At 51.4% G+C, this 70,352-nt stretch overlaps 2 protein-coding genes across 6 annotated transcripts in view; both read right to left on the reverse strand.

Annotated features, from left to right (window-relative positions):
* The window catches only part of BEAN1 (brain expressed associated with NEDD4 1), a 40,495-nt gene extending 37,887 nt beyond the window's left edge, over nucleotides 1–2,608 (reverse strand). For 2 of the 5 annotated variants that reach the window (XM_087420156.1, XM_014788441.2), the window contains exon 1: nucleotides 2,489–2,608. The gene's annotated coding sequence lies outside the window, so the exon portion shown is untranslated. The remainder of the gene's footprint in view (nucleotides 1–2,488) is intronic. The other 3 variants (XM_087420153.1, XM_087420157.1, XM_087420154.1) reach the window with 3 other exon arrangements.
* Nucleotides 2,609–23,931: 21,323 nt separating this feature from the next.
* Nucleotides 23,932–59,245, reverse strand: CDH5 (cadherin 5). The gene is made up of 12 exons (XM_087420160.1): nucleotides 59,136–59,245; nucleotides 46,876–47,095; nucleotides 41,474–41,762; nucleotides 40,080–40,196; nucleotides 39,007–39,171; nucleotides 37,936–38,123; nucleotides 36,275–36,525; nucleotides 32,955–33,097; nucleotides 30,932–31,056; nucleotides 30,477–30,585; nucleotides 28,169–28,414; nucleotides 23,932–26,129 (listed from the first exon to the last, which is right to left on the reverse strand). The coding sequence occupies exons 2-12, from the start codon at nucleotides 47,074–47,076 to the stop codon at nucleotides 25,612–25,614; spliced, it is 2,352 nt and encodes a 783-aa protein (XP_087276286.1). The 5' UTR covers nucleotides 47,077–47,095; nucleotides 59,136–59,245; the 3' UTR covers nucleotides 23,932–25,611.
* Between the last annotated feature and the right edge of the window lie 11,107 nt (nucleotides 59,246–70,352).

Below are 70,352 nucleotides of genomic sequence, written 5' to 3' on the forward strand. Positions count from 1 at the left end.
GGGCAAAGGCTTCAGGTAACAGGCCTCTGAGTGTGTCTAACCGATTATTCCCAAAGATGACAGTAATGCCCATATCCCCATCACGTTCCCTATCAGCTGTGTTCCACATACTACGTGAACCAGGAGACAGACCTCCTAATTAGTTTCTGATTAACTCCCTTGGGAAGAAGAGGAGTGAAGATTATGGACGATGCAGGGATGTGACACCCTAGTGGGTGAATGGGGGTGGGGGGTAGGCTGCAGAGGAAGAAGAGGAGAGGAAGTTTCTGTGTAGAAGGAGCCCCGAGGAGGTAGCCCATTCCGCCTGTCTCACCAGGTCCCCACTGGGCAACATGTGGACAGACTCACCCCTCCTTTGCCCCCTGTTCTGGGCAACTGGGCCACAGGTGGCCAGGGCTAACATAGGTGTCCACAAGCTGGACCTCTGTGTTCTTCCCAACAACACTCCTGACCACCTACACCTCCATGCCATCCTAAGGATCCCAGCATCCTCCCTAGGCCCTGGGCCTCGCCTGCTCTGCTTTGGGTCTGAGGCCCCAGCTGCACAGACTGGGCACATCTCTTTTTGGGAGCTTCCGACTCTGAAGTTCTAACATCTCAGTCAGCCACTGGCTCCCTTTCCTCCCTGAGGTTCATCATTTCTGGTGTCTTTTGGCTCAGTCGCCTAGGTGAACACACCACAGTCAGAATGGAATCAGGGCTGGGATCCCTCGGATCTCCTGGCTGTCTCCTTGCTCTTGGTGGCTGCTCCCCTGCTGCTTTCTGCTGCCTTGTGGACGGTCACCACTGGAATGTCCAAGTGACCTGACTGTCTGATCACTCCTCAGAGAAGGCAATTCTCCCCACGCCCCCAACTCCCGGAGTGGAGGGAGGTGTGCAGAGTGTGGGAGCAATACTTGAGGAGCCCTCCGCCAGGGCAGCAGACATCAGCCAAGGGCGAAAGGAAAAGAGCCAGTCAGATACAGTCTTTTCCAGCCTGGATGGAGATGGCAGGTAGGAAGAGGCGAGTTGGGTGGGGAAGGGCAGCAGAGAGCCTGGGGAGGAGAGAATGTCTGAGAAAGGGCAGGCCCTAAATTGCAATTAAATGTCAACAAGGCCTTGGGGGATTCAAAAGCCTCCGTGGAGGGGGCTTGGGAGGGGAGGTCATGTCCCCACCACCTCGGGGGAACTCACTCTGCCTCAGTATCTACTGGTGCTGGACACTTCACTAAATGACACCTGTAGCCAACCTGAATTGAGTACTGGCTCAAGCACGTTGCTAGGCCCCCCACAAGCATCATCTCATTTACTCTTCCCAGCTCACCTTCCCCGTGTATCAGATGGGGAAACTGAGCCTCAAGAGAAGTTAACTGTCTTGCCTAAGGTCACACAGCTAGGAAGTCAGCGAAGCGTACCTTCTGGTTCCTAAGCCCTTAAACATTCTGCTCACCACAGAATCCTGCCTACTTGTCAGCAGGGGACACTGAGGCACAGAGGTGAAGGCACTTGTGCCAGTTGAGCAGTGAGTCCAGAGGGGCATCCTTAAGGCAGGTGCCCGTGGGGCTCTGTGGATCAAGACCAAGGACCGAGGTCCTGGAGCCCCTTCCTCTCACACCTGTCACTTGTTCCTGCCCCTTCCCAGCCTGGGCCTGGCCACCCCCCTGGCAACCGCGTGGGATCAGGAGGGCAACCCTGGGTCCTCGAGCCCCAGCCTCCAGACCGCGGAGCCCGTTGGGGAGAGAGGAATGGCTGCGCGAGTCACCGGGGGGTGGGGTGGGCACTACCCAGCTTCCCAGGGCGCTTGGGGAGAGGCGGCTCTGCCGCTTGGCGCTGCGCAGCCAGCCAGGGCAGCCGCCTCGGACTCAGACTCGGGTCCCACTTACCGCGCAAGGGAAAGTCTGCCCCAAAGCGGGAGAATGTGTGGCGGGGACGCGCCCTCTCCCTGCTGAGATAGGCCAGCGCGGCACGCACTGAAGCAGGGGCATGGCCCTGGTGACCCGCTCGTCGGAGGGTCAAACTTCCCGGCTCAAGGGTTGGGGGTGGGTTCTAGCTTCAAACTCCACAAAGCCCGGAGACCCTTCATTCTTGCATCCCTGGCCGAAAGCGTGTCCTAGTTTCCCCTTCTTGGGGAGGTTGTTCAGGGGTCCCTGAAACCGAGGGCGCGGGGCCGGAGAGTCTGTCTCACGCTCTCCACACGGGGTGGATGCTCGTCTGGGACTCAAGTGAGGCAAGAATCCGGGAGATCCCCGCTTCCCCGCGGCCGGAGGGCGTGCTCAGGGGCAGCCTCAGCCTGCGCCGGTGGCCCGCCCGGGGACACGGGGGCCGGGGGCAGGGGTCGGCGGGAGTGCGGGAGCGCGCTGCGGTCCCACTTCGGACCGCGCGTCCGCCCTGCCGGCGCGCTGAGTGCCCCCGGGTGTGTGCGTGCGCCGGGGCCGCCGCAGAGCGCGGGGGAGGGGTCGGGACCACCTACCCCCGCCCCTCCCCAGCGCCCCGGCCCCACGCCCCTTACTCGGCTTGGCTGCCTCGCTCCGCTCCGGGCGCCGCAGTGCCGGCTCCAGCTTCGGCTCCAGCTCGGGTTCCCGCTCTGGCTCCGGCTCCGGTTCCGGCTCCCGCTCCAGTTCCCGCTCGGATGCCGCTGCGCTCGGGCTCGGGCGTCGCGGGGGGCGCGCCGCTCCGCCTCGGCTGCTCGGCGCGCAGGGGCGGGGCGGGGAGGGCGAGGCGGGGCCGGGCCGCGCTGACCCGCTGCCCGCGATCCCGCCCCTGCCCTGCCGCAGCCCCGCCCGGCCGCCCGCCGGCCCCACGCCGTCGCCAATGCCACCGCCGCCCGCTCCGGCCCCCTGGGCGGCGGCGCGCCCCCCTGGCCCCAGCAGCGCTGCGCCGCGGCTCGGGGGCCTCAGCAGCGCTGGGCGGCCGCCCGGGTCATTCCTGAGATGGGGGACGCGGGGCAGGGGGAGGGCCGAGCCGCGCCCCTCTGCGCACAGCCAGCCCGACACCCACACAGCGGCAGGCGGGGCAGGCGCCCGGGGAGGCCAGCAGAAGCAGGGAGGCCAGCGCGCCAGCCAGACGTGTGAGGACAGACAGACAGACATGTGCAGAGAAGGGAGGACAAACGATCTGTCCAGGGAAGGACAGCCAGACAAGTTGGTCAGAGCCAAGGCTGGGCACTCGGACCGGGGAACCCTGTCACGGCCACTGGGAGGGGCAGACCAGCTTGGCAGGGCCTCCTGCTCCCAGGTGCCGGCAGGTGAGTTCTGGGGCGTGCGGGGATGTCGGCTAGGCCCGGCTGAAGCCTTCCTCTCCTGAGCCGCCAGCACGCCTCTTTCCTTCACCCCTCGCGCCACTCTGTGCCCTCTGTACCTCCCTCCCCCCCAAAACTCGGGCACAGAGCCCGGCCCTGGCAGATGCATGCCTGCCCCAGTAGGATGCCTGGCTCAGGGGAGGGCACCTGGGTTCCAGGACCTGCTCCATCCGCACCCTACTCTGGGGCGTCGGACAAGCCCAGCCCATCGCCCAGGCTTCCCTTTCTTCTTTACAATAGAGCTCCTGTTTATTGCACCCCTGTTACTGTGTGGTGCTGTACAGTTATTTGTGGATTATTTTATTTGATCTCCCCTACTTGCCTGGGAGCCTCATGAGGGAGACGCTTGGGGGCCTGCACGGAGCATGCGCTCTAAATTTCAGGAGTGAATTGATGAAATACTTTGTTGATAATTCTCTCCTAACCCCCATGTTATTGATGGCAGCTAGAAAGTGGTTCTCAAAAATAAAACATGATGGCAAAGAGCTGCCCATGTTGGTGATAAAACTTGGGGAAGTAGAGGAACCATGGGGATGGCATGCAAGAGGAGCCAGGCAGCCATTGGCCCTGCCTGGAGAGTGGGGGCAGAGCAGGCTCTGGTGGAGAAACAAACCTCACTGCCCCCCACCTCTGCCAGTCCGCATGTCTTGGGCTTCCCTGGGTGGAGGCAGAGGGACCTGCATGGTCTAGGGCCTTGGTGAGTGAGGACACTTCCCAGCCTCCCTTGGTATCTGTTCTTCTGGGCTCTGCCTCCTGCACTGCCTACCCCATCCACCCGGACTGTGGGAGGCGGTGGGACCGAGGCTGGAGGATTCCAACTCCATCTGTGGCTATCATGGGGGCATATGTGCTGAGCAGGGGTTGAGGCCAGAACAAAGGGAAACATCTCTCAGAGTCCTAAGAAAGGGGACCTGAGAGGCCCTTTGTCCAAGCCCATGCATTTATTTTATGGATGAACCAGTAAAGGACTAGAGAAAGGAGGAGACAGGCCAGGGCCAGAGAGCTAGGATTAGAGGCTCTAGGACTCGCAGGCCCTACTGCACAACCTGGTGAAGATGACCTTGACCTCCCTGAGCAGACGCCCGCTGATGCTGTAGGATGGATATTCTGGGTGTGAGTGCTTGTACCTCTAAGCGTCCCCTTTGGCAGGATTATATGTATGTGTGTTTTGTGAGGGTGGCTCACTTTGAGTGAGTCCTTGTGGAAGGCTCCAGCCTGAAGAGTTTGTCCTCCTCCCCCCTCCATTTGAGCATCACTGGTCTGGCAAACCTGGCTCGTTCTCCACACTGGAACCCAGAACTGGTTTCCACTGGGCCTGGTGGGTTGTGTCTAGTTTCAGGGAGTTGGATTCTGACTATTGCCTACCTATCTACCCGTCCACAAATACATATTAGCGTCGGACATGTGGAAAACACCAAAAGGCAAAAGAAAAACATAAAAACTGGTCACTGTTAGTATTGAGGTTTCTTTTTTTTTTTTTTTTTGTGAGGAAGATCAGCCCTGAGCTAACATCTGTGCCAATCCTCTTATTTTTGCTGAGGAAGACTGGCCCTGAGCTAACATCCATGCCCATCTTCCTCTACTTTATATGGGACGCCACCATAGCATGGCCTGACAAGCGGTGCATCGGTGCGTGCCCGGGATCCGAACCCGGGCTGCCAGTAGCGGAGTGCGTGCACTTAACCGCTATGCCACGGGGCTGACCCCTTGAGATTTCTTTTTCTTCTTTTTAATTGTGTATCTCTATCAGTGTCCTTAAATGGAGTGAGCTTGCTGACTCTCTCTCCTCTTCTATGTCCCACTTTTAATGGCTGCCTAGCAGCACATCAGAACGTTTTACTATATTTTATTTAACCAATTCTCTATTGCTGGGCATTTAGTTTGTTTACAGTTTTTCATACTTCTAGACAACACTGTGATGAACATCCTCATGGGTAAGTTTGTGCATGTCCCTGATCCTTCTTTATTTCAATAGGTCTGTCCATATATTTTTGCAGCTTTCTCCTGTCAGACTTGTAGGAGGGGCATCTCCTGGGCACCAAAAAAGTACAGTGGTGTGTAGTGTCTGCTTGGCCAAGAGCAGGGTAGGGAGGCTGGAGGGAGGGGCTCGTGGAAGTCATGCAATGCCATCTCAGGACAGTGAGGTGACCTGAGAGCCATGAGGACTTGCCCTTGAGTGTGTTCTGTGTTACCCATCACTCACAGAGTATGGTCCACTTATCAGTTCTATTGTTGGGGGAAATCTTCTGATGCTAAGGGTGGAAGAGGGCAGGGGAACAGTCCTTCAGCATGGTCTGGTATTTGGGTGGGGTATCTGTCTAAAAAACCCATCAGCCCTTTCGGGAAGGTTGCCTCTTGCTAGTATACCCTTGTACAGAATGATGTCAAAAGCATCTTCCCAGCCTTGAATTACATTACAAAGGGCCCGGTTCTCCAGATTGCCTTGCCTTCGGGGCTGGGGAGCACACCTTGCTCTAAAAAGGGAAGAAAGGGAGGGAGGAAAACCTATCCCACCAGCTTCTCAAGGATTTTTCCTCTTTCCCTCTGATTTTTGCTAAAGATCCCCTTGAACATGTCTCGGTGGTGTTAGGGGGAGATGAAGGAAGAGGCCTTGGTCCGGGTTTGGGGGAGGTGGGGACAGGGGCAGGGCCCTCCTGAGGTAGAGGGAGGAAGCTCAGGGGGTGCGAAATATCTGTGAAACCTGAAGCTGCTCCTTCCGGAGCTGCTCTCTGCTGAGAGCTTGGAGAGTTTTGGGCTTTCACCCCACTTCACAGATGAGAGGCCCTCCGAATTTAAGTGACTTTCCAGAGATGCACAGCTGGTTAAGGGGCACCAGGTAAGATGTGAAACACTTTGAAATAGGCAGCAAAGCTGACCAGGTGTCCTCCTAATTGAGTATTAGGTGTTACCTCACACATGGTTCTCTGTTTCTCTAGGAGTTTGTGCCTCTCATGGTCTCTGAGCTACTTTATTGTTTTGTAAGTTATAGAAAACTGGTTATAATTTAAACTATTCTTGTCCATTGAGATGCAAATGAATTTTATCAGGTGAGGTCAGTTGATACCTTGTGGAGAGTGGGCGAAACGCTGTACATGTGGCTGCACTTCTGATTCTCCTTTGAATTGTGTATAAAATCTTACTGGTTCTCTCATGAATTAATGAGTTAAATAAAATCTTTGACATCCATCCATCCATCCATCCATCCATCCATCCATCCATCCATCCAGTCTTCCTCTCCTCAGTCTACCACCCTATCCTTGCACACATCCACTTCTTCTTCCTCCTAACCTCCTATCCATTCACTCCTCCATTTATCCATGTAGACTCCCATTTATCTACCCATCTACTTGTCTCTCTACCCCATCTGCATCCATCCACCCATGCATCCTGTACATACTTATTGATGCCTGCTACAGACCCAGCACTCTGCTGTGTGCCAGTGAAAACAATGATGTAGAGAACTAGGTCCCTGCTCTTAAGGAACCCACAATCTGTCAGGAGAGGCAAATGTATACACTATTGGTCACAGAACAATATATTTTTTGTGCTAGACATGCACAAAGAAAGGAGACTTAACCCAATCTGAGGAGGTTAGAGAAGGCTGCTTTGAGGTTGTGCTCCTTGAGTTGAGCTTCAAGTTCAATTAAGATTTCACCAGATGGATGGGATTGGTTGATGTTCCAGGAGAGAGAATAACTTGTGTGTACAATGGTGGTGTAGCTATTGAGAGACCAAGGTGATTCCAGGCACACAGGTAATTTGGAATATTGGGAGTGAAGTTGAGAATGAGAGAAGACTGGAATGGCAGGTCTGGAGTGTTTTCCACACCAACAACTAATTCACCAACTCTCCAGACACTAAGTGGGTGTCCAACAACTCAATTCAATTCTGACGTTAACTACCCAGAGTTAGCACGGACCCCACAGCTTACAGGCTCAGTACCACAAGACTGCCACCCCAATTTGGACGACAGTCACAAAACTACCCTTCTGGTTATCAATGGAGGGTTCCCATGATCCCCTCCTTGAGTTTAATAATTTGCTAGAACTCAGGGAAACATTTTACTATGTTTACTAGTTTATTATAGCCAGATGGGAGAGATGCATAGGGCACGGTATAGGAGTGGGGAGCAGTGTGTGGGGCCTCCATGACCTCTCTGGGCACACCACCCTCCCTGAACCTTGATGTGTTCACCTACCAGGAAGCTCATCAAGTCTCATTGTTCAAGAGATTTTTTTTTTTTTTTGTGAGGAAGATCGCCCCTGAGCTAATATCTGCCAATCCTCCTCTTTTTGCTGAGGAAGACTGGCCCTGGGCTAACATCCATGCCCACCTTCCTCCACTTTATATGGGACGCCGCCACAGCATGGCTTGACAAGCGGTGCATGGGTGCGCGCCCGGGATCGGATCCGAACCGGTGAACCCCGGGCCGCCGCAGCGGAACGCGTGCACTTAACGGCACAGGCTTGCGCCACCGGGCGGGCCCCTGTTCAAGAGGTTTTGTACAGCTTAATCTCCAGCCCCCACATCTTCTTCCCTAGGACAGTGGGTGGGGCTGAATGTTCCAATCCTGTAATCACTTGGTCTTTCTGGTGACTGTATATAGGCATCCTGAGGCTGTGTAGGGGCCCCACCCTAAGTCACTTCATTAGCATAAACTCAGGTGTGCTCAAAAGGGCTTGGTATGAATAATAAAAGACACTCCTATCACTTAGGAAATTTCAAGAGTCTTAGGAGCTCTATACAAAAACCAAACGTAACAAAAGATGCTCCTATCACCCTTTACACTCAGGAAATTATGTGGGTTTTAGTTGCTCTGTGCCAGGAACCTGGGACAAAGACCAAATATATTTCTCATTATACCACAGCAGGTCATAAATGCCTTGAGTGACAGGCTAAGGCCTTGAATAACAGGCTAAGGACCCTGTAAGGGCTTTAAGGAGGGAGTGACATGGTCAGGTATGTGTTTTAGAAAGCTCTCTCTGGCTGCTTTGTGGAAGATGGGGTGGGGTATATGTGTGCAGAGGGGATCAAATCGTCCAGTCTTTGTAGAATGAGGACTTTGCCAATGATGTGCTCTTGATCCAGCCCTGGGGCTGGCCTCGGCCCCCACATTTGGTCTAGACCCAAGCCCAATTCTCATTGCACTTACCCTGCCAAAGCTGAAGTCAAGGCAGCCAGGCTGAGGGTTGTGGCATGGGGAAGATATAGGGGTTCTCCATTTTCCAGGGTGGCATGTGGTACCCCCACCAAGATCTTTAGTCTTGTGGTGGTCCCTCTCCAGCTTTAGGCTGCCATAGACTTTTGTCAATTGCTCATTGGCTTGTCTGTCAAGGTCACTAGGAAGCTTCTTGATTCTATGCCCCACTTTTCTGCCTCTACAGTTTGCATCCACAAAACCCATTAACTTCCCATCAGTTACTCCATGATGTTTCCTCTGGCCCCATGAAATCTCCATCCTGGTGGCTTGCCAGTGACACCTGAGAGTGTTCAGCCCAGGTGGAGCTGCTACAGTGAGTCAGATGTGGCCCCAGCCCTCAAAAAGCTTGCAGCAGGGGTGCAATGTGGAAGGGGAAACAGCTCTGGCTACAGAGTTGGGTGAACTTGGGTTCGAGTCTTTGCTCTACCGCTCACTGGATTGTGACCTTGGGGAAGACACTTTACTTCCCCTGAGCTTCAATTTCTTCATATGTGGTAGGGGAAAAATAATACTTACCTATCTTAGATTTTTGTTTTTGGTAGCAACTAATGTGAACCAACTTGAACCATTTTAAGCAAAAAAGGAGAGTTTACTAGAACCCAAGTCTGGGCTTTTTGAGGTTCTGGAGTGGGGAACAGAGAAGCAGATGGGCACCCAGGCAGGACTCTTCCTCTTGTCTTTGCATCTCTCTGCTCAGTCTCCTAATTTTTCTCACCCTCCAGACCCTCTTTCCCCATTATTCCATTAAAAAAGCCCATACTGCAGCTTGGGAGTGAGTTTACAGCATCTGGATTCTAGCCACAGCAAACCTACCGGACCATCTTTCAACCACAAGTCCAGATTCCCAAGAGAGAATCTGATTGGCTGAGCTGCACTAGGTGTTCACGTCTGGTCCAATCAACTGTGACCAATGGGGCGGGGTCATATAGCACAAACATGGCAGCTGGTGGACATATGCATAAGCAGGAGATAGTTTTCAGAGAAACTGGGGACTTGAGAGCTGGGCAAAACCCCCAAGTTGCTGTGTTACCTCAGGTTCATTGAGAAGTTTAAATAGGATAATGAATGTAAGCATCTAGCACTGTTTCTGGTATATGCTATGGGGTCTATAAATGGTAGATGCTATTATTTATTCATTGCCTTGTTTAATAAGCACTTATTGAGTGCCTGGTCCTGTACTAGGTGCTGAGGACAAAGCTTGAAAAATGAGAGTAATAAAAATAAAACTATTTCACAGAGTTGTTGTCAGGATTGAAAGAACATGCAAACTGTTTAGTACAGTTCCTGACACACAGTAATGGCTCAGTAAACGTTGCCTACAAATGTTGAATGTCTAATTGCAAAAGAGCCAAAAAAAAAATTCATATGGGTTTTCTATATGTGTTTTGGTCCCCTGGCCACAGGACTGAGACATCTTTGGTTACAAAAATAGATTTCAGCGATCAAAATAATGTCAGCTGCCAGACTGACGGTTTTCAGATGCTGCATTTGAGTCTAATTTAAAAGTTTAGAAAAATAACATTGGCATCTTCTGAACTCAAGCACTTAAACGATTCAGTAACAGAGTTAACTCAGTTAAAAATACCCATGTGCAACCTGTGATTGTCTTTGTTTTCCTGACCGAGGATGGATGGACCTTCCCATCTATAGGAGAATAAATTGTGACATAGCCACGCGGCAGAATATAGCAATGAGAACGAACACACTACAACTACAAGCACTGTATGGGTGGCTCACAAACTCAGGGCTGAGCAAAAGAAGCCAGACACTGAGTGATTCTATTTATATGAAGTACCAAAACAGGAAAAGCACATCTATGGCGTTAGAAGTCTGGGCATTGTTTGCCCTTGGCGAAGTATTGGCCCAAGGGGGCTTCTGTTGTGCTGGTAATTCTGTTTCTTGATCTGGGTGCTGGGTACACAGGTGTATTTGATTTGTGAAAATTCACTAAACAGTACACTTATGTACATTTTAATATACTTATGCTGTACTTTGATAAAAAGTTTTTTAAAAAGAAAAAGAGTGCCCCATCTTTATGCACCTGCCCAGCCGAGGCAGGAGAGTCTGGCTCCCACTTTTTGAATGTGAAGGGGGAATTGGGGTTCCAGGGAGAAGGGGCAAAGGGAAAGGTGCTAATATTTATTCAAGAACTTTCTTTCCAAGCTCAATAAAAAAATTGTTTCACTTCTTCTGAATAATATTTTTTTCTTTTTGTTTGTTTTTAAATATCTCTTGAATATCATCAATCTTGCAACAGAGGGTGCCTCCCTCTACAGTGGCTGCTATTTAAAGTCAATTTTTGGCGGTTCATCTCTGGCAAGTGCAGGAATTGTGTCTTTCATTGTCATCCTGAGTTTTTTCTTTTATTTCCTAGCCTTATTTTTCCTTTGTCCCAATTCACTCACTTATTTAAAAAATATTACAATGCATGTGTTTCCTTTGTTCTGATTCACTCACTTATTTAAAAAAATTGAGATGTGTGTCTATTTCCTTTGCTCCTGGTTACTCACTTGTTAGAGAAAACATTGTATCATAGTATGTGTGTATTTTTAAGTGGCTTTGATTCTTTTTGGAGGAAGAAGGCGTACCAAAAAACAAAACGGTGCAGAAAATGTTTATAGAAAACCTACTCATGTGTCAGGCATTTCCACCATTAATTTCAGAGGAAGTTACACAAGAAGGGCAGGTTCAGGAGGGGCTGGGCTGGCACATAGTAGGTGCCCGATGCCCCTGTGAGCCATTGGCCAGGGAGGAGAGGGACAGAACACGGGGGATCACAGGAGGTCTCTGCTAAGTTCCCAAAACCACAGAGAAGTTCACTCTGGACTGGGTCGGGAGTTCTGGGTTTGGAGCCAGAAAACCTGGGTTCAGTTCCCTGCTCCGCCATTTATCTGCTGAGCATCCTGGGGCAAATCACTTGTTCTTGCAGAACCTTGGTCTAGCAGAAGGGGTCTCAATCAGGCACTGCCTGGGGCCTGGATCTTCTGTCCAGCATCTTCAGCCTGTGGCCCCCTCCCCTGGAGCAGCTAGCGAGTGTGAAGGGGATTCTTAACTCTGCTGCTCCTCTCTGTCCTGGTCCTCTCCACCAGAGTTCCTGGCGACTCTTGGGGACTCAGGAATGTCTCTATGTCACCCACATGACACAGAACAGGGAATCTCAGAACCCAACTAGATGGCTGTGGGGGGCTTCGCTGCCCCCTGTGTCTGCTCCTCTTAAACAGGCACAGCAGCTCGGGGACCTAGGAGAGCTGTGTGAGACAGTGGGGAAACCTGGAGGGGCAGAGAGGGATGGGGCCCCTCTTTTTCCGCCCTTAGGAGGCGGTCCATCTGCTGTTCGTTTCAAGCTGAGCAGAATGAACTTGAAATGCTGCTGGGAGAACTTGTCCCGAGAAGTACATTAATCATGTTACCTGAAGGCAGCACACTGTGTGAACAATTTACACCCCTGGCCCAGAGCAGCTGAGCCTTTGCACAAGGGGAAAGGTAGGGCAGCCTGGTGGGCAGTGGAGCCTTATGAATTCGGCCTTGTGGGGAGGAAGCTGTTTCTCAGCGTCTCTGTTTGGACTATCGCCTTGTTCGTTTTCACTATCACAGGATGTGCTGCAGGATCCTGCCCCTGAAAGCAGGGCACAGACTGGCCTCAAAATAGCCTCTCCTTGACTCGGTCTTTTTTTTGGTGAGGAAGATTAGCCCTGAGCTAACATCTGTTGCCAATCCTCCTTTTTGCTGAGGAAGATTGGCCCTGGGCTAACATCTGTGGGACGCCTGCCACAACATGGCTTGACAAGCGGTGTGTAGGTCCGTGCCCAGGATCTGAACCTGTGAACCCTGGGCTGCCGAAGCAGAGTGCGTGAACTTAACTACTATACCCTGGGGCCGGATGCCCCTCCACACTGCAGCCTCTGAGCTTCCTTAAATCAATCCACACCCTTGCTTAAGCCCTTCAGTAGCTTCCCATTGCTACAGGGTCAAGTCCACACTAGAAAAGACAGCCCAAGTCCTTTCTGATCTGGTCCCTGTCCACCTATCTAGGTTCTATTCCAACCACTCTCCACCTCACCCCCTAGGCTTTAGCCATCTCTAACATCCAAACACCTGCTTCTCCAGTGGCTTCTCTGACCTTGTCTTCCCTCAGGTTGAATTAATAGCTCCTTCATCTGGGCCCCCATAACGCACTTCACATTTCAAGATGATAGATATTACATAAGATTTTCTTTTGTGTTTGTGCATTCTTGCCTCTCCGTTTGTGAGCCTTTGGAGGGCAGGAGCTGAGTCTTGTTCAATACCGTGTCCTCAGCTCAGGGTCCGGCTCAGGGCTCCGTAAACACTTGCTGCACAAGTGGAGTTGGATCATAAACACACCAGTGATTGTGCTGGAACAGCGAGTTGCGTCCAGAGGTGCTTCAGGTGCATGGGTGGATCTGCCCTGGCACTAAATGGCCCCCAACTGCATTATCGTGCTTCTTTGTCCCTGCCACTTAGTATGTCACTTCTAGCTCTCCTCCTTCCGTTTGATCCTTCTAAGCTCCACAGAAGAACTGTAAGTTTCTTGAAAGAACAAGATCCATGATTGCTAAATAAATGAGCTATATTCACAGATAATTCAGCAAAACCAGGGTTGGTGAGAATGATTGCATTCTTACCAGGGCATTGCTGGCTGCGTAGAAGTCCTTTAGAAGGCAAAACACTCTTTTTATTTTAAGACAATTTTAGACTTCCAGGAAAATTGCAGGGGCCGGCCCCGTGGCGCAGCGGTGAAGTGTGCTTGCTCCGCTTCGGCACCTCGGGGTTTGCAGGTTTGGATCCCGGGCGCGCACTGACTCACTGCTTGTCAAGCCATGCTGTGGCGGTGTCCCATATAAAGTAGAGGAAGATGGGCACAGATGTTAGCTCAGGGCCAGTCTTCCTCAGCAAAAAGACGAGGCTTGGCATCGGATGTTAGCTCAGGGCTGATCTTCCTCACAAAAAAATAAAAGAAATTAAAAGAAAATTAAAAAAAACGAAAGAAAAATTGCAAAAATAAAGCTCATGCATATCCTTCATCCAGCTTCCCCTAATGATAACAACTTACATAACCACAGTACAATGATCAATACTGTGGGAAATTATGATTGGTACAATACTATTATTGTACCTAATGGGAATTTCACTGGTTTTTACCTAATATTCTTTTTCTGTTTAGGATCTGCTTCAGGAACCCACATTGCAGACAGTTGTTGAGTCTCCTCAGAATCTTCCAGTCTGTAATGGTTTCTCATTCTTGTCTTGCTGTCATCTTGACATCAAGACACCTTGACATCTTGACACCTTGACATCTCCAATGAGTACTGATCAGTTATATAGAAGTGTTTTATTTGCTTATTTGCTTCCGGTTCCTGGTTGGTTTCCGGATGATTGAAGTTCCTGGAGGTCTGCCTTTTTTTTTTTTTTTTTAAAGATTTTATTTATTTATTTTTCCCCCCAAAGCCCCAGTAGATAGTTGTATGTCACAGCTGCACATCCTTCTAGTTGCTGTATGTGGGACGCGGCCTCAGCATGGCCAGAGAAGCGGTGCGTCGGTGAGCGCCCGGGATCCGAACCCGGGCCGCCTGCATCGCCTGCATCGGAGCACGCGCACCCAACCGCTAAGCCACAGGGCCGGCCCCCTGGAGGTCTGCCTTTAGGATGAGTTCTGGATAAGGCTTTTTTTTTTTTGTGAGGAAGATCAACCCTGAGCTAACATCCATGCTAATCCTCCTCTTTTTGCTGAGAAAGACCGGCTCTGAGCTAACGTCTATTGCCAATCCTCCTCCTTTTTTTTTCCCCCCCCAAAGCCCCAGTAGATAGTTGTATGTCATAGTTGCACATCCTTCTAGTTGCTGTACGTGGGACGTGGCCTCAGCATGGCCGGACAAGCGGTGCGTCGGTGCACGCCCGGGATCTGAACCCGGGCCGCCAGTAGCAGAGTGCACGCACTTAACCTCTAAGCCACGGGGCCGGCCCAGGGCTTTTTTTTTCTTTCCCTTCTCATTCTGCCTGCTTCCCTGGGATTCTCTGGAGCAGGAGTCAGTCAGAGGAGGAAGGCAGTATGTGGAGGTGGCTAGTGTTTCTTGACCTTGGGCGTTGACTGTTGTAGTCAGAGTTCCTGGTCACATCTGCAGTCCATTATGCCATTAGCCATGCACATTGACTTGGGATGGATGCAGAGTCCTTCTCGCTCCTCCTCCTTTTCTGCATATCTTTCTCCATTCCTCCCATCTCCCAGTTGTCTCCTGTTGGTAACAGATTAGAGGAGGCTCCAGAGCTGGTAGACGTGGTATACACACGTCCCTGGGGTCACGTGCTCTGAGACACCCAGCCAGGTTGCTGGGGGATGTGGGTGGTGGATTTGGGAAGTGGGCCCCTGTGCTCATCCTTACAGTCCCCATACAGTCACCTATGGGGTCATGTGGCCCATGAGGTTAGGGATGGGAGTAGAGGCCTGGGAGAGGGGTCAACTAGGGTAACAAAGTGTCAATTGGCTCAGCCCCCAACACATTCAGAGAATTGTCCTCCAGTGATGAGCCTAGGCTTTCTGAGGGACAATGGCAGAACATGCTAGAACTCATTTACATTAATTCATTCACTCAAATATCCATTTATTTGACCAGAGTAAACCCTGGTTGGTTATTATTATTATTGTCTTTATCATTGCTGTCATTATTAGTAAGTCCTAGGTATGGGGACATAGAGATGAACCAGACTCAGGCCCTGCCCTCACAGTGCTCACAGAGAGAGAGACAGACCAGAGAAGATCTCAGCGCCATGTGACAAGGGCTCTGTTGAAGGGATGTATTAAGTTTGTGGGAACAAGGGAGAAGGAGTGACTTAATTGTGACAAGGATATGCAGTGGATGGGACAGGTGACGCTAAAGGATTTAGAAGAGTTAGGCTAGCAAATGGAAGGGACTGATGTTCCAGGTAGGGGAATAGCATGTGCAAAGGCCTGAAGTGGAGAAAGCCTGTGGCTACCTGAAGGAGCAGAAAACTCCCCGCACCATTACTCGTTCCTTCCTTCATCCATCTATTTGCTGTGGTGGCACAGGGCCACCAAAGTGAGGCAGACCTGGTCCTGCCTAAGGGTCTCATAGTCAGAGCATGGAGACAGACACTTATTATGAGAGCACAAATATACACAGATGCCTTAGAGGGGAGAGAGGGATGGTCAGGGAAGGCTTCTTGGAAGAGATGATATCTTTGAGGTTTGACATGAAGAGGAGTTGGGCAAATGAAGAAGCAGAGATTGTCACTATTTACAGAGAGAATATCATGTAAAAAGGCCCAGAGATCATATGTTCATTCATTCACTCATTATATTCATTCATTCAACAAATATATATTGGATGCCAGCCCTGTGTCTGTACTATGCATCAAGGTTACAATGTGAACAGTTATGGAGCTTACTATCTAATGGAGTGTTTCAGTCAGCCTAGGCTAAGTCATGCTGTGGCGACAAACAACTCCCAAATCTTGATGGCTACAACAATGAAGGTTTATTTTTCACTCACGTTATGTGTTCATTGCTGGTGGCAGAGAGAAGAGAGATGGTGGAACCATGAGCTGGCTCTTAAAGTTTCTGCTCTGAAGTGGCAAGTGTCTCTTCCACTCACACTTTATTTGACAAAGTGAGTCACCTGGCCAAGCTTGACATCAGTAGGTTAAGGATGTGTAATCCTCCCACAGAGAAGGGCAGCGCATATTTTGACCAATAAGACAACTTACCATATGTCTGAGGAAAGGCTAATAGCTTAATCTGACAGAGTGTCCAGCATGAGGGCAGATATGACAATAAAGAGATTAAAATGTTAAGGAGAAGCCAGATCGTGCAGGGCCTTGGGTCCAGGCTAAAGAGTTTGGGTTCTGTTGTCTGACAGTGGAGAGCCATGGAAGGTTTGAAAAATTCTGTTGAGGAGTTTTAAGCAAGAGAGTGCAAGATCTTATCTGCACTTTAGAAAAATCATTTCAGTGGCAACAGGAGAATGGTTGGTGGGGTTTGAGGCTAGAGGTAGGAAGAGCGATTGCGAAGTTATGGTATTTCCAAAATTTCCCAATTGCTCTCCTACCTCTAGCTGTTCTCATAGTAGAGAGAATGAAGAAGGCCCCAACTAAGGCTGGGACAGTTTGAAGAAGGAGAGGGCTTCAGGACATGTCAGGAATAGAATCAAGGGAATTTGGCACATTGTTCAACAGATATTTTAGCAAGAATGAACAAGTAAGTAAGTGTATGCACTTGGACCTTGTGCACCAATGAAGTGACCAATAAATTGATCACTTATAAAGAGAGACAGACTCTGATCAATTATCTCTTCATTAAAAAAATGATTTTTAAAAATTTACTTTTAATTTGCATACAGTAACATTTGCTTTTTTTGGAGTACAGTTTTATGATTTTGACAAATGCATAGACTTGGTAATCACAACCACAAATCAGATATTGAACAGTTCCATCACCCCAAAAGTCTCCCTTATGCAGCTTCTCTTTGTTAGTCAAATCCTCCCTCCTTCTCAACTCCTGGAAACCCTGATCTGTTCTCTGTTGCCATAGTTTTGCCTTTTTCAGAATGTTGTATAAATGGAATCATACAATAGGTAGTCTTTTGAGTCTATCTTCCTTCACTTAGCACAATGCGTTTGAGATTCACCCAAGTTGTTGCATGTATCAATATTTCCTTCCTTTTTATTCTCAATAGTATTTCATTGTAGGTCTGAACCACGGTTGGTTTAAAAAAGAAAAAGCCCCAGATCACTTTTCACCCTTCCTATGCTCTGGAAAATGTCGACTGCTTTATGTGGTGCCCCAGGCGGGGCTTTTCTGTCTCCTGCCGAGTGCCCTGTGCCTGTAGGTCTCCCTCTGCTCAGCCAGCAAAAGCCTTCTCTAGTTTCCTGAGCTCAAAGGTAGAGTTTTGTTTTCTTCCTTTGATGTGAAGACTCACTTCCTGCTCAGAATCCCAACTGAAAACAAACCCCTCTTGCACAGCTTCCTGTGTAACATCATTAAACGTCCCTCTAGCAACCATTACTCAGGAGAATCATAAATTAACTGTGCTTCCTATGCCCTAAACTACAAAAGCACAGTGCAAAGTCCTGTGAACTCCCTGAGTATTGGTGCACATTCAGCTTTCCCAGACATCCTCAGATGGCCTCTGGATGGGCTGTGGGAAATTGGTCCCAGCTGTTTCTTTTATATCTTTGAGAAAGAGTAATGTAGGGAATTTCTATGCACTGCAGAATTCTATGGGGGTCCCATGGCCAGGTTTTCCTCGTCCAATGGGCTGCAATTGTGCTGATCCAGAAAGTTGCTGGAAACTTGGGTTTAAAGAACTCCAAAGGCTGAGAGATGCATGCCCCATGTGACCAAGTTAAAAGAAATGCTTTCAAAAATTAAAAAAATAATAAATAAAAAGACAATAAAATTAATCAACCCTTCAGCAACAGTTTTGCTTGGTTCAAAAGTAATGATTTCGAAAGCAAATTAGTTAATTAAAAAAATATCTATTGCATTAATAGATAGTAAACTTATTTTAAAAAAACTTTCACTGTTAAAAAATGGTATTTGGGGATAAACTTTGCTTATCAAATTCACCATTTTTCAATTAGAAGAAAGTGTTTACAAATTAACATTAAAATAACATCTTTTCTGATTATAAACACAGTGCACGCTGATTATAGAAAATTTGGAAAACAAAATTAAGAAGAAAAGAAAAATTATTCATAATTTAAAAACTTGGAGATGAGTGTCTACTAGTAAAAAAAATTGGGATCTGACTGTAAATAATGCATTGGGTTCTGCCTTTTTGCTTGACCTGGAATTGAGCTCAAGATCACTGTGTCACAACATGGCTTTTAATGGCTGTCCAATATTGCTTTATGGATCTGCCATAATCTACCTAACCAATCTCTCATTTCTATTGTTTTCAATTGTTGGCTTTGTTCATAACCTGAAATTAACATTGTGGCAGATACACCCTGTGCACAAACCTCTTAGGCTAGTGTTTAGAAGGGGGATTGCTGGGTGGTCTGGGGTTTTGGTTGTGAGGATCAGAGACTCAAGCCTTCACCTTGAGGACAGTAGGATTTATTGTAAGGATTCTTGACCTAGGAGGTGTCTGGAACCAGGGCACTCAGGGGTGGCTGCTGTTTCTGGCTCAGAGTCAATGCTCCAGGATTGGATTGGTGAAAGCAGGCTGGGACAGAGCGGGAGAGCTGGGCATGGACACTGAGGCAGGGGCCCCTGGTGCAGGGAGGGATTATGGGGTGCACTGTGACCTTGACAAGCCAAAGGATCCTGCAGCCAGGGCCAGCTGCCTCCTGTGAATTGAGATTCTTGGTGCCAACGGGGAGGCTGGAGGCTGCAGGTACCCGTCCCTTTGGAGAAGGTGGGGAACTAGGTCCCTGACTCTCTCTTCCCCATCAGAGCCTGGCTCTGTTGGGGTCTAAGGCGGGTTGTGGGGCAGAAATCCGCGGCCGCCTCTCTGATCTAGGTTCTCTGTCAAGGTCCAGGACTCGCAGGGCGTGTGGTCTACAGCAGGATACCTGGGCGCATTGCACGGGGATTGTGGCTGAGGGCTGAGCATTTGTTGATGCCGCGCGCCCCCTGGTGGTCATTTTTCCCATGACCAGCACAATGGGTCGGATGGGGCTTCCCGGTCCAACCTCCAGCCTCCAGATCTGGAGAAGTCGCCTGCAGATCCACATTTCCCTGGGAGCCAAGAAGAGGGTTCTAGCCCTAAGTTTGTCTCTGACTTGCTGTATGGCTCTGGCCACATCACACCCCTTTCTGGGTCTCACTTTAGTCATCTGTGAAATGAGGAAGGTCATACCAGCCTCAGAGGTTTGACCTGGGGGAAGGGAAGGGCTGAGCCTCTGCCGTTCCTGCCCAGTTTGGCCAGGGCCCAGGGTTGGCTGGAGCAGGTATGTGCAATGTGGTTAGCAGATTCCAGGGAGTACTGAGTTTGTGCCCTACTGTGGTGTCCACTAAAGGCTCCAAATTCAGAAGTGAGCCCTCTGCCTTCATGAGGACCACTCCTCCCCCATCTGGGTAAACAGAAGCCAAAGAGAGGGAGCAGTCAGGGTGGCCAAGAGCTCAGAGCCAGGCCCCACTAGGAGGTTGGAGGGATAGGGACTACCTGATTTGGGGGTGACTTGAGGCCTGGGAGTCTTCTTGGAGGATAAGGTAGTGGACGGATCTCATGGGCTCCAAGGTTTGGACAACTGTGAGTTCAGGGGGCAGGAAGTTCAGAAAGGCAGGAAAACTGAGCTAAAAAAACAGCCTGTGGGGTGATATTAGCAGGAATGGCAGATTAATGAAATCCTCTTTTCCATAAAAGCAATGAGAACACTGGAAAAAATTGTTTTTGACAATTTTTTCAGAACTCTGTAAATTAACCAAAGGCTTGAAACAACTCTGGGAGTGTTTATTCAAGAAAAATGGCTAAATCTTGGTAAGAACAGTGAATTTTGTGGTGTTTTAACTTACCCTAATCCCATCCTCCTCTCTCCAGCCCTGTGGCAGCCTTGAAACCCAATAACCCCATAATCATAGTGAAAATCAGTAGCCTAGCTGCTACTGGAAGGGGAAGAACAGGGTTGGAGCTCCTCCAAATACCAATTCCCAGATAACTGTCATTATTTGACCTGTCTGGTGGTTTCCTAGACGACCTCACTTGAAAGGTTGCATTTGTTTGACCTGACTTGAAACTCGCTCAATGCAAACAGCCTTTTTTTCTGAGGGCATTTGTTGAAAACAATCAGTGGCAATTGTTTAACATTGTAGCTGCCTGAGGCAGTGATAACAGCTGGGACAAATAAGAAGCTGACCACAAATCTTAAAAGGAAAACTTGCGGAATGAGCTGTCCACAGAGGGCTTTGAAAAACTTTGGTATATTCCCGGGAATCTAAAAGGCCACTCACATGTGTAGGGCTGTGCTCATGCCCAGGAAAGACCTGGGAAGGCCCTAAGCTCTCACCTCTGGCTGACCTTGAGGCTCTGTGCAATCAGAAAGTGAAGGCTAAGGCTGAGTTGTAAACTGCCTGCCTGAGCATTGAAGGAGTTCCCCAACATACACACAAAGTCCCTCAGCAAATGCTGAGAGACTTACTGGTTCCAGGTATTTAAGGGGATCTCTGTCCAATCATTAGCTGACCACTACCAAGCAGAAACTTCAGTGGCCACACATAACAAAGAGTAAAAACTTTACAGCATTTGTTTAGGAAAGCCAGTAAACAAACTACGGCAGCAAAAGCCAGCAAACACAACAAACCCTGGGAGGGCAAGGATCTAATTTTCACAGTTGCTACATTATATTATTTAAAATATCCAATTTTCTGCAAAAATTATGAGACATGCAAAGAAACAAGAAAGAATGGCCCATTCCTAGGGAAAAAAGCAATCAATAGAAACTATCCCTGAAGTAATCCAGATGTTGGACTTACTAGACGAAAGCTTTAAACCAGTTATTTAAAATATGTTCAAAGAACTAAAGGAAACCATGTCTAAAGAACTAAAGAAAAGTGTGAGGACGATGTCTCACCAAATAGAGAATATCAATACAGAGGTAGAAATGATAAAAAGGAACAAAATAGAAATTCTGGAGTTGAAAGTACAATAAGTGAAATGAAAAACTCACTAGAAGAGCTCAAGAGCAGATGTGAGTTAACTGAAGAAAGGATCAGCAAACTTGAAGATAGGTCAATTGAGATTATCTAATCTGATGAAAAGAAAGAAAAAAGAATGAAGAAAATGAATAGAGCCTGAGATACCTATTGGACATCAGCAAGCATACTAATATATGCATAATGTGAGTCCCAGAGGAGAGAGAGAAAGAGGCAGGAAGAATATCTGAGGAAATAATGGCTCAAAATTTCCAAATTTGATAAAAATATTAATCTACACATCCAAGAAGTTCAATGAACTCCAAACAAGATAAACTCTTAGAATTTATCCTAGACACGTGATAATGAAACTATTGAAAATCAAAGATAGAGGGAATATTGAAAGCAACAAGAGAAAAAGAACTTATCACACACAAATTTTCCTCAATAAGATTAACAGCCATTTCTCATCAGAAGCCAGGGATGCCAGAAGGCAGTGGCATGGCATTCAAAGTGTTGAAAGAAAAAGCATACCAACCAAGAATTCTATATTTAGCAAAACTATCCTGCAAAAATAAAGGGGAAATCAAGACATTCCTAGATAAACAAAATGGAGAGAATTCCTCACTACCAGACCTTCCCTACAAAAAATACTAAAGCGAGTCCTTTAGGCTGAAATGAAAAGACACTAGACAGTAATTTGAATCCACATGAAGAAATAAAGATCAGCAGTAAAAGTAACTGTATAGGTAGATATAAAATACAGTTTAAATATATATATTTTCCTTTACAACTCTTTTTTCTCCTCCTATGTGGTTTAAAAGACAACTGCATAAAGCAATCATTATAAATCTATGTTGATGGGCACACAATGTATAAAAATGTACAACAATGACAGCACCAAGGAGGGGGGTGAGTGGAGCTATATAGGAGCAAAGTTTTGTACACTATTTAAATTAAGTTGGTACAAACTCTAACTAGATTGTTATAAGTTAAGATTTTAAATATAATTCTCAGGGGAACCACTAAGAAAATAATTTTAAAAATATAGTGTAAGAAATGACAAGAGAATTAAAATGGTACACTGGAAAATATCTATTTAACATAAAAGAAGGCAGTAATGGGATAATGGAGGAACAAAAAAGACATAAGACATGGAAAACAAATAGGAAAATGGCAGACATAAATCCTACCTTATCAGTAGTTACATTAAATGTAAAAGGATTGGTAGGATGGATAAACTGCCACGATCCAAATATATTTTGTCTACAGAAGACACTTTATATTAAAAGACACAAATAGATTGAAAGTAAAAGAATGGAAAAAGATATACCATGTAAACAGTAACCAAAAGAGAGCTGGAGTGACTATACTAATATTAGACAAAATAGACTTCAAGGTAAAAATTGTTACTAGATACAAAGAGATATATTTTATAATGCTAAAAGGGTCAACCCATCAAGAAGAACTAACAATTGTAAGATATGCCCCTAACAACAGAGACCCAAAATACATGAAGCAAAAACTGACAGAATTGAAAGGAGAAATAGACAATTCAACACTAATAGTTGGAGATTTCAGCACCCCACTTGCCATAATGGATAGACTAATTAGACAGAAGATTAGTGAGAAAATAAAAGACTTGACTAACATTATAAATCAACTAGATCTAACAGACATCTTTGGAACACTGCACCACCAACAGAAGAATACACATTCTTCTAAGTGCACATGGAAGCTTCTCCAGGATAAAACATATGTTAAGGCGTAAAACAAGTCTCAATAAATTTATAAGGATTGAAATCATAAAAATTATGTCCTCTGGGGGCTGGCCCAGTGATGCAGTGGTTAAGTTCAGTGTGCTCCACTTCGCAGCCCAGGTTTGTGGGTTCAGACCCTGGGCGCAGACATACACCACTTGTCAAGCCATGCTGTGGTGGTGACCCACATATAAAATAGAGGAAGACTGGTACAGATGTTAGCTCAGGGCCAATCTTCCTCAAGCAAAAAGAGGAAGATTGGCAGCAGATGTTAACTTAGGGCCAATCTTCCTCACCAAAATAAATAAATAAATATAAAATTGTGTCCTCTTACCACGATGGAATGAAATTAGAAACCAATGACAGAAGGAAATTCGGAAAATTTACAAGTATATGGAGATTAAACAATACATTCCAAATAACCAATGAATCAAAAAAGAAATCACAAAAGATATTAGAGCAAAATTGGAATTAAGACAGATTGACTCCGAGAGTTCCAAGAAGTAGTGTTTGTCCAGAGCACAGTTTGCAAAATATCCCTGGGGGATGCTCTACCCAGGAACCCCTGCTGGTAGGGGTCAAGGAACAGGAGCCTTGCTGAAGTGAGCTTCATCCTCCACCTCCCCAATTCCAGACCTGACAAGGAAGCTTCTTTTTCTCATTTTGATTGTGAGATTTTCCAGGCAGGACCCCAGTGTTGGGGTCCACACACTGCAATAAAGTGCCGGCTGCTCAATCACTGTTGTCAACCAGCTAGAGATTGATTTCCTTTCTCACTGCTGATATATCTTACGCCCCCAGTTCATTTGACACATGGAAATGGTGTTACAGCTCCAGCTTCCAGATGCCCTGACTGCTGTGTGTGTGTAGAGGGGCTGGGGGTCATGTACAGAGGCTGTGTGTGTGGGGAGGATTTGGGGGTTGTGTACAGAGGCTGGGTGAAGGCATGGGGCTCTGGAAGGGCAGGGGGCTGGACTAGGTGTCCCTTGTTATTCTCTGCTGCAATCCCTTTTTGGTAGTGACTGTCTGAAATCCTAATCTCAAATGATCCTGGGTTCCTCTGATGATGATGGTAGTGGTGGTGTGTACATGTGTGTATGTGTGTTTCACATGAGCTCTAGAAATGGAAGAATTTCAAAATTTTTCTTTATTTAGGTATAAAAAAAAATACAGTACGTCCCATGCACCAGTGTGGTCAATATATAGTTATTATCTTCAGAGTAATTACTACAATGATAGGAAATAGAAGGTTACAGGAATTTGCTTATCCAACTAAGAAACCTGAATTAAAATTGTTAACCTAGATAGCAACCTGATTATGCAAAAACCCTTATTCTATATGTTTGTGAGAGCTAGAATCGTGTAAGTATTATTAGTTAAAAAAAAACAAAAACAAAAACAAAGAACTAGTTATTGGTTAAAAAAAAAGTCAGTGTTATCTACAGTCCGCTGAAGTGTGAGGGGTCTTGCCCAGGGTGGGAACCTCAGTCGTGATGAAGGGTGAGTAGGAGAGTCTGCCTCCTTCCTGCCCCCTCCCGTTGAGCGGTGCCACTTCCCCAAGGGGTGTTTGCAGGGGAATGTTCCATATGTGGCTGAAAGTGGGAGATGCACAGATGACCATAGGGCTTGGGCAGGGCAGGGGCCTTGCCTTCTGCGGGGTGTGCCTGAGGGACGGGGCCCTGCTGGGGTTCCCTGAGATGTGGCCATGACGGGGTGTAAAGGCAAAGGGCACGGCTCTGTTGTGCAGTCATGCTTGGGTTCGGCCTTTGGCCGGAGTTGCTGAGGGTCACATCTTGAGTGCCTCTAAGTCAAGAGGTACGGAGTAGATGGAGAGAGAGAGAGAGAAAAGAGAGAGCATGAATGAGCGACTAGACCAGGCAGAGATGGGGAGAGGAGTTCTGCTCTGGGAATGTCTGGCCCACTTCCCAGGCAGAACTGGAGGGGTGTCGATGAGTCCTGAATTGGGGTCACAGCGACTCCAGGCCCTCTCCCAAGGGTGTGGGCGTGGAGGTGGCCCTCACCCTATGATCTGTCATACTTGGTCTCCACTGTCCCTCCAGGATGAATTCACAGTTGCTTCAAAGTTCAACAAGCCATTTCCCTGACTTTGGGTTGAATTTTCGACTCTCAGTACGGCACAGTTACCAGCACGGCAGGCCAGCAGGGTCACCTCAGGACCCAGGGTCAGGAGCTGCCAAGGAGCCCCTTCCTTGCTCTTGACGGGCCTGGGGAGGGGCTGGGGACTTGGGAGGGTGTGCAGAAGTTGAAGCAGGTCAGGCTGAGGGTCAGTCCCATACCCCCTGGGACTGGGCTGCAGAGAGTGCTGCCCAGGAGTCATGCTGTCCAGCCTTTTGCTTCCAGGCAGACAGGCCCCAGGACCTCGCCAACCTCATCAGGAGGTTCAGGGACCTCAGGGGGAGACCTCCCCATGGCTGTTGAACATAAGCTGCTTTGAGGAGCCAGGGAAAGTCTTCCAGTTGGACCGTGGTCCCAGGCGACAGGGTTCTGTGGATGTCCGAGCCCCAACAGAATCCTAGCCTGGATGTTCCAGCATTTCGGGGGTAGCCGTCACTGAAATATGGACATTCCTGGATGTTTCAGGGACCTGGAGTTTGCTACCCGTGGCGGTGAGGTCGCTGGGACCCACGAGGAAGGGGTGCTAGGCTGGGGCGTGAGAGCTACAATTCGAGGGCACAGTGCCTGGTGTCTGAGTGGCCTGAGCCGCAGTGGTTTGGATCCCCAGGCCCAGAGGCCCGCGGCCCCCCTAATACACCAGGTCCTCCCGGGGGTCGGAGCCGTACAGCTCGGCCAACATCTTGAACCTGGGCCCCCAGTCATTGAGGAAGTCGTAGTCGATGTCCGAGTCGGACGAATCGGTCCCCAGGGAGCTGAGGGACTCGGCAATGGACTCGGAGCCCTCGTAGCCGTAGATGTGCAGCGTGTCGTAGGGCGGGCCGCCGCCGTCGTGGTCCGCCTCGTCCTTCTTCTCCTCGATCATGGCGGCCATCTCCCCGGGCCCGCCGTGCGCCCTGGGCGCGTGCCGAGGCGGCTTCTGCACCTGGGCGTAGAGGGACGGGCGCGCATCCAGCGCGGGTCGCGGGGGCTTGGCCCCGCCGTGACGCACCGAGTTGAGCACCGACACGTCGTAGCTGGTGGTGTCCATCTCGCCGCCGCCCTCCTCGTCGTAGGTGACCAGCTGCTCGTGGATCTCCGGCACGCTTTTGCCGTGGGCGCGAGCCTGCTTTCGGAGCCGCCGCCGCAGGAAGATGAGGAGGGTGATCACTGCGAGCGAGTCAGAGCTGGTCAGACGAGGCCCAGCCCGCTGGGTGGCCCCCACCCTCTGAGGCTCACCTGCGCCCTCCCCTCCTCCCTGGACATTCTTGGGCCAGCCCAGCTTCCCGGCGACACCTGGGCCAACACGGAAGGCTTGGTTTAGTCTAGATACCTGCTGGGTCCACCCCCACCCCACCCCAGAGTCCCTTGTCCCCCCAGGATATGATCCTCATTTGCTGTCATGGCCACCTTGTAGGTGTGTGGGGGGGTGGGGGGGTGGGGAGGAGCAAAGTGGGCCTCCCTCAAGCCTGACAGTCTCAACCCCATCTACCCACATCCTCATTTCCTGCCTCCTCATACCACTGAGGCAGATCCTTCCATGTCTGTCCAAAGGCTAGGAGGCCAGAGGTTGGGGAAGAAATGGGGAAAGGGATGGAGTTGGGATTTGGAATTCAAAAATGCTGAGCCATTGCTTCATTGACAGCTATGATGATGATAGTAATGGATAATGGTCGTGCTGGTAGACATAGCACCCGTTATAGTAGCAGCAGCCACTCTTGAGTAGCTACTGTATACTTGCTGATGTGATACTGGGCACATTTTCATGTTATCTCATTCAAGGCTGTTGTTATTATCAATAGTTAAGCAAACTGAGCTCAGAGAGGCTGAGTAACTTTCCCCGAGTCCCATGGTCAGGCAATGGTGTAGATGACGACCCTGCGCAAAGCTCTGAGGGGTGTAACTGTGTGAGAGTCGCCGACCCCTGAGGAGGGGTGGACTGTGTGGTGCAGAGAGCTCCTAAAATTAGGCTCAGATCCTCCCCCAGGCTCTGTCCTTCTAGCCTTGGGTTACTTGACAAACTGTTATGAACATAAGTAAAGTGGGGCACCCTCTCTGAGTCTCGGTTTCCTCATCTGTAAAATGGAAACGATGATGTCTCTGCTCTGTTTCTGTTTGTTAAGGTGGTTATAAGGTTAGTGAATTCTATGTGTGGTGGCAATGCCATTATCATTATTGTTACTCGTTATTATTAAAAGGGGTTCTGGGTCTGGACTCTCTTCTACAGAAGCTCCAGAAGGGGGACACATCCTGGGGGCCCCTTAGGGGAACCACTGGGAGGAAGGGCATGGAGCAGATAATGTGGGTGCTGCATGGTATCCCCAGATCCTTCATTGTGCACAGGGTGACCTCTAACCATCCAAGCCTTCCTCGGAGGGCTGGCCACTGCCCCATCTCATGGCAGGTGACGTGCAGGAGACTTTACGCCCCTGGAGGAGCCCCCAACCATCAGCTGATGGGAGTTGGGGGATAAACGCTGGCTGTGAGTGCTGCCTCCTGGTCCCCAGCAGGAGGAGCTCCGGTGTGGCCCACGGTGGTAATTTTCGTGACAATGCGCCCTTGGTCGGCTGCCTCCTTTCCCTGTCCGCCTTCCCCTCTTCCTTCTGGGGCTTCCTGGGCGCGCCTCCCAAATAAACCACTTGCACGCCAATCCTTGTCCCAGGGTCTCATTCCTGGGCAACCCAAACCTAAGGCAAGGCCTAAAATGCTCCTAAAATTTCTGAGGCCCGAACAAAAAAGAAAGAGATAGCAAGGCTGGAGGAATCCTAAAAAAGGAAAGAAAGCCCCTGGAGATAATCTAAACTAGAAGTTTTTAAACTTTCCATTTCTTTCCAAAAGAGGAACTGGATGCTCTTTTTTCAAAATAGGTTTTATGTAAATATATGCCTAGAACATTGCCTGGCACACAGTTAGTGCTCAAAATATACAAGTCTAATGAGCAAACGTCCTATATAAAGTATTTTAAACTGGGAGAGGGGCCTTGAGCCCCACCCGGCCTCTCCGCTCATCCACCCTCTCCCTTAGGCATCCAGGGAGCTGGAGTTCCAGTCCCTGTATCCCACTGTGGAGCCTGGGGCCCAGGGTGGGCTACTGGTCCAGGGCTGCACTGCAGGCTGGAGGCAGGGTTGGGCCTGGAGCCCTGGCCTCTTCCTCCTCCTGTGCAGCCCCCTCAGTGTCCCTTCTGTGCCCCCCCCACCCCAGACACTGACCTGTGATGGTGAGGATGCAGAGGAAGATGGCTACCAGCGCCTGGATGCTGACGCCCACCTGGGCGGCCACCTCCTCACAGAAGGTGAACTCGCCGCGCTCGTTGCACTTGCACACGGCCACGGTCAGCGTGCTGGTGCCTGTGAGGCTCGGCACCCCATTGTCTGAGATGAGCACGGGCAGGTAGTGGACCTTGGCACGCTCCCGGTCGAACTGCCCGTACTTGACTGTGATGTTGGCTGTGTTATCTGGAAACACCAAGGGCACTGAGTCAGGCTCTGCTCCCTGGAGTGCCCATCCCCTCGTCCACACTGATGGTGTGGCCTGCCTCCTCCGGGGAGCCCTCCCTGACTGTGCCAGCCCATGTGCTGTCTGGGCTGCTTCTCTGCCCTTTGCATCCCCTGCCTCATGTTTCAGTCATTTGAGCGCAGGTCTGCTCCTCTATGGAGGGGATATTTTGGGCAGCTGCTTAGACCTACCCTCTAAGAATGGCTTGGCCAGAATATAAATCCTTGCTTTCCATTTCTGTGGGCAACTCATATGGCTGACCCCTTTTTCCTCCCTCATCCTACTTTGATAACAGGCCACTCTCTTACAGCTCAATTAATTATGCATTGTTTCAAGCTTTGACAAGCAATCAGGGGAAAACTAAAGTTTTAAAAAGTCTTTTAGCATTGGGCTAACTTCTTGTTTCTGGTATCCCTGCAAGTGCATTAGAAAGTAAAAACGATACACACGTTCCCTGGGGCACTGAGGGGAGATTACATATGTAATTGAGGATTTCCTGGGCAGCCTGGAATTGGGAATGGGCTTTGGCCCAAATATTGGCTTTCCTTCCCAGCTCCAATCAGTGGTTTTATGTACAGAAGACTCTCCCAAGGAGCATTTTAAATATGCTGATTTTCAAAACCCCCTCAAATCCCCCCCCTCCACTTTCTGATTCAGTGGCTCGGGGTGAAGGCCAGATGATCTGCCTTTTGTAGGTTCCTGGGAGGTTGTGATGCTCATGGTCAGAGGGTCCAGGGACTCCCCCGGGATTTACCTACCCACGTGGGGTCGGCCTGCTCAGGAAGCAGGCCAAAAGCAAAGGAGGCCACCTTTGAGATTTCGGATGAGAGGCAATTTTACATTTCATTATTAAGTAGCCATGTCTATTATAATTGAAAATCGTAACAATATGGCCATTGACACTTTATGGGAGAAATTGGAGATTTCTCGCCATATTCATTTAATACTATAGCAGGATATTCATGCTGAAGGTGAATCTGAGACCAACAGGCTTGCCTTCTGGTTGTACCTGGGGTGTCTTTGGGTGGCACTTAAGCTTTCTACTCCTTCTGAGGTGGGATTGAGGCGGCATTGGGGATGAAGTAGCAGGTATTTTTGCCACATTATTTACTGCTAAAGACAGCCGAACCTTGAATGGTCTGTCATTGACTGTCAACATATCCTGGCTACCTTTCCAATCCCAGAGGAGGTTCCTTAAGGACAGTCTGTGGCTGATCCCTTGGGTCTGCACCCACTCTCAGGGACCCCACTCCCTGCTCTTTCTCAAAGGTAGCAATGGCTGTTCCATACAGGGATCCTCATCAACCACAGTTTTGCCAATCAGGGACAGGCAGGGATTCCATCCTGAGCTGGGTGAAGGATTGCTCTATTTTGACCCAAGGGGGATTTTCTCTATTTTTCTGAGGAAGCTGCTGAACCCATGGAAGCCTGTCTACTTTTGGTTGGAATTCAGTCAACTCAGCATCATCACTCTCATAAGCACGTACTCATCGGAAGCTCTGATTGGCCACTACTGACATCACAGGACTCTCTGGGGTGTGACTGGTGGACCAGATCCTTGGCGGTAAGTAGTCATTGTAGCTGAATTAAAACAAAGTTCACTGTATCCTTGGCATTTCAGATTTCCCATTTCCGGTTTTGACTCTTTAGAAGTGACCTCAAAGTTCCATGTCATAGAGCAATTTGCAATTGTGCTGAGCACAGAGATCCTGTGTGGGAAGGAATCCCTTGGCTAATTCATGAACTGAGCTGGCTGTCTGCACCCCATATCTGTTCTGTACTCCCCACTGACCTGAGCATCTTATGAGGAATGTGGACGTGGCAGTTTGGCCTGGGCAGCTCTGACCTTTGCACAGACCGATGAGCTATGTGATGGGAGTTGTGCAGATATCCCCTATCTTGAAAACTCCAGTGAGGGGCTGCCCCCAATTCCTTGCCTTGGTCCTTGACCCTGGCACTTCAAGACTCAAAGAACCCTGCCCCGACCCCGCTAAGAGCCAGGCTGACTAAGTTCATGCGCACCGTGGTTATCTGTGAGGGTGAAGTTGTTGTCTTCAGTGCTCAGGGAGAAATTGAACTTCACGTTTTGTGGTGTTATGTCCTTGTCTATTGCCGAGATTTGCACAACCACCTGGAATGTGAAAGATGGGGGATGATCAGTGGTGGTGTTGGGGTGGCTCAGGGTTCGGTGATGGAGACTTTGGGTTTAGACCTGACCGTGGCTGCCTCTCGCCTGCAACACTAACCTAAGTGGTCTCCACAAAGCCACTCTTTCTACCATCCCCTTCCCCACCAATCTACCCTGTGAGCCTCAGTTTCTCCATCTGTAAAGTGAGAATAATGTCGGCTTCTCTCAAGGCTGTTGTGCAGGTTACGTTAAGCTCAGTGGAACTCCAGCTGACTGTGGATAGGAGGTGCTGCTCCTCAGCGTGCCCCAAGGGGGCGCTGCCTTGCCCTCCCACCTGAGCTGGACTCACCTTGCCCTGGGCAGCATTCTCACACACTTTGGGCTCATAGGGCTGGGCAAACTCTGGGGTGTTGTCGTTCTCGTCCGTAACCTCAATGTGGACTCGCACAATGGATTCTTTGCCCGTGGGGGTCCCTGCAGGGGGAAAGGATTTGTCAGTCACCACAGTGGGCTCAGCTGATGCCAGCCCCAGGGGGTCGAAGGTGTTTGGATGGGGTGCCCTCGCACATTTGGCAGGAAGAGGGGGCTGTGGACCTCTGGAAGAGAGGCCAAGGCTCGTGTTCTGGGTGACAGAAGTGGAAGAGGAAGGGGGTCAAACTTCATGCACAAGGATGTTTACTAAAGAATTACTTGTAAGAATCAAAAAGGTAAACAATGTAATTGAATTTAAAAAGGGCTTCATCAAATTAATTCAATTAATTAAATTATTAAGCCAATTTAGTAATTTGATTGAGTAATTGAATTAATTTAAGTAGATATAATTTATTTAATTACAGGCATGTCTCGTTTTATTGCACTTTGCAGATAGTATGTTTTTTATAAGACCCTCCACCAGCAAAAAGATTATGACTCACTGAAGGCTCAGATGATGGTTAGCATTTTTTAGCAATAAAGTATTTTTAAATTCAGGTATGTATATTGTTTTTTAAGACATAATGCTATTGCATACTTAAGAGACTACAGCATAGGGTAAACGTAACTTGTATATGCACTGGGAAACCAAAAAATTGGTGTGACTTGCTTTATTGCGATATTCGCTTTATTGCGGTGGTCTGGAACCGAACCCGCAATATCTCCGTGGTATGCCTGTAAATAAATTAAATTAAATTGATTAATTACAAAATAATTTAAAAAGTAAACAACCCAGGTGAGATTGGGTTGATAAATTAAGCCAATTTAAAAGAATGGGATATGTGGCCATTTACAAAGCCCATGTAAATTACATTTTAAAAATGTAATTAAAAAAAAAGACATTTGAGTACCATGGGAAAATGATTCTGGAATAAGGTTAAGTAAAAATGCAGGATATGGTTTTTACACAAATATTATGCTCTCACTTGTATAAAAAAATGTATAAAATAAGACCAGAGAAAATAGGCTAAAGCAGTAATTGTCTCTGTATAGTAGGATTATGGGGGGATAATTTTCTTCTCCTTTTTTGTATTTTCTGTATGTTAAAATGAACAACAAATTATTGCTTTTAGAGTTTAACAATTGTATGAATGAGGGAAAAAGAGGGCAAAGACTGCTCTGGAAACACGCAGGAGTCCATTGAGGTTGGGGTTGGCTTCCGTGTTGGGGGCTGTGGGAATCTGGAAGCACCCAGCAGGTGGCAGGGGCCCTCCAGGGTAGCACCAGTGGGGCCTTGTCACCCGTCTCGGGGCCCTGGTGGTCTCCTGGGTAAGGTGGGAATATGAATCCTTCTCCTGGAGGGCGGTTGTGATTTTCTTGCAAAACTGCAATAATTGCCTTTCCTTCTGGCAAAAGTTACACTAATTTCTGGAGACCCTAACAATCGTGGAGTTGGAAGCTACTTCAGATTTTGAATTCAACCCACTAACTGGCACATAAACACCCCAAAGCAGCCTTTTCCAAATGTCCATGATAATAAGAATCATGTAGCACTTGTTCGGTGCACATGCCTTGGCCCCATTTCTGGCTCACTGGACCAGAACCTCCAAGGGAGGGGTCTGAGAAGCTCTATGTATAAGAGGTGCCTTAGGTGATTCTCATCTCAGGGACATCTGGCAGCCTGTTTTATAACAGTGCTTCTTAAACTGCAATGTGCATGAGATTCTGATTCAGTCTGGGGGTGGGGCTCAACATTCTGCACTTCTAACAAGGTCTCAGGTGATGTGGATGCCACTGGTCCATCCACACCTTGGGGATCGAGGCTCTTTAGCATCCTAGCCAAGTAGTGCTTCAGCAGGTGCTTGTAATACCTCTAGAGACCCAAAACGACAGAGTATGCCAGTTTTGAAAGAATGAAGGAAAGGAGAAAAGCCCAGGTCCCCTGAGATGGGGCCACTCACCCCTAGAATCCAGTTCTTTGGCCTCCACTGTCAGGTTATACCAGGGGAAGATTTCTCTGTCCAGTTCTTTGTCATTGTAAATGTCCCCCTGCTTGGTTACTTGGAAGAACTGGTTCTTGTCACTGGTCTTGCGGATGGAGTATCTGCCCAGGGAAGAGAGTTTCATGGTTTTCCATTTTCTTTGCTAAGTCCAAACTCCTCAGCATGACAGAGGAGGCCCTTCAGTATGTGTCCCTCCATCTTCCTCTGTCCTCCTCTCACTGCTCATTGCACTCTACCTCCCAGGGGGATTCAGAGTACTGAGATAATCCTGTTGATTTTAGCCCTGTTGCCATCATTGGACTGAGGGTGGTGCCTGAGGCTCCATCAAGAGCACTGTCAGAGCGGAGGCAGGTGGCACTACAATCAACTACACCACAGCTGGGATTGGTTTTTGTAATTAATGAAAAGGTAGGAGACAGGAAGAAATAAAAAAGGAGCTGGAAGAGATAAGAAGTGATCAAAAGGAAATTAAATTTGTGAAGTAAAAATTTGACACATTCGTCCAGAAATAAAGAAAAAAGTTACCAAGGGATGAAAAGAGGGAGCCGGCCCAGTGGCGCAAGTGGTTAAGTGTGCGCACTCTGCTGCAGCGGCCCAGGGTTCGCAGGTTTGGATGCTGGGTGTGCACCGACGCACTGCTTGTCAAGCCATGCTGTGGTGGTGTCCCATATAAAGTAGAGGAAGATGGGCATGGATGTTAGCTCAGGGCCAATCTTCCTCAGCAAAGAAAAAAAAAAAGAGGAGGATTGGCATCGGATGTTAGCTCAGGGCTGATCTTCCTCACAAAAAAAAAGAAGAGATGAAAAGAAAGAGGAATATATATAATATATAATATACATATATTTGGAATTCCAAATATGTATATTTACTACTACTGAGGAATATTTAAGAACCAATAGAACAGAAGAAATAACAAAAAATATAATAAAAGAAAACTTTCCTGATCTGAAGAAAGGCCCAAGTCTATAGATTAAAAGAGGTCATTGATATCAGCATAATTTAAAAAAAAGAGATCAATATTTAGATATATCTTGATGACGCTTTTGAGTTTCAAGGCTGTATGAAGAAACTGAAAAGAGTCTAGACAGAAAAAATAAGTTCCTTGTGAAGAAAGGGAAATTGAACTCACCGTAGATGTCTCCACAAAATTAAATGCTAGAACATATTGATAGTATTTTTGAAGGGAAATATCTATAATCTGAGGATTATATGAGCACATCTAGGTGTTATTAACATAAGGCAAAAGAACTAAGGTATTTGTAAGTATGCAAGAAATCAGGAAATATATCACCCACATAGGTGGGTCCTGAAAAAAATTTTTTGAAAACTTCATCTAACTAAGAAATGTCTCAATATAAAGTAAAAACCTGGTTTGGGAGGAATTAAAATGAAGCTACTGATTTCTTTATCATACATAAGAAAACAATGGTGTGTGTGTGTGCGTGTAGTATTTTTAACTAGAAAATATAGATCTAGGAAAACATTTTTAATTTTACAGATAGAAGTAAATCTCGTTTTACAGGTAGAAGTAAAAATGGATGTATTCATTCCAAATATCTAGAAAAAAGTAAAAGAAAAAATAGACTCTAGAGCAAAGATGGAGGAAAAGAAAAAAGACGTTAAGTTTGAGAAATGGGCAATGTAAAACAATAAAATAAGTAAGATCAAACATATCATTTGTGATAAAAAATGTAAATAGGTTACACACAAAACATCTCAGTTTAGATTAAAGAAAAATCAACTACATTCTATTTTCAAGAGACAACTTAATGCCAAATGACCTAGAAAAGTTAAAAGAGAAGGTTGGAAAATTTATATCAGGCAAACACGAATAACGTGAAAACAGGACTGATTGACTTAACGTCAGGCAACGTGGAATTGAAGGCAAAAATGTTTAAGCAGGACAAACTGGGTAGTTTCATAGGGATAAAAGTTACAAGCCGTAATCAAGGTAAAATAGTTGTGGACTTATAACTGAATAGAAAAATTAAAATATGTAAAGCAAAAGCTTAGATATTCTAGGAAGAAAATGGACACAAACACACTTGTATTACATCACAGAACAAGTTAAAGCAAAAATAGAAAATGCTTTACCACTTGTAAATGAAAAGAAAAAAAATCAAATCAATCTCTTAAATAAACCCTTGGATCAATGAAGAAATAAAAATCATCATTACAGATTATTTAGAATAGAATGGCCATGAAGACAGTAGTCCCAAAACTTATGAGCTGTGGTCAAAATGGAGGGACATATTTAAAGTTCATATGAAAGAATGAATGTTTGAGAATGCATAAAAATTATATAAAGTGAAAAAACAGTGAGGGAGGGACTTGCCTTATACAAAGTTTTAGTAAAAAGCTGCCACAGTAAAACAAAATGAACGGCTTTGTGACAGAACAATAGATAGAATAGAGGATTTGGAAATAGATTGCGGTTTATACAGAACTCAGTATATAACAAAGGCGTGAAAATGATGACTGACTTAATAAATGGTGCTGGCACAATTGGCCACCCTCTGGAATAAAATGAGATTGTGTTCAATTCATACTTACTATCAAATGTTATGTGGCTCTAGAAAGTATGAGTTAGAACTATATCTTTTGTCCCAGAGGGTAGAGGAGAGGAGTCTAGTTGAGACAGAAGAACAAGTAGTGATGAAATGGGCATGGTATGATCCAGAAAATTTTAAAAACAATGAAAAACCAAAAACAAACAACAAATCTACCGAAAGTGTATGTAGATGTTTGTGTCGTCATGAAGACAGGTGTGACAGGACCATATCCAACCATGGACGTGAGTTATCTGGGAGTGGGGTTACTGATAGGCTCTTTGTAGATCTTTGTGTTGTTTCACTGTGGGAAGTGAACACTTTTTCCTTTTGTGGTTTTGGGAGGACAAATTTAATAAAACATCTGAGTGAGGGAGTTTCACGTATGTCATCTAGTTGGTTGCCCTCTTGACCGCCAGATCTCCCCAAATGGGACCGGTGGGAGCCATGGTCCAAAGAACAGCCCCTTCAATGTAGAGCAGACAGTGGGCAGCTCTGATGGCCAGGACTGTGCTGGGTGGGGGTGCCCAGGGCGGACAAGATCCCACCTGGCCACATGGATTAGTGGAAGAGCTTGGTCTTCTAGCCCTGCCTCGGCTCACTGCTCGTGTAGGTGCCTGGAGAAGCCAGTTTCCCGCTCTGAGTCCTGGTCTCAGGCCAGCAGGTGTAAGAACCTCAGTGCTGGGATTGTCATGATCATCACCATCCTCACGCCCTCCACCCCCTTACCCAATGCTCCGCCGAGCGGCGTCGGGGTCAACCGCCCGCACTGAGCCGATCCAAGTTTTCTTCTGGTTCTCCCGCAGCTGGAAGTGGTAGAAAGGCTGCTGGAAGTTGGGGGGCTCGTCCACGTCTGTGACATTGATGACAACACGGGCAATGTTTCTGGTGGAGGCGCCGCTCAGGTAGCTCAGGTTGATGGTGGGGTCTGTGGCCTCGATGGTGAAGCTGTATTGCCGGACGCGTTCATAGTCCAGGGGCTGTGGAAGGGAAAAGATTGGTGAGCACCTGCCCTGAGCCGAGCACGTGGCATGTGGTCTTCACAGCGACCCTGTAAGGTAGTACTGGGATGACACCATTGTATAGATGAGGGGCCTGTGGCCGGGAGAAGTGAAATGTCCAAGGTCATCAAGAGAGTGGCTGGGCCTGGCTGTCTTCAGCTGCCCCCCATTGCAGTCTCAGTACTCATGGCTGCACCCCTGACCCTTGCCCTCTGCTTGGCCCTACTTCAAGTGTTGGAGACACACAAGGGATCAGCCCCGGTCCTGCTCTCAGGGGATCACAGACCAGTGCTTCTGTCCACAGCCCCTTAAGGACATGCCTCTTTATGCCTTTGCTCTAGATACTTCTCCTGCCCTTGCCCACTTAGCACACTCCTACTCATCCCTCAAGATCCCAATCCAAAGGTAATCAGATGTCGTCTCAGAACCTGTCCCTGCCCCTCCCGACACAGGTAATTGCTCCCTGTGTGGGTTGCTATAGTACTTATGGCTGCTACCCTTTTGGTCTGGGGTCTGTCTTCCTCACTCGCTGACAGCTCTGGGACTGAGGAGGCTGTCTGGCTCCCCTGGGTGTCTCCAGTCCTCTGCAGGGCTAGGGCCAGAGACAGACTCGGGGGAGGCCTGCTGGAGGAATGGCCTGGCTCAGGCAGAGGGGTTCTGGAGTGTCCCATTTGGTGAGGATCATCCCTGACCCAGTCCCCTGCATGGCCATTCTGGAGGCATTTTGTGCCCCTAGCAGGACCTTCACTTCTCTTCCAGATTCAGTCAGTCTGACTGCTCTGTCGGCAGCAGCCCCTGCCAGTGGCCACCCATGTCGCCATGGTGCTCAGTTTCCTTACGTGCTGATGGCTTTCTGCTGCAGGCTCCTGTGACGACCAGGGCTCTACCGGCCTGTGCCCAGGTCAGGCCAGGAAGTGCCGGGAAGTGAACGCACCAGAGCAGCCCTGAGTCAGCACCACATCATCCTCACCCTCAGCTGCTGCAGCTCTGAGGCATATTCCACACTGTCCCCCAGATGTCCCCAGTGGGACCAGGGCCCCTAGCCCCAGTGATAACCTTCTCACTAAGGAGCCCCCATTAACTTCCTCCTTTCCATGTGTCACTGCTCTGGGGGCTTCCTGGGATCACCTCCCAAAGAAATGTTTTACACCCAAATCCTTGTCTTGAGGTCTGCTTCTGGGGTAACCCAGCCTAAGACACCGACCCTTCTCTCCTGGCTCCCCTTTTCCAGCTCCAGGGTCACAGTCTCCACGAGCGCACGGCCAGCTCTGAGCTGACCCAGAACGTGCACCTTTGATGGCCTGTGACCCAGGAGCAGCCCCTGGCCAGTCCTGGGGTTGCTGGGAGCCCCAGACCCACATCTGCCATCATTGCTGCAGGTGCACACACCTTCGTGGTCTTGATGATGCCCTCGTTGCGAGTGGGGACCGTCTCAATGGTAAAGGTGTCCCTGTACTCGCCCTGCACGATGCTGTACTTGGTCTTCCGGTGCTGGGGCTCGTCTGGGTCCTCGACAAACAGAGAGCCCAGGGGGCTGCCCACGCGGATGTCTTCCGGCACGGTAAATGTGTACTTGGCTGATGCAGAAGGGGCGCCCCAAAGGGCACTGGGTTAATGACATAGACAAGGCAATTGTCCCTCATACATCCTACCACATTTTGATACAGGAAATGGGCCCAGTAAAATAATAGTAATACCCCTAAAATTTTGGGTCCCAAGGCAAAGAGGTTCTGATCTATCTGTCCTTCCATCCCTCCATCTTTCCAACAAGTAATTATTGAGCACTTACTGTATGCCAGGTACTTTTGCGAGGGGACCTATCAATTGCCAAGAGAGAGAAGTCCTGCCTCCAGGGAGCTTGTGCCATGCATAGCAAGGCCACTTCAGGAAAGCTGGCCTGTCCTTGGGGTGGCCGAGCCTCTGAATTACGCCTTCAGCATTGGAGGGTGCAAGCAATAAGCCATCTGACTCTCCTCCCCAGCCCCACCCAGGGCATGTGAAAAGCCCTTGTCAGTTTTTTAGGGGGGAATCAGTCTGTGGGTGAGGTCAGGGCCCAGCCCCGGCTCTGGGTGTGGAGCTTTGCCAAACCCCTGCTCACTAGCCCATGGGGATTTTCTAGCTGGGGCCTGGATTTTCCTGAGCCCATGGGATCTAGGTGAAACTGCTTCTATCTGGTAGTGGGAGCCTGGGCACACGGTTGGCACACAGCAGTGAGTGTGATTTCCCTCCGGCCTGTGAGGAGACCATGGCAGGGGGCAGTTGGACAGCCTTGGGAATGTGTGCAGAGATGGGGAGCAGGGTCCCTCCCTGCACCAGAAAGACTTCCCTGGGCCTTAGGCCCATCCCGTGGTGGGGGGAGAGGTAGGGGGACTTCTGGGCTCCTCCCCGAGAGCCCCCAGTCCGCGGAGTCTGGAGTAGCCCAACCCCTGCCCTCCCCAGGGCCCTAGGGGAGGGGCTCACTCTTTTTGAAGATGGGGAAGTTGTCGTTGACGTCCTGCAGAGTGACCAGCACGGTGGCCGTGCCTGACTGCCCCCGGAGGCCCTGGGCATCTCGTGCTTCCACCACGATCTCGTACCTGGCCTTTGTCTCTCGGTCCAAGTTTTTGATCTTCGTAAGAATGAATCCTGCAAAAAGTGTCCCAGGAGGAACCATGTTACCTCTGGAGCTCTTAGAAAATACTTATACCTGGGCCCTCACCGACAGTAGCTGACTTAAAAGCTCCCCAAGTGATTCCACTGAGCAGCCAGGGCTGAGAACCACTGGTCAACCACCACGTACCTCCACGCCCCCTACTGCTAGGCCAAAGCTGCCCAAACAGTTTGGTTCCATAGTGGTCCTAGCTGCCTGGAGCATTGTGTTTAGAAAGAGCATGAGGCCCACTCTAGGCTCAGAGTGGGAAGAGTGCTGTGATGGATTAGTGATGCCTGTCCTGGTGCATCCTTGGTTGTGGTGGTGTCTGTGCTGTGTATTTGCCATCCCTCTGAAAGACAGTGTACCCCAGGCCTGACCAACTGAACTTCTGTCTTGCTTCCAAGACTCAGTCCTTACAGTTTTTCAAGTCACATTGAGTAGATGACTATTATGGGCCATGTGCTCTCCATACATGATCTAATTCAGACTTCACAGCTACCGCAAGATGAACACAAGCATTCCCATTTTCGTGGGGAGGGAACAAGGCTCGCTGAGGTCGGCTGACTTGCCTGAGGTTTGTAGAGGGGTGAGTAGCAGAGCTGGGTTTGGAAACCAGATCTGTCAGAATCCATACCCAGCACTGCTAACCTGCATTCTCTTCTGCCTCTTGTGTGACTGCTTGGGTCCTGATTTTGGTGCCTGGACTTGAGTCCATTCTTGGGCACCTGTCTGCTCCCTCCTGCCCTTACCAGCCACCTTGTCTTAACGTGTGATACCGACCACCTCCGTAGGACAGTGTGGTTCTCTATCCGACTGGACTTCCCTTGGCCCCTGCACCTGGAATATTCGCCTCCGCCCCCCTCCAAGCCGGTGCCTGCCCGGGAGGGTTAGTCACACAGACCAGAACTGTCGATGGTGAAATACTCTTCTCCTGTCAGGACTTGGTACATGACAGAGGCATGGTCTGCCACAGTGGGGTCGTCTGCATCCACTGCTGTCACACGGGTGACCGAGGTCCCTGCGGAGAGAGAATCCGGGGGTGCTGCCTTGTGACTGGCGGCCCCTCATCCCATTCCCAGATGAGGGCAGATGGGGCTCATGCTGTTCCCTGAACCCACTTCCCTCGGGTCCTGAGGGAGAAAAGGCTGCTTTGTTTTCTGAGGAGCCTGCATGGGGGCCAAGTGCTGGCAGAGATGAGGCCCAGCCTGGTCAGCCTTGAAGGAGGCAAAGAGAACAGGTGGTTTTCTTTTATGGGGAAATGAGGGAGGGGGTGGATGGTTGGGGTCATGAGGAGAAACAGAGGAGAGCAAGGGGCTGCTTCTTCCCTCTTCTGGAAGGGTGAGAACAAGGGAATGGGAAGGTGCCCCTAAAGGGTGGATGTCACATCTCTTTTTCCCTTGAACTCCATGATCCCCATACTCAACAGGAAGGTCTGGTTCCAGGGTTCTGGCCAGAGACCCTGGACTGGGGGGGTGGGGAAGGGAACCCTTTTTCTGGTACCTCCTAGAGGCTGGGGCTAGAATTGAGGAAAAAGTAGTAACTTCTGGAGGCCTGGGGTCTAGGCTGGTGATACACTTTGGGGTGAGGGCTCTTGTCCTCCCCTTCCGCTCTTGCATGGACCCTAGAGATGACTCTTCCTGCCTTGGTGGCAGAGTTGGCATTCTTCACATGCAAAGGATATGCTCTTGGCGTGCCAGTCCTGAGAGTCAAAGCAGTGGGTGGGGCTTGCTCCAAAGAGTAACGAGACATGTGTATCTAATGGTTAGGGCTCAGTCCATGATCAGGATAGGGCTGAGTCCATGGCTAGGGTCAGGGCTCAGTCCATGATCAGGATAGGGCTCAGTCCATGACTAGGGTCAGGGCTCAGTCCATGATCAGGATAGGGCTGAGTCCATGGCTAGGGTCAGGGCTCAGTCCATGATCAGGATAGGGCTCAGTCCATGACTAGGGTCAGGGCTCAGTCCATGATCAGGATAGGGCTGAGTTCATGACTAGAGTCAGGGCTTAGTCTGTGATCAGAATCAGGGCTCAGTCTGTGATCAGGATCAGGGCTCAGTCTGTGATCAGGATCAAGGCTCAGTCTGTGACTAGAGTCAGGGCTCAGTCTGGGGCCTGGTTAGAGCTTAGTCTTTAGAGACCAGAGTTTCTTTCAAGCCATATAAAGTGGCAGTATGGGCATTACAGTCACTGCAGTGAACTCACTGAATTCTGACCCCAGGCAGTGAAGTTGCTGACGAGACAGGTGCATCCAGGGATGAGGGAGGGAGGAGGGACAGGGACAGACTGGGCACATACCCACAGCCGACATCTCGGGCACGGATGCGTTGAACAGCCGGTGCGTGAACACAGGCCAGTTGTCATTCACGTCATGCACTTTGATGGTGAAGCTGGAAGGAGACTCCAGGTTCTTGTTGGTGTCCTTGTCCACCACGAGGGCAGTGAGGTTGTACTCGGAGATCTTTTCCCTGTCCAGCCTTTCAAAGGCAAACACGTCCCCTGTCTCTGCATTGACCCTGAAGACCTTGCCGGCAAAGTCTCCTTCAAGCAGGTACTTGGCGTTCTTGCGGTTCATGCTGGACTTGATCTAGGAAAAAGGAGGCGCTGTGAGCTGGGAATGGGCAGTGGTGGCTGTGTGTGCGCGCACATGTGAGTGTGCAAGTGCATGTGTGTAGGTATGTCTGTGTGCACATGCATATTTGTGCATGGTGCAGGCCAGGGATCTCAATGTGACACTGCGATTTTTGTCAGAATCTATGACTGGTCATTAGTGAGTTGTTCTCAGCCAGGTCACTGCGAACACTGCATTCATGTGACCTGCCTAGCACAGTGCCCCAGTTTGTCTAGAACACTGCCTGGAACATAGCGAGTGCTTAGAAAACCTTTTTTGAGTGAAAGTATGTGCTTGGTGCCATTGGGAGGCAAGGGGTATTTTGCCCCTTAGAAGTCGCTTAACCTTTCTGAGTTGTGGTGACCTCATCTATAAAATGGAGATAATACTGCTTCTGATTTTGAGTTGCTCTAACGAGCAGAACAGCACTTTTGAAAGTGAGTTCCAGGAAACACTGGTCTCTTTTGCTGTTTCACACAAAAATGCAGTCCCAGGCTGCTGGAGCTGGCTCGGACTGGCTTGGCTTTTGAGAGCCAACTTACATTTTCAGGAATGTTTGTGAGCTGGTTGTTCAACACAGCTGTTATTAAAAATTCAGTGATATAAACTTACAATGAAATGAATCAGATTAAAAGGAAAGGTAACATACTCAAAATTCATTGCTTCCTAATTATTTGACTGAGTGTTACTGTGTTCTTGAGGTTATTTATGCCTATTGCATCAAATGATGGAAATACTAAGTAATGCTGTGTTAATACATATCTTTTCCCAACTCGGCTTTCAGTGACATCAAGTTGGTAGCTTGAAATAGACAAAGTGAGAGCATTTACACCATGGGAATTAGCAAATGCTACAGATCAGGACCTTTTCCCCTGGAGAGCCAGTTGTCATTTATCCACACACCACTGGTCCTGGTCACTTTAGTTTTGGAATGGTACATAAAATATTCTCTTCTGGGAGACTTACAATGTACAGTCCTGCAGAAAAGAACCCCAATGAGCTTTGTTTAACTCAGGATTTCCCCTACTTATTAGACTACTGAACACTTTTTCTTTGTAACACATAGTATTGGTGTCCCAAGGAGCAAGATTTGGAAAATAATGTGTGTAAAGCAATTTGGACAGGCTCTCAATAAATGCCAGTTATTGTTCATGCTAGATCCGTACGTTAAAGGATATTAAATGGCTAGAATTGCTGAACATTTCATTTATAGACTCTTAGAAACAGAGACTATCAGGAACATAAGGGAATCCTATTTCATGCATGTAAAATGGTACTCTCATAGGCGGTTAGAACGTTCAAAAAATATAGTTTAATTCAATTAAAAATACATAAATAGGATGTCTACAAGGTGCCAGGCCCCACGCTGGGAGTGGAGAGAGAGTCTAGATCCTGTTCCTGCCCACAGGGCCTGGGTTTAAAGCCACAGAGGCTGAGATTCTGAGGAAGGGCAGCATTTAAGGGTCGGATGGAACAAGAGCCTTGAATGATGGTGTCTGAGGAGGACACATCAGAAAGGCTGGAGGAGAACCAAGAGAGAGTTGGGTCTCAAGACAGAAGAGGGGGCATCAAGAAGGGTGTGGTCAAATCCCATGAGGTCCGGAAAGCGTCCCCGGGTTTAGCAGCAGAGCAGTCATCAGAGCTCTTGGTGAGAGCAGTGTTGGGAGGTGGTAGGGGGAGAATGCAGATGACAAGATGTAGAGAAGAGTCTGGAAGGTGAGGAAGTAGAGACAGGGAGTGAGGACCCTCCCCCTTGGGTGGGCAGGGAGGGAGGGGGTGCAGCAGCTGGAGGTGGTAAAGCATCCTGGAGCAGGGCTGCGATTCAAGGGGAGGTCCCGAGGCCCAGTGGCTGGGACGCATGATGAACAGCTGGACAGGAGCACGAAGTGACATGCCAGCTCTGTAACCTGTGGCCTGGGGGGACAGCAGAGACTCAGGGATGAGGGATAGTCTGGGGCCCTGTGGGAGTTGCTCAGGATTAGGATGAAATGGTAGTCCCAAACTGGGTCTGGGTGGAAGCGTATCAGACCAACGTGCGCAAGGGGAGTGAGGGGCAGTGAGTCACCTTTGATCTATTTAATGGAATTCTGCATAAAATTTCCTTTGACTCACCCCTAAACATCTTTGATAACGTTTTCTCAATACCATCAAATAAATAGTCAGTGTTCCAAAAAAAAAAAAAAAAAGGATTTCATTTGAATATAAGTTTTTGTTTTCATTCCCTCCAACTTTTCTTAAATAGACTTCGTATTTTAGAACAGTTTTATATTTACAGAAAATTGAGAAGAGTTCCCATAATCCTGCTCCCAGTTCCTCTTATTATTAACATCTTACGTTAGTATGGTACATTTGTTATAATTAATGCATCATGCAGGTTTCCTTAGCTCTTACCTAATGCCCTTTTCCTGTTCTAGGATCCCATCTAGGACACCACATTACATCTAGTTGTCGTGTTTCTTTAAGCTCCTCTTGGCTGTGACAGTTTCTCAGACTTTCCTTGTTTTTGATGACCTTGATGGTTTTGAGGAGTACTGGACAGGTTTTTGTAGGATGCCCCTCTATTGGGATTTGTCTGATATTTTTCTCATGATTAGATTAAGGTTATGCGTTTCTGGGAACCCTATTTTTTTTTTTTTTCTGTGAGGAAGATCAGCCCTGAGCTAACATCCGTGCTAATCCTCTTTTTTGCTGAGGAAGACCGGCTCTGAGCTAACATCTATTGCCAATCCTCCTCCTCCTTCCCCCCCCCCCAAAGCCCCAGTAGATAGTTGTATGTCATAGTTGCACATCCTTCTAGTTGCTGTATGTGGGACGTGGCCTCAGCACGGCCGGACAAGCGGTGCGTTGGTGCACTCTCGGGATCCGAACCCGGGCCGCCAGTAGCGGAGCGCGCGCACTTAACCGCCAAGCCACGGGGCCGGCCCCTGGGAACCCTATTTTTTAAAAAATTATCGCTGTATTTAGACATAACATCTTAATGCCGAAAGCCGTGCTGACCTGTATTTGTGGATTCAGGAGGCCACTCAGGGCGCGCTTGCGTTGTCCAACCAGATCTGTAAACAAAGGCTCCAGGCTCTGGTCATCATAAACAGGGACTTCCTTCCCTCAGATTACATCTTTGGGAGCCAGGAGGTGATCCTTGGAGCCCTGTCCTTGCTTCTCATAGGCATCCTTGTTTCTTCCCAGAATGGGGACTACATGTGGCTCCTCTGTCCCCCAGCCCCGTGCCAGGTGCCAACTGAATGCTGTAGGCAGATGACGGCAGGCCTGACGCTCTTCCTGCTGCTCGAAGACCCTTGGGGGAGCCCTCCAAGGGCTGCCGTGACAGGGCTGCACGTGATGCAGGTGGCCCCCACTTTCTGCTGGCTCTCCCTGACTCACCCCACAGGTTTTCCTTAGGGCTGACCCTTCTCTTCAGAGGCTGAGTCATGGCACTGTCATCCCATTGGGAAGGACGTAGGTGGGTTGACGACATTTTCCTCTAGGACACAGAGTTTACATTTGTGTTGGGAGTCAGGAACCCTATGCCTTCCTAGGGCTTGGTTCTCCTAGGGCTGTCCTGGGCTCACTGTATGACCCTGGGCAAGTGTCTTCCCTCTGAGTGGCCATACTGAAGGATTTAAATTTCCCAGCCATTTTTGGGAGCCAGGGGAGCCCATGGGCACAGTCAGCTGGCTGTGGGTGAGGCTGTAAGTGGAGATTCCCCAGTTGACCCCACCCCAGCTGATGTGGCATTTCTGGTGGCGAGGCTGGACTGAACCTTCCCCCATCAAAGGGTCCTCTCCAGCCTATTTCTCTATGACCATAGGGCTCCCCCATCACCACCATTTGTGGAGTTCTTTGATATATGCTGCTCTTCTAGACTAGGGTGGGCAAACTCTTTCTGTAAAGGGCCAGATAGTAAATATTTTTGACTTTGTGGGTCCTATGGTCTTTGTCACAACTCCTCAACTCTGCCATTAGCGCATGAAAACAACCATGGCAATTTGTAAGTGAATGAGTGTGGCTCTATTCCAATAAAACTTTATTTACAAAACCAGGTGGTGGGCCAGTTCTGCCTGTGTCTGTTTCAGACCACAAGCTCCACAAGGGTGAGGGCCATGTCTTTGCCTGCTTTTTCTTTCCAGAACCCAGCCTCATGGTTCATACCATACTTCCTCTCACCAGCACATTGATCTATTCTTCCTTGTAGCCGACCATGTTTAGGTTCCAAGAAACTGACATGGTGAGATTTTAAAGCACTTGAAAGAAATTTTTCTCTTCCCTGAAAACTCTCAAAATACCTAGTCCATCTACCTGTCATCGTGTGTGAAATTCTCTCACTAGAGCCGTTCCTTTGAATTAGAATGGATGGTTTTGACATCAACAACACTTTGACACGGTAAGACAGTGGATTAGTCACTCAGATTAGCTCCAAGCTCTAGGAAGGTGACTGAGGATGGAGAAGTTTTAAAGGGGGAGGAGGTGAGGGTTAGTGCCTTAGGCACTGCCCTGGGGGCAAGCTTGGGTCAAGCACCTTGTGATGGGTGTTCTGGAATCTGGGGAGTTGGGTGGGGTAACAGGGAACCAGGGAGGGACAGTCTGAGAGAAAGGGTTTTTTGAGGAGGTTCAAAGGCCTAGACCAGGGTTGGCCAACCATGGCCCGTATGATTAACTTTGTCACCAGCACAATTTTGTAGAAGGCTGCTCAGGTCTTCCAGACCTATCAGATGGGAAAATTTAATGGCATCCTTGGCTGGTTCTGCCCTAAGCTCTGAAGCCCCAGGCTGGGCTGGCCTCCTCAGCCTGTGCACGGGGTAGCCCTTCTACCAGCAATGTTTAGTCCACAGACCAAGGTCTGGGAGAAAAGGAGCCAGACTGCTCACCATCACTGCCCCCACCACCATCATCACTACCACAGTCACCTCCATCATCACCACCACCACCACCTAATATACCACCTCCACCATCTCTATCACCATTCATCACCCTCACAACCATCATCCCCACCCCTAACCACCACAATATCTATAACCATCTTGACCATCGCCACCATCACTGGGGGCCACCTGCTTCTGAGGCCTCTCCTGCTCTGGGGCCTGAGCCTTACCTTGCCCACATAATGGGGCAGCGAGGCATTTTTCTCTTCATCGATGTGCATCTGGTTCCAAATCCAGTCTCTCTTCTGGCGCCGGTGGCTGGGCAGTATGCCGGGAGTGTCCAGGTGGGCAGGGTTAGCACCCGCTGCAGCTGTCACCAGCAGGCCCAGGCAGGTGCCCACTGCGGCAAGCAGCATCGAGAGCATCTGCATCTTCCGGGGAGGCACAGACCTGGGGAAAGAGAGGAGGCATCATCAGCGCATGGTGGTCACTGCCCTGGGGTGTGAGCGGCTCCCAGGGACAACTGGACTCTCCTTGGCTGTTCACTCCTTCATCCTTCCCTTTCTGCTGATACCAGCAGAACCAGCCTCTGTTCCTGCCCCCAAAGAGCTCCCAGTCTGGGAGGGGAAGACAGATGCAGAAACAATTCCTACTTAAGTGTCACATGGGCTAGTGTGGCGATAGGGGAGCCTAGAGGAGGGCTGTCGAGAAGGTTTCCTGGAGGAGAGGGATCCTGATGCTGATGGTAGCTCCCAAAGCCCTGTGCAGTGGGCACCCAGGTTATCTTCATTTTACACATGAAGAAACTGAGGCAAAGAGAGGTTAAGTTCATATTGGAGCAAGCGGTGGGGCTGAGGATGGAGCCTAGGTGTCTGAGCTAACGTTCATCGAGCACTTATCATTTGCCTGACGCTATTCCAAGCGCTTCATATGTTATCTCATTAATCCTCCCAATGACCCTGGAGGTGGGAGTAATTGTAACCTTCGTTTTACAGATGAGCTAAGGAACAGAGAGGTTTAGTAACATTTCTGACATCACTCAGCCTGTAAGCAGCAGAGCCAGGATTTAAACCAAGTCTGCCTGGCCCCAAAGTTCATGCTTTTTCCTACCCCTCTCTCTTATCCCAGCAGCTGCTATTGGGTGGGATTTAAAGGCTCCTCTGCGCAAACATGCCCTTCTGGCCAGCCCAAGAGCCCCTGGGGCAGCCTTGGTTTTGATGCTGTCTTCAGAAGGCTTTTAGGAGACCCAGATGTCTTGACCCAGAGGGTCAGGCCCTCACCAGACCCAGAACTCACAGCAGATGATCAGCTTAGGAGCTGTCACAAGAGCAGGGGTGGGGACGGTGGGGGATTGAGAGGCTGGGCTCACAGGACTGCCTTCATTTGTGGGGCCCAGTGTAAAATGGAAATGTGGGTCCTTTAGTTCAAAAATTATTAGGAATTTCAAGACGGAGACAGAAGAACATGAAACCAAGCGTGCGGGCCTTTAAAGCGCAGGGCCCCAGGCGACGGCTCAGGTTGCACACCGTTGAAGGCAGCCCTCAGGATGTGGGATTGGCCTGGACCAGGATCTGAGGTCACCTGGAGATGGGGTCCTGGCTTCATCCTGAATTCCAGGAAGAGGGATTTCCCCACCGCCCCACGGTGGGTGGAGGCTGTGACCTTGGCTATCACCGTGCCCTCTCTGCCCTGACCCCATCAGTCCACCCATGCTGGGTCCCTGCGTCAGTGACGTGTGGCTCCTGGGATGGTTCAGGGGAAGGAGGCGGGTGGGTGGGAGTGGGAACCAGGGCTCCTGCCTGGAGAGAGACAAGGACCCCCCCTGGATGCTGGATGGGAGGCCTCCTCCCTGGCTGCCCCAGCCCTGGCCCGAGGGAGAGGCTGGACTCAGCCCATCACAGCACGTTTCTAAACTCTAGTGACATTTCTTCTGAGACTCTGGCGCCGGGCTGTCCTCAGTGAGGGCTGAGGGTGTCTGCACTGGGCCAGCCTGGCCTCTGGGTCTGCTGATCTTAGCATCGAAGGCCCCTACCCTGTGGCCCCTGCAGCTGGCCCAGGAGGAAGTAGACTTCCAGGGCTGGCGTGGGACAGAATGTTGAGGACGCCCCAGAAAGCAAGTGCCATGCCTGGGGGGAGGCTCTGGGCCTCAGTTTCTCAGTCATAACTGAGGCAGTGGAGCTGGAAGAGACCCCGTGCCCTTTGAGGTAGGATGTGGAAAGGGCAGCCATTCCAGGCGGGAGGAAACCACTGAACAAAGGCTGGGGAGGCTGGGAGCCCTGGCCAGGAAGCTGGTCCTGACTCAGGGGAGGTGGCAGGCGTGACCCCTGCTCCAGCCTTGCTGGGCCCAGGCCCGGTGGGTCATTTCCTTCTTTGCCTAGAAAGGAACTGCGAGTCTTGGTTCTTTCTTCCTCCCTCAAGTGAGAAGTGACTCAAAAATGAAAAAGGAAAACAAACAGAAGTGAAACTGAGACATGGGGAGAGAGAGTTCTCAGGCCTCCAGGCAGGACAGAGGGAGAGCCCAGGCACTTAGCTGATAAGTATTGAGCGCCTCCTGTATGCCCTAAAGCCAGATGGGGCCTGCCCTCAGGTAATGCACACTGGAGTGGGAACACCAGGAAAATTAGTAAATGAGGGAAAATATCAGCTAGTGATCAGGAAATTACAGTGGGGGATCCAACAGAGAGTGAGGGGGCGGCTGGCTGAGACTTTGAGGCCAGGGAAGATCTCTCTGAGAGACAACACTTGAGCCAACATCTGAGTGTCAGCCCTGGCAAATGCCGAGGGAAGGAAGAGAATTCCAAGCAGAAGGACCAGCAAGTGCAAAGGCCCTGAGGTGGAAAATGGTTAGTGTGTTTGAAGAACCAAAGGAAGGTGAATCAGATAGAAATGAGCAATGGGGGATAGACCACAAGAAGAGGTGACCAGGTGAGTGTGGTAGGCTGAATGATGGCTCCCTAGATAATGTCCTTGTCCTAACCCTGGAACCTGTGAATACGTTACTTTACACCGCAAATGGACTTTCAGCAGATAAGATTGAGTTAAGGATCTTGAGATAGGGAGTTATCCTGGCTTATGTGGTAGACTCGGTGTAATCACACGGGCCTTAAGAGGTGAAAGCAGGAGGGTCAGAAGCAGGAAAAATGAGATGTGAGGATGGAAACGGAGGTTGGAGTGATGCAGCGCCACAAGCCAAGGAATGGGGGTGGCCTCTAGAAGCCGAAAAAAGCAAGGAAACAGATTCTCCCCTAGAGCCTCCAGAAGGAACGCAGCCTTGATTTTAGCCCACCAAAACCCATTTCAGACCTCTGACCTCCAGAACTGTACGATATATAAGATAAAAAATAGATAAATTTGTATTGTTTCAAACCACCACGTTTGGGGTGGTTTGTTACAGCGGCCGCAGGACACTAATGCAGTCGGGTTGTGTGGGGCCTCGTAGGGCAGCCTAGAGAGAGCTTTTTCCTAAGTGCGAGGGAGAGGGATGAGATCTCATTTGAAGAGATCCCCTGCTGTGGTGAGGGGACTGGCTGAGAGACGGGAGACCAGGAGGAGGCTGTCAGTGTCTTCCAGGTGAGAATCAGTGGCAGCCCAGACCAGGTTATGGGGGGAGGGCCGTGGGATATGCTTTGAGGTAGAGTTAATGGGACTTACTGGTTAAGGGGACGTAGGGGGTGAGGGATGGAAAGGAATCAAGGACCGCTCCCCCATCTTTGGCCTGAGCAGCTGGGGACAGCAGGGTCTTTACTGAGATTCGGAAGACCAGGATAGTGGCATGTTTGATGGGGAGAAAACCAGAAGTTCTGTGTGGCCTGAATCAGATGGTGTTGCCTATTAAATGGCTCTGCGGCCACGACCAGCAGCTTCTGGAGACCCGACCCGGAGTCTGGAGGAGAAAGCAGGCTGGAGCAGCTTGCGGACCGTCGCTGTGTGTGGATGGTACTCACACTGCAAGCTGGGACACTAAGGAGAGCAGGTAGCTGGAGAGGAGAAGTGGCCCAGGACAGTCCCCCCGGGGCTTCCCTCTTTCTCTGTCTGGTGAACTTGTCCTTCAGAGTCGAGCCCAAACATCCTCCCCTGGGGAGCCGACCCTGGTGCCCACCTCCCAGCCCTGTGCATCCCTGGGCACCTTGCACTGCAGCACGGCTTGGGACTGGTCCCAGGGTTGATGCCCAGGCCCCACTGCTGGGCTCAAGTCACAGCTTCCTTTCCTTCCTGGAGAACGTCTTTCCATCTTGATGCTCACACAGTGCGAGGGGATGGTTACGATGGCAGGCTCCATGGCTTACAGAACCTCAGTTGCCTGCTCTGTCACTGCTTGACTGTGCACGAGACACTTCACCTCTCTGAGCCTCAATTACGTTATCTGTACAATGGGAACACTAGTATCTACCTCTCAGGGTTGTTCTCAGGCCTGAATTAAAAAGGATTTGTAACGTGGCCAAAAAACTAATAATGAAACCAAACACATACGAATCCTTGCTGACCCTCTGGTTCTGCTCCGCTGAGGAGTCACGTTGCCATTCTTGTTCCTCAACACCCAATCATTTGGTTAGGGGATGTGCAGGTCCCCACCCTGCCAGACCACTGCCCCCCGCCCCCCCCCGCCCCCACTGATCTCTGCTCTGTGTCAGGGGGCCTGACCCCTCGGCCTCCCGGCCCTGGCTTCTGGTGTTTGGCCAGTAGGGGCTCCAGCAGGAGCTGTGAGGATGGAAGGAGAGAAGTGGGTGTTTCTTCCCTGCTGCTCTTTGTTCTGGTTCATATTTCTTGCTGTGTCTGCATCTCTCCATGATGACAGCTCCTAGTGGGGCAGCCCCTCTGTGGTGCTGTCCCTCACTGGGTTCTGGAAACACCCTTCCCTCCTGTTTGTCCCTTTGGCCCTGGGGTGGTGACAGCTGCCCGCTGTTGCTGCTCTCTGTGTGCCTCCATACCCGCTGTGTTCCCTTAACCAGGCTCACCGCTCTGTAAGTATTCCCCTCATAAGGTCTCTTCATTTGAACGCCTGGGGTAAGTTCTGTGTCCTGCTGGGACCTCGTCTGTTACAGCAAACAGGAGTGCGGCTTTCTCTTTGCTCGGGCCTGCTTGGATGGGCTGGTGGTCCCCGGGCTGACAGCAGCCATCAGCCAAACGCATAAACAACCACACTGGACTTAAATAAAGCAGAGACCACCATCACAGGCCACGGCCGTGTGGCTCAGAGGGGATGTTAACCCCTTGGTGGGTTTTGGCTGGCCCCACACACAGCATTCTCGGAACGTGCAGAAAAGTCCCTTGGATTCTATTCCCTGTCCAACAGAGGCCCTAGGGTGAGCCCTGGGGAGAAATCCCTCGGCATACATGGGTCATCGTCAAGCTCCAGCCTTCTGACAGGACGGGCACTGGCTCCCATAGAGTCACCCCACATCACCAGTGTGTCCCTTGCTGGGGTGGGGGAGAGGTCTGCGTGCGCAGCTCCTCGTCAGCGAGCAGTTAGTGAGGAGGCAGGACCTTGGAGGTAGAGGCCTTTGGGAGAGGAGGATCACATAATCCCATCTCCAACCCCGTGCTGGACCCTTGGGTGCTCTCTCAAGACAGCCCTTTCTTGCCTGGGGCGGTGGAGGGGGGCTGACATTCCTGAGCACCTCGTCAGTGGCACACATTGTCTCATTTAAAGCTTGCCTCCTTCTATGTAGTTGTCAGTAATCCCATTTTGCAGCTGAGGCTCGGAAAGGTGGAGTGAGTCATCCTGTGTCACACAGCAGTAAGAGATGGAGTGGAGCCAGGATTTGAACTTAGACTGCCATTCACCCCAAATAGTGCTTTTTCCGTCATGCCACCCTCTCTCTATCTCTTTGGTGACATTGGTCTGTAATAATAATATAATAATAATAAACTGTTCTCCATGCTTAGCTTTCATAGATGCCATCTCCTTTAGTTTTCACACTATCCCCAGGATGTAGGAATTACCATCCCCATTTCACAGAGGAAGAAACTGAGGCTCAGAGACCAACAACTCATAGGTGGTAGATCTGGAACTCTCTCCCAGATCTGTCTTTTTCTAAATCCTGGGCTGCTTCTCCACCCAATCTTAGAGGGGCCTGAGGGACCTTTCCATCTGAAAAGCCACATTTATTTGTGTCTTTTGCCTTTTGTGTTAGAAATCTGGCCACCAAAATGGGGGCCGAGGGGAAGGGTTTTGTGGAACAATTGTTTCTTCTCCTGCTGCTGTTGGAGAGGGCGTCAGCCAGCAGAATTGGCTGTACCCACAGCTGGAAATAGAATTTCCTTTGGCCATGCCTTTGGAGGTGTGGCCCCACATACGAAGTGTGTGGTCAGAGCCACCCCTGGGCTCAGACTTACTTTAGCCCTTTGCCTTCCTACAAATAGGAGTCATGTCTCTTGGTTGCTCTCACCAGGTTTCTGGAGAGATCAGGCTGTGGCTGAGTGGGTCTGGGGTATGACAGGCTGCAGAGGGTCTGAGGATTTTAGAAATGCTTTTGTGCTCAGAAAATCCCAGCAAAGCAGCCCTGGGAACTTGCCCCACGACAAGCCGTGAGAGGGGAGGGAATTCACCGGGCAGCTCAGATGTGTGTGCTGGGTACCCAGAGGCCAGGTGCCAGCCTGAGTCCGTCATCCAGGATCCGTGATGATGCCCCGTCCCTGCAGCCGCGTTAGAGGCTTTTGGGAGCAGCTCCAAATGTACTCGTGGATGAGGGCAGGAATTCTGTGCCCTTGGTCAGTCTGTGAAGGTCTGGGGGGCCCAACATGAGAGGACAGAGTATGTGGCCAAAGACCCTGGTGAACTGGTGTGGAGCCCAGGAGAAGGGCAGAGGAACCCCAGAGAAACCGGGGGTGGCTGGGCTCCACCAGGCCCGGATGGGAGGTCGGGGCCTTGGAGAGCTCCTGGGTCCCGGTCTGTGTCCACACGGGGTGGGACCTGAGGTCAGAACCTAGGTGCCTGGGCTGGGCCTGAGGCCTGAGGGGTGGCTCCGAAGGCAGAGCCAAGTGGGGTATCCTGTGCCTCTGACTGCTCCTCTCCAGGTACCTGTCTGGGTCTCAAGGTGCTTGGGGAGCCTCCAGGAGTAGCCGCTGCCCGTAGGACGCTAACACTTACTGGGCTGGCTCACACCCCCCAGCCTTCGCACTGGCCCTTCTCTCTCCTCTGCCTGGATTTAGGTCACATGTCACCACTTCTCTGAAGCCCTTTCTAGAGCCCTGGGGTTACACAGTCGCTCAACAAACATTTATCCAGCACCTACTATGTGCCAGGCACCGAACTACACATGGGCTGCACCCCCGTGGGAGAGAGGGACACTAAAACCACTTTGTAAAAAATCCTCAGTTTCAAATTGTGATGCATGCTTTGTTGAGGAGTAGAGGAAACGGGGAGAGGGCAGAGACGGGGAGGGCCCGGATGGGTCTGAGGTTTGCAGTCCAGGGGTGAGTCCTGCCTCTCTTGGACCCACTATGGGACATCAGGCAAACTCCGTTCACTCCTTTTCTCTTTGCGGCCCCATCTGTCACTGGGGTTTGGCCTTGAAGGGGCTGTGGGGTGTGCTCAGCTCTGTGCTCTTTAAGAGGAGGGGCTGGGGGCACAGAGGGGGCCGAGGGAGGGGAGGGGCTGGAGCTGCTCAATTTGTAGCTAGGTTGCTGCTACGAAGCCTGGACCCAGCTGGGAGATGCTCAGTGAGGCAGCCGGGCAAGTGCCCCTGGGCTGGTCCTGCCCCCGACCACCGGGCAGACCCTTGCTCTTTAGCCTGACCAGGGCCCTGCTCAAGCCTTAGGTTCCAGGGGCTAAATCTGGGTTTTGGGGGGTTATTGAGCAGGCCAGAGGACCTTTGGGGTTGGGGTAGAGGAAGACTCCAGGTCAGGGGTACACACATGACATCCTCAGGCTACATGGACACACAACACCCCCTGTGTGCCTACACAAGTCAACGCCCCTGTTCCCAGGCACTGCCTACGCCAACTTCTGAAGAGTCTCTGCTACGCGGGGCGGGCCCTTCTGCCCCTGCCCGGCACACCCGCCGGCAGCTGGGACAGGATCTGGCAGTGGAGCCCAGTCCCAGGCAGAGCCTCAGAGGGTGGACTGGACGCTCAGTCCCAGCCCAGCCTCCCGCAGGCTCTGGACTCCAGCCCAGAGGCCCCGGGTCAGGGATAAGGGGCCGGGGAGGGGGAGGAGAGGCCCAGAACATGCAGGAGGTGTGCCTGTGGGAGGGGGAGCGCTGCGGCCCCCGCTCCCTGTGTGGCCCTGGGCAGCTCTGCCCACCGCCCTCCCACCCCACCACCTCGAGCCTCATTCTAGGACAGAGGTTGGAGCCAGTGATCCCCAAACTCCTTCAGGGACTCCCCAGTTGTCTGCTTGAGCCCCAGCATTTACAGCTGGGCCTTGGCATCCACTAACACTGGGAGAGTGAAGGGTGAGGCCCTGGAGCCTCTGGGAGGGGCTGTGTTGCGAGTGGGACTGGGTAGCTATGAGCTGGCCCCCTGGGGCTTTCTCCTAATTTTCGGCTCAGTTCAGCCCTGGGACCTGCTCCTGTGGGTCCCAGACCAGATCCCCTCCCCTCAGGGTTCTGCCACCAGCCTCCCTGTCTCAACTCCCCTTAAAGCAGACCACGTGGCTCCCCTGCCGACTGCTCCCCCCGGCTCCCCACCCCCTGCAGGATGAAGTCCATCTCCTGGGCCAGCATGGAAGGCCCAGCATGGTGTGTCCCCTGCCCACCCCTCCGGCCCTCCTCTCCCCCATCTCCATGCCCCTTCCAGCCATGAGGAGAACTAGACATTTCTGGAATTCACAGTGCTCTTCCTTTGTCCAGCAGGCATTGTGCACAGAATGCCCTTCCTTGCCGTGTCCCCTGAGTGAATGCTCTACTTCTCTTCAAGCCCCAGGCCGGCTCCCCCACAGGTCTTCTGATTGACTCCTGCCCCTAGCACAGCCTCTGTCCCTGGCCCGAGCGTCTCTGACCAGGCCGGTTCTGGGTCTGTCTCTACTCCACCCTAGCATCCAGCTCCATGGACTCCAGGCCCCTGACCTTGGGGTGTCGGTGTCCCCACTGTTGCATGTCAGCCTGCTGCGGTCTCCAGCTCTGGCTTGTCACTGCTTCCGTCCTCACTCACAGGATTTGAAACAAATCTGCGTATTTGCAGAAAACACCTCGGGGGGTCAGAGCAGGGGCAATAGCTGGTATAACTCAGGGAAGCTCCTCCTCGTCCCCAGTAGCATCTCTGATGGCCCCTCACATTGTCAGACACACCACCATTAGGATTCTGATCCTTTGAGGACAACGAGGTTATCCTTCTTACGGGTCCCCGGTGAACACACACGTACCCTGTGCACGGTGCCTCTGAAGGCGGGGCTGGCAAAACGGAGCTCATGGGTTGTAATTTGAAACAAATCTCTGTTGTCTTGGGGTCTCTGGGCTCCAAGATCATCCAGTCTATTCCCCTGTCTCCTAATGGGGCAACTCCACGTTCGGGGAGAGAACACCCACCGTATGGAGCCTTTTCCAGCCTTCTCTGGGCTTCCCTACTCTGATGGGGGCTGTGAGGCAGTCAGTGGGGGCAATAGAATGAACCCTACAGGCCTGTCTGTTTGAACCTGCTCAGCTGCACAGGAGCTGTGTGGCCTTAGGCCCATCCCTTGCCCTCTGTGGGCCCCAGCTTCCTCATCAACCGTAGCTACCTTCCTAGTCAGGAGGATTAAATGAGATCAAGGGGGTGAAGCTGGCACACAGTAGGTGCTCAGTAAGTGTGCGGGTCTGTTGACCCACATCCACTCACCCTCATCAGCCTGGTGGCTGTGGGCTCGACTGGCCGACTCACACCTGGCCTCATTTCCTGGTTCTGCCCTGGCCCCACCTCCTGCTCCCCTCTGTGCCTCTCCAGAAGGAAATCTCATTCACTGCCTGCCTGGCCTGGCCCCATGGGCCCTGCTTCCTCCTCCTCCTCGTATCTGCGCCCGCCAGGATCTGACTGTTAGCTGTGGCCCAAGACAGACAATCTGGAGGTCCCTGAATGAGGTCCATTCCCTGCCCTAGAGAGATGAGAAGACTGAGGCTCAGAGAGCAGAGGGGCTCCCCAAGACCTCCCAGCTTCCTCTGGGGCTCCTGCTCTTCTTCCAGGAAGCCTTCTATGATTTCTCCACCCAACATCAGCTTAGACCTGGGTTAGGATGGGCTTTTCAGTAGCTCTCCAGCTAGAAGCCAAGCTCCCGAGGGCAGGACTTGTCTCCTGGAACATTCCTTCCCCAGGGTCATTGGGCCTCCTGGCTTGTCCTGATACCTGCTTCTGTGGCTTGAACTGTCAGCCAACTGTGGCTGAACGGCCAGGTTCAATCTTCCTCCACTTATCCCCTCTCTGAGCTTCGCTATGGAGCGTGGCGGGGGCCGTGAGGTCAGAGGCGCTGGCCTCACTCATATCCTGCTTCCACCTTGTACTAACTGTAACCTTGGACTGGCTGCTCAGCCTCTTTTGGCCTCTGTGGTCCCATCTGTGAAAGTGGAATTCTTTTAGTAGCTTCAAGGCTGCCATGGGGGTGCAGAGAGGTGACGGATGTAGCAGGGATGGGTCCACATGGGCAAGTGGCCCAAGGTTTTTCCCTAGCTGGTGGCCAGTGTCTACCTTGTGTCCCAGAGGCAGCAGCAGAGCTGTGAGTCATCCAACTTCGGGAGAAAATAAGCCTAGCCCCCTCTGACTTCCTGCCCCGACGTCCGGCTCTTGTTCAGCAGCACAATTGCTCAGGTCAAGCCTGCATGGTGGGCAGCTTAACCTCTTCAAGGCCGGGGGATGCCACCCCTCTGCCCTCACCATAGTAAGCCGGAATTGGCAGGGCTGCCTGGGCCCCTTGGAGGTCACCTGCTGCCCTCCAGGCTGGGGCCCAAAGATGGCTGGACTCAGGCCAGACGGGGGACAGTCCCACTGCCCCCCATCGCCTGAAGATGAACCAGCGCTCCTGGGCCTGGCACTCAGGGCCTCCAGCATCACTAGCCCTCCTGGCGCTCCTGGCTCTAAAAAACCCTCTGGCCACAGCCTTCCCAAAACCTCCAGGCTTCCTGCCTCCCCTAGAATGCCCTTCTTTCCTGTCAGGATCCTATCTGCCCACCACCCATGGCAGAAACGTCCATCGGGGGGTGTGGAGAACAAGCACAGTGCTTGGTGCAGAGTAGCTACCCAAAGTGCTGGCCAGAGGAAGAGCTGAGTCGATAGCCCCTCACTTGCACCCCCTCCGCCTCGCCTGCTGGGGACTCACCGACCTCAGGGGTCAAAACCTTTATGACACTCACAGCCACGGTCAGCTCTGGGGTGGCAGGTAAATTCAGCCATGATTTCTCGAAGACTCCCCTGCTATGAGCCATTCCTGGTGCCAGGTGTGTACACTGTCTCCTTCAGGTGACTCATGAAAAGACCGTTTCCTCCATTTCCCAGATGAGAAGGCTGAGGCATGGAGAAGCTGCGTGATGCTGGAAGGAGCCTGGGCTCTGGGGTACAAGCTCCCCACTCCAGCTCTTCCTTACCTTCTCTGAAGCTCAGCCGCCTCCACTAGAGGCGGAGAAAGGATCTGTCCCACTCATTGGGTTGTTGGTAGGATAACATAATGAGCCCCTTTGGTTAAGAGCCTCCTAGGCGCATCAGCTCCAGTTCCCACAGTAAATTGCAGAGACTCGCTATGTCCATTGTTCAGACAAGCAAACTGAGGTTCGGAGACACTGGAGAGTTTTCCCCAAGTCACACAGGAAGCGAGTGGTGGGGCTGGGCTCTGCGCCAGGACCACGGTCTCCAGGCTGGGCTCTCACCCTACACCGCCTGCCTTCAAGTCTTTTGGGGGAGACTTCCCTAAAATATGAGGGCTGCGGGGTCCCTTGGGCCCAGCCTTCGGTTATCTGGGTGTTGGGGGGAAGGGTGGGCCACTTTCCCGACCACGGCTCCACAGCTGGTAGCCGTCCTATGTGTCTGGGGCAGGGCAGGGAGGGGAGTCCGTAGGCCGGACCTCAGGTGCCCAGAGCTGAGCCTCAGCTTGCCTGTTCTGAAAGTGGGGGCACTGGCTAACGGAGGGGGGCTGAGCTCCTCTCCCAATCCCAGAGCCTTGGGGGAGGGGATGATGCCAGGCCTTGGCTAATCCTTTCCCACGGGGAAGGGGCACCGAGGGGGAGCCTAGGCCTGGGTGCCAGTCCTCCGCCCCAGTGTGCTGGGCGACTCGGCTAGAATCCTGCCCTCTCTGAGCCTGGCACCGATGGAAGCCAGTGGGCCCTCGAGTCACACCGAGTTGGAGAGTCTACATGTGGGAGAGCCGAGTCCTCACCCCCTCCCTCAGCCCTGAGAACACCTGTTCGTGGCCGGCGCCTCCACAGGGTGCACCAGCCCTGCTCTGAACCAGGAGGCCGAGTCTGGCCCGAGGAGTGGATCTTCCTGAGACCCCGACCACCACCATTCTAAGATGGGGAAGCCGAGGACCCTCCGGTCCCGGGCGCATGGCGATGGGTCTGGGTGGAGCGCGGTGCAGGGAGCCCTCACTCACCGTGCCCGTGGGCTGAGAGGTGTCTCCGTTCGTCTGACTGCCTGCCTGGGGCCGAGTGAGGTGTCTCCGTTCGTCTGACTGCCTGCCTGGGGCCGAGTGTGCTCCGGAGCTCTCTGGGGCTCTGCCGACAGCTCTCGAGGGGAGCCACGCCCGGCCTGCAAGGGAGGCCTGGCCGCCGCCCCTTCAGGTTTTCCAGCTGGCCCTGGCCCACTTCCCCCGGGATGGTTTCCTGTTATTGTTCCTTTGTGAGGGCCGGGCTGGCTGCAGATAGGCAGGCCCCACAGTGGGCGGCTGCCTCGGCCCAGCCGGGCTGACCCCACAGAGGCCTAGCCCTGGACCCGGCCCGGGCCTCAGCTCTGGCGTCCTGAGCCCAGCACCTGCCTAGGGCCTTAGTTCACCCTCCCTGTAACCCCGAGGGCAGGGGTCATCACCCCCGTTTTATAGCTCAGGACACTGAGACTCAGCAAGTTGAAGATGCTTGTCCACCCAGCTGGGGCGTAGCAGAGCCAAAAATCCAGCCTGGGTCAGCCTAGGCCCAGAGCCAGATTTTCCCAGGTGACCCCATGACATGCTGGGGTGGGGCTGACTTTGCAGGGGATGGGGAGGCTTCAGGGCGTCGGGGGTGGAGTGGGTGGGAGGTGGGACACAGACCACAGCTCTTGGCTCTGTGAGTTGGATTGACCTCTTCCCAGTGGGGGGGCGTGGGTTCCAGCTCTAAGGCACCAGACTGGGCTTTGGGGGGTCGTTTGGGTTTAGAAAAATCAGGTGGAGTCAAGCACCCTGGCTCTGCTTCTGATGTGACTATGAGCCAGTCATGTCCGCCCTGAGCCTCAGTTTCCTCATCTGTAAAATGTGGAAAGTCGTAGCCTGAACCTCACATGGCTGTTGTGGTAAATGGGAGTCGAAGAGGGACATGAAAGATAGTGAAGCTGAAGGCCGGATCAGAGCCCGTCAGAACCAAGACGCTGCGGGGGAGGGGCTCAGATTCTGTGAGTCACGAGAGTCCTGAGGAGCTTTTATGAACTTCGGATCCCGGGGCCCCACCCCAGGCCGAGGGATGTGGAATCTCCCAGGGCAGGCAGTGGGAGTCTGTCCTTTGACTAGTTGCCCCTCTGTTTCCGTGGATGAATGAATGGCTGGGAAGTCCCGAACTTGTTCCGTTATACAGCTGGGCAGAGACCTGAGAGGGAGAGGCCTTGCCCAGGGGCCCTCAATAAGTCAGTGGACACTAGTGTGGAGAGGGGGAATGGGATGGAAGAATATTTTTGGGGAGGGGGAGATAAAGATTTCTCTGTTTGGGGCACGTTGACGTTGAGATGGCCCTTACACAACCCAGTGGCGATGTCAGGTTGGCAGCTGGAGACAGGTGGCTACAGTTGAAGACAGGGGTGGCTACAGTTGGAGACAGGGGTGGGTACAGTTGGAGATGGGGTGGATACAGTTGGAGACTGGTGGAGACAGGGATGGATACAGTTGGAGACAGGGGTGGATATAGTTGGAGACAGGGGTGGAGACAGGGGTAGCTACAGTTGGATACAGGGGTGGAGACAGGGGTGGGGACAGGTGGAGACAGGGGTGGGGACAGGTGGAGACGGGTGGAGATGGGTGGGTACAGGTGGAGACAGGGGTGGAGACGGGGTGGAGACGGGTGGGGACAGGTGGAGACGGGGTGGAGACGGGTGGGTACAGGTGGAGACAGGGGTGGAGACGGGTGGTTACAGGTGGAGACGGGTGGGGACAGGGGTGGAGACGGGTGGGGACGGGTGGAGACGGGGTGGAGACAGGGGTGGGTACAGGTGGAGACAGGGGTGGAGACAGGTGGGGACAGGTGGAGACGGGGTGGAGACAGGGGTGGTTACAGGTGGAGACGGGGTGGAGATGGGTGGGGACAGGTGGAGACGGGGTGGAGACAGGGGTGGGTACAGGTGGAGACAGGGGTGGAGACAGGTGGGGACAGGTGGAGACGGGGTGGAGACAGGGGTGGGGACAGGTGGAGACGGGGTAGAGACAGGGGTGGGTACAGGTGGAGACAGGGGTGCAGACAGGTGGGGACAGGTGGAGACGGGGTGGAGACAGGGGTGGGGACAGGTGGAGACGGGGTGGAGACAGGTGGGGACAGGTGGAGATGGGGTGGAGACAGGGGTGGGGACAGGTGGAGACAGGGGTGGAGACAGGTGGGGACAGGTGGAGACAGGGGTGGAGACGGGGTGGAGACAGGGGTGGGGACAGGTGGAGACGGGTGGCCTGGAGATGAGGTTGGGGGGGGTTGGGGGGGACACTTAGGGCTGGCCCCTGAGGCCATGGGAGTGGATGAGCTTACAGAGAGGGAGGCCCCGGCCCTCCAAGGTGTGTAGATCCATTAGAAGAGGGCCCAGTGAGGAAGGAGGGAAGCTGGGAGAGGGCAGGGCCGTGGAAGCCAGGCCAGCACAGTGGGGTGTCAGCTGGGTCATCCTGGGAAAAACGAGGGCTGAGACTCGACTGCTGGGTTTGGAGGACGGAGGTCATGGATGACTGTGAGCAGTGCAGGTTAGATGGAGAGGAGCGGACAGGGTGGATTAGAGGGGCCGGGCTAGAGCAGGGGGCATGGGCGAGTAGAGGCACACGTGATCACAGCTCCTTCCCCAAGACTTGCCGTGGTGGGAGCAGAGACATGGGAGGCTTTTTGTTGTCTTTTTGAGGCTGTGGTGGCGTGTTTGTGTGCTGAGGGGACGTCCAGCAGCCAGGAAGCCAGATGATGCTGGAGCAAGGAGAGCGACCTGCTGGAAGGATAACAGTCCCGAGGCGGCCTCTGAGCGGGATCCAGCACATTCGATCACCGTTTGTGGAATGAACAAACAAAGGCTCAGACTTTCCTTCTCCAACAGGATTAACTCTGCCTTCTCCTGCCAGAGGGTGGGAAGGGCCCTTGAGGAGCCAGGACAGGCCCACGCTCCGTCCCTGGTGCCCCAGCCTGATCCCCCTCATCCCTGCCCTACGTGAGTCTACGTGCCCACGGGGCCGGGCCTGGCCGGGCATGACTTCCTGCTGGGTCTCAGACTGGCGCAGGTGGCAGACAGGGACAGGGTCTGTCCTGGCACCATCTGCTGGTTCCCTTTGTACTCCCAGTCCATGAGGAAGTTGACTCTGCCCTGAAGCCCGCTGTTCCCATCATCTGTAAACAAGGGAATGGCATCCAGACTTGTGCCCCTGGGGTGGGGGTGGGGTCGCCATGCAGAGGTGGTCCAGGCCATGGGAGGGAGGCTAGTGCCCCTCAGGGCCTCCTCAGGATCTCATGCCCGATTTCTGCCACTGCCTAGCCCCTGCTCTAACCCGTCTGGAGGCAAAGGAGGTAACAGGAGGGCACAAGGCCAGGAAGCGCCATCAGGAGCAGGGGAGGCAGCTGGGGGGCCGGCAGGAAACGGGATGGTCTGCGAGACCTGATTAGCAGCTGGAGGAGGAAGCAAGAATGAGGGCAGTGGGGGTGGGCTGGGGACCGTACCAACGAGGCCTGCGGACACCCACCCAGCCTCTGCCAGGACGAGAGCTGTCCAGGGAGGGGGCCCTGTCACGCCCTGCTTGGAGAGGTTCGGGCTTGGGGTTGGTGGACCCGGTTGAGCTCCTACCCTGGCCCATCGCTGGCTGTGTGACCTGAGGCTGTCGACTTGCCTCTCTGAGCCTCTTCCCTCACCTGTGAAATGGGCTGCCAGTACCACTTTGCAGGGCTGTCTGGAGGGTCAAATCAGACACAGAAAATAAATGACGGTAACAACAAGCAGTTATTGAGCAGGCGTTTCTCCAAATGTGGTCTTCAGGTCGCCGGCCTCCGAATCAGCTGGGAAGTGTGGTTGAAATGCAGATTCCTGGGCCTCCCCAGGCAGGTGGAGTCAGAATGGCTGGTCACGGAACCCTGAGACCTACATGTTTGCAGCTCCTCCAGTGACGTTTTTGCATGCTCATGTCTAAGGACCGCAGCTGAGTGTGCTGGCCGTGCACGGAGCTCTCTCCCTGGGGACTCCTCTTTCAGTCCTGAGGACAACCCTGGGGGACGGCACTATTGTTATCCTCATTACACAGACGGGGAAACAGAGACTGAGAATTAAGTGCTCCCCAAGATCACAGAGCTTGTCAGTGGTAGAACGGAAATTCCGACCCAGGCCTCTGTTTCCAAAGGCTGTCTCCTCACCCACCAAGGTTTCCTGCCCACCAAACTGTGTCTGGTGCACAGTAGGGGCTCCTCAAACCAGGGTTCCTGTTCCTTCTTCCCCAGAGTGTGGGAGGCCCAGGGATGGTGCAGGGAAGCCATGCCACCGGCTTCTGTGGAGGCAGTGGTGGTAAAGCCATGCAGCTCACGCCTCTGGGTCTTTGCCCAGGGTTGCCTTCTCTCTGCCCCCTTACCTGCTCGCAGAGCCCCCACCAGCCTTCTCGACCCAAATCTCCCCTCCTTGGCTCTCTCCTCTGCTGCTCCACTCTCTCTGTGCTCCTTGGCATTTTACAAAACCCCTTCACGGTCCAACACCTTGCTAATCTGCTCATCTCCCCTCCCTCCACTTGGATTCTGTCTCCTTTGTGTGTCTGGCGGGCGCCTGGAACAAGATGACTGGTCCAAAAATGTGGACTTGAAACCATCACTCATTAGAACGGCAGTCAGCCCCTTGCGGGCCAGATCTGTGGCTTCCTCGGGGATTGCGTGGGTGTGTAGGGCTCCCCACCCCTGCACCGAGTGGCCCTGGACCTGTATGCAAAATCCTCGCAGAGAGCCCTGAGCAAGGCACACAGTGTCACAGAACACGTAGGCCAGGGATCAAGTTAAGTTCTCTTGTGAGAAAGCGCCTGGAGTGTACGTGATGGGTTCTGTTGGTAGCTTGAAGCATTTTTCATTTCCTTCCTCTTTTCTCCAGATAATTGCTCCAGACACCTGTGGCTGCTGAGGACTCTGGGCATCTGAGGGTCAGACTTTTCCTGGGCCAGGGGACAAAGGGGACAGCTGAGTGTGTTGGGCTCACAGGCTGTCCACTGGCTCCTGCCTACACGGGAGAGATGTGGCCTGTGGGCTGCGAGTGCAGGGGCTTTGTGAGCCAGCCCGCTGAGTGTGGACAAAGGGAAAATGCTCTGGCCCAGCAGGGCTTTGGGGAAGGCTCCCTGGCTGTGCCGAGGGGGTGGGCACAACCTTCGGGGGACATAGAATAGGGGTCAGTGTGGGGTTATGGGGGGCTCAGGTGGGAGGAGGAGCAAGGAGGAGGAGCAGGAGAGGGGTCTTGCCCTCAGCTGTGGTTCCACAAGCAACAGGGAGAGCTCCTCAGAGCAGATCGGGGCTGGGCCTACCTTTGAGTACTCAAGCTGAGCTCTGGGTGGGCACAGAGCAGGGGTCATTGAATGAATGAATGCATGAATGAGTGAATGAATGGGTGGATAAACCTCTGGCACATTGAGGCAGACATAAGGCATACAGCCGGGTGTATACCTGTGTTCTGTGGTATATTCCAGCACACAGCGGGTCCTTTTCCTGAAGGCTTCCAGGAGGCACTGAATCAATCGATCTCTCAGCCCTGCTGGGTGCCCAGGTCTGTGCCAGCCTGGGGGTGGGGACCCAGGGAAGTGAGATACCGTCCCTTGATGAACCCTGAGACTAGGGTGGAGTCAATTACAGTCACCAACGCTACCATGAACTGAGCACCTGTATGTGTCATCCCTGTCCCAGGCTCTGCACCTTATTTCTAGTACTCGCGGTGACCTGAGCGGGGGTACGGCTCTGCCCATTTCACAGCATTAAGTAACCAGCCCTGGCTTGGCACTGCCCAGCTCTAACTGGGGCTCACGTGGGGGTGCTGAGCCTTCCGAACAGCCTAGACCCAGTCTTAGGCTGAGTTGCTCCAGCTTCCTGCCTCCGAGCCTTTGCCCATGTTGCCCTTGTCACCTAGGACACTCTTCCCTTCTCTCTGCCAGCCCATATGCTCCTATCCCTCCACTGCCCAGCTCAAACTCACCACTCCTCCATCCGGCCTTCCTAGTCTCCCATTCTGGAAATGCCACCTGGGAAGCTTCTAGCCCACCTGCACTGCACTTGTTCAGTTTCCAAGCCTATTGGGCCTCTCCTCTATTTTCTCATGTAATGATTTCTCACAACAGCCCTGAGAGGTGTAAATACTATTCCTATTTCCCCAATGAGCGACCTGTGGCTCAGAGAGGCTGAGTAACTTGCCCAAGGTCACATAGCTCTCAAGGAGCAGAGGCAGGATTCCAGCTGTCTTCCTCTGGTTCTTAGTTGAGTGTTCACTCCACAACATCCTCCTCCTCCTGACACCCTGTTACTGTTTAATGATGTTTTATGCTTGTTTATTATTGAAAAATACTATTAATGATGCCCAGGCTTTGCCTAGCTCTGTGCTGGGTGTGGGAGACACAGAGGTGACCCAAGCTGGGTTCCTGCCCTTGATGTGTCCCCCCTCTGGTGGGAGAGACACGTGCCCAGACTGGTGTGAGCCACACTGGGTGGGGCCAGGTTGGTGCCAGAGGTGTACTCAGAGGAGGGGCCTGGAGCTGCCGGAGGACGGTGTCCCCAAGCTGCTCTGAACGGACGGCCAGGAGCTCACCAAGCACAGAGCAGGAGGAAAGACTGGCCAGGCAGAGGGAATGGCAGGTCAAAGGCACAGAGGCCTACTTGGGAAGGAGAAGCCATTCCGTGGGGGGAGGCATTGAGGTGCTGAGAGGGCAGTGTGGGGCTGGCTGGGGATGAAGCCAGGAGTGGAGCCCAGGCCGGGGACACTGGGGGGCCTCACGCCAGGCAGGTGCCCAAGGAGCCCTGAATTTTAGGAGAATCGACCCGTCCAGCCCACCCTGTCCTCATCCAGCCACCTGCTGGCCTGAGGTCACACCAGGGAGAGGCCACAGGCTGGAGAACCACGGATCATAGCCGCTGAGTGTGGACGGGAGGCCGGGAGCTAAGCGAGGCCTCTCCGAGGCCAGGAAAGGCCGGGTTGAGCAGGGCCTGAATTCCCGACAGCGAGAACAATGCCTCATCAGCAGAGGACTTTCCCAGATGTTTCTCACTTTTCTCTCCCAACATCCGGGGAAGGCGGTTAGGAAACGGTGCTCCAGTGCTGTGGGCTGGGGGAATCTCAAGGAGCCACGGGACGTGAGGGTTCGGAGGGGTGCCCTGTGGTCACGTCCTGGGCATCTGCCTCTGCCGCTTACGGTCCTGCTGATCCTGGACACGCCATGCAGCCTTGGGTGCCTTAGTTTCCCCTCCTGTAAAGTGGGAGTGATTGCGTGCCCTCCTCACGGGCTTGCTGGAAGGAGGAATTGAGAAGAGTCACGTAAAGTGCATAGAGCAGTCTCCGGTATACAGTAGCTGCTCAATAAATGTTAGTCATGACAATGATGCTGTGAGTGTGTGAAGGAGGCACGTGTGTACACTTGTGAGGGGGTGAGCACAGGCACTGCATGTGTGTTTGGCAGCTGTGTGGCTATGTGTGTATGTACAAGAGCACACGTGGAGCATGTCAGGCGCCCCCATGGATGCGACCGTGTGTGCGTTTATGGTGCATGAGTGGGCTGAAGGGTGCAGCCAGGCCAAGGGAGGGCCAGGCCTTGTCAGCACGTTCCTCCTCCATCCTCTGGAACCATCTGCCTGTGTCAATGATTGCCTGTGCCATTGACCAAGCCTTCTGCAGAGGGCCAGAGAGGTCAAGGCCTTGCTCCAAGGTGGCCCAGTGAGCTGAGAGGGGCAAGGCTCCTGCCTCCCTCTCTGGAAGGCAGGCCTTAGTCTGGCAGAGAGCTTGCCCCGCAGAAGCCAGGACTTCCTGTCTCCGGGCCCCACATTCCTTGCGTCCTCCGTCAAAGTGTCCTGGAGAACAATGGTCAGGGGCTTCGCCATCTGTAGGGCAGGAAGGTGGCTCAGGGGCCGGTCAGTCCTGCTTCTTGATGGGGCAAACAGATATGGCTCTGGCACAGCCCTAGGCACGGCAGTTTGGCAGCCGGGCCAGACCTGGCAAGCCTGAGACATCTGCTTCCTGCCTACTCTGGCCCATCCCTTCTCCGGGCCACCTCCAGACCCTCACCACACACTACTCCTGCTCCCCTCCCCGCCCCGTGTGGCCTGAGGCAGGTCTTTCGGGCACAGTCCAGCTGGGGGACAGGGAGTCTGAGCTGGTCCTGGGGAAGGAAGCTGCCAGCAAGAGCCCAAGGCAGACTGGATGGAACCGATCACTCAGGCTGGTGGAGGTCTTGGGGATCCCCCATCCTCACCCACCCGCGATGCACTGAGAACCAAGAGGGAAACCAGAGAGACTCTAATCAGCCCCTGTGCAGAAGCTCATACTCACGGGGTGTCTCTGAGCCTAACTCTCAGTTTATGTGCGGTTCTAACAAGCCTGGTGGCAGGAAGGGGCAGGCAGGGCTGTGACAGTCCGGTGGGAACCTGGCCTCTTGGGGTTGGGGGGTGCAGCCAAACCAGCCGAGAGGAGGGAGCTGAGGATCTTTTGTCTGTATGACGACTCTTCAAGGGCTTGGGCTGTTTCTGCACCCCCAGGTCTGAGAATCTGGCCGCCATCTGGGGTTCCTGTGCTCAGCAGAGATGGCTGAGGAGCCATCTCTGAGAACAGCTGCCTCAGGCCCGATGGTACTTCTGGGGAAGTTCCCGTCCGCTTCTGAGTCCTGGCTGGGGTCACTCACAGGAAACACATGGTGGGCCTTGGCTGGGGTGAGGGAAGACTGGGGTCAGGGCGGCGGGGTTTGGGGGGCGGAGTCTGGAGTCCTGGGGCGGCTCAATGGGGGATGGTTTGCCACCCTCTGCTATAGGCCAGCCCTGCAGGGCCGTCAGCTCTGGGACTCCTACTATGGCCCTCCCTCACCCTGTGAGGGTCATGCATAGCCTCACCCCGTCCCAGCTCGATTCTCACCAGTCTGCTGTTTGGTGCTGGTTCCTGCACAGCAGCCACTATCTTTCACTCCTTGGGACAAGGTCCAAGCTCCTCAGCCTGGCATTCAAGGCCCTGCTGCTCCCTGCAGCCCCACTCCCTACCCTTCAGCTCTAGCGGTGCTGAGGGATTGAGTTCCTGGTAAGCAGAGAGCTCTGTTGGGCCACAGGGCCTTTGCATGTGCCATCTCCACTGCCTGGAATTCCACCTCCCCAAGAGCCTCTAGCCCCTCCAGCTCCTGGAAATTCAATCCAAATATCATCTTCTCCACAACAAACAACAACAGTAAAGAATATAGTTACTCCCCTTTTTAAAATAACAGCTTTGTTGAGATGTAATTCATGTGTTATAAAGCTCACCATTTTAAATCATGTAATTCAGTGTTTTGTTAGTATATTCACAAAATTGTGCATTAATCACCACTATCTGATCCCAGAACATTTGCATCACCCCTCAAAGAAACCCGGTACCCACTACTGGTCACTCTCCACACCCCTTCCCCCCCAGCCCCTAGCAACCACTAATCTACTTCCTGTCTCCATGGATTTGCCTATTCTGGACATTTCATGCAATGGAATCATATAATATGTGGCCTTTTGTGACTGGCTTCTTTCACTCAGCACAATGTTTTCAAGGTTCATCCACATTGTAGTATGTATCAGAACTTATTCCTTTTTATGGCTGAATAATATTCCAATGTATAGATATACCACATTTATTTATCCATTCATCAGTGGATGGATATTTGGGTGGTTTCTACTTTTTTGCTATTATGAATAAGACTGCTATGAACACTTGTGAACATGCTTTGAATTCTCTTGGGGTATACATGTAGGAGTGGAATTTCTGGATCATATAGTAACTCTAGATTTAATCTTTTGAGGAATTGTCAAACTGTTTTCCAAAGCAGCGGCATCATTTTACATTTCCACCAGCAATACCTGAGGGCTGCAATTTCTCCACATCCTCACCAATGCTCGTTACTATCTGTCTTTTTGATTCTAGCCATCCTGGTGCGTGTGAAGCGATATCTCATCGTGGTTTTGATTTGCATTTTCCAAATGACTAATGCTGTTGAGCATCTTTTCATGCTTACTGGCTATTTGTATATCTTTGGGAGAATGTTCAAATCATTTGCCCATTTTTAAGTGGTTTGTCTTTTTGTTGTTGTAAGAGTTTTTATATGTCCTGGATATGAGTCCCTTATCCAATATACGGTTTGCAAATGTTTTTTCCCATTCTCTGAGTTGTCGCTTTCTTGATGGTGTCCTTTGAAACACAAAACTTTTAAATTTAATGAAGTCCAATTTATATATAGTTTTTCTTTAGTCTATTGTGCTTTTGGTCTAGTCCCTGGCCATGAAGATTAGCTGGCACTTCCTGAGCCTGCCCAGTGCAGGTACTCTACAAATACTATCTTCTCTCATCACGTCCTGGCAAGGGAGGAGTTCTGACTCCCCTTTACAGATGTGAAATCAAGGCTCAAAGGTTCATTTCTGGCCATAGAGCGAGTAGACGGCAGGGTGTCTAGCTTCAAAGCCGGGCTCAGATGGGTGCCGGGGGGGACCCACATGGAGCCGGGAAGCTCGGCCGTGGGTTCAGGAAAAGAGTCACCGACATCCGTTGAGGGCTTCTCTGTGCCCGGCCGGGTGCTCGGTGCTGCATATGCGTTAGCTCACTTGCTCTCTCTCCGTGACGGTGGCTCTCAGAGCGTGGCCCTGAACAGCCGCAGCAGCCAGTTCTTGGGCCCCACCCCAGACCCGCTAACTCAGAGACTCTGGGAGTGGGGCCCAGCAATCTGTTATTTAAGAGCTTCGAGTGATTCTGATGCTTGAGAGCTGCTGCCCTAGAGCGCTGTTTCTCCCCCAAGGCTGCACGCTGCAGTTGTCTGGGAGCTTTTTGTGGTGGTTGTTTTTGTCTCTAAGTACCAGCCTGGCGGAAGGCACACCTAGAGGTTCTGATTTAATTGGTCTGGGTGGGGGCTGGACTTCACACTATTTTTCAAATCTCCCCAGGAGACGGCAATGTGCACCGGGACTTAATCCCGGCCTTAGGAGTAGGTGCCACCATTAGCCCCATTTTCCTGGTGCAGAAGCTCTGGAAGATTAAAGGACATGTCTGAGGTTATGTAGCCACGGAGAAGGAGGGGGAACTGGAATTCAAAGTCCCTGCCTTTCCACTTCCCCTCTTTTCCTCCCATTGGTTACTTTTTGCTTAATTTAGCAAAGACTAAATTAAGAGGCTTCTCTCTTTGGAAAGTAAATGATGCATGATGTCGCCATCTAGTGGCCATTGTGGAGAACTGACGAGCATCTTCAGGGCT

This window comes from Ceratotherium simum, chromosome 30 (genome assembly GCF_057802395.1).
Source record: "Ceratotherium simum simum isolate JZ-2026a chromosome 30, ASM5780239v1, whole genome shotgun sequence".
Taxonomy (NCBI): domain Eukaryota; kingdom Metazoa; phylum Chordata; class Mammalia; order Perissodactyla; family Rhinocerotidae; genus Ceratotherium; species Ceratotherium simum.

Bases quoted from the DNA above. Each gene is read 5' to 3' on its own strand.
- CDH5 (XM_087420160.1), bottom strand. From the start codon at position 47,076: ATGCAGATGCTCTCGATGCTGCTTGCCGCAGTGGGCACCTGCCTGGGC. The intron at 39,172-40,079 runs GTCTGTGTGACT...CACTTTTTGCAG, and splicing joins TTTCACCATCGACAGTTCTG to GATTCATTCTTACGAAGATC. The intron at 26,130-28,168 runs GTCAGTGTCTGG...ACTCGCTCGCAG, and splicing joins CTGCATCCTCACCATCACAG to TGATCACCCTCCTCATCTTC.